Source organism: Arachis hypogaea, chromosome 12 (genome assembly GCF_003086295.3).
Source record: "Arachis hypogaea cultivar Tifrunner chromosome 12, arahy.Tifrunner.gnm2.J5K5, whole genome shotgun sequence".
NCBI classification, from domain to species: Eukaryota; Viridiplantae; Streptophyta; class Magnoliopsida; order Fabales; family Fabaceae; genus Arachis; species Arachis hypogaea.
The window spans coordinates 11,858,702-11,913,873 of NC_092047.1; the positions used below are offsets into that span (position 1 = coordinate 11,858,702).

At 31.9% G+C, this 55,172-nt stretch overlaps 1 protein-coding gene and 3 long non-coding RNA genes across 16 annotated transcripts; 2 read left to right on the forward strand and 2 right to left on the reverse strand.

The window, feature by feature from the left end:
• Positions 1-11,533: 11,533 nt before the first annotated feature.
• On the reverse strand, positions 11,534-14,706 carry LOC112726857 (uncharacterized). Of its 13 annotated transcripts, none has more exons than XR_011868311.1 (5): positions 14,078-14,706; positions 13,865-14,003; positions 13,681-13,785; positions 13,474-13,591; positions 11,534-11,791 (listed from the first exon to the last, which is right to left on the reverse strand). XR_011868311.1 is itself a non-coding variant. In XM_072208795.1 (4 exons), exons 1-4 carry the CDS (start codon positions 14,203-14,205, stop codon positions 13,586-13,588), a joined length of 345 nt encoding a protein of 114 aa, XP_072064896.1. In that variant the 5' UTR covers positions 14,206-14,685; the 3' UTR covers positions 13,473-13,585. The 13 variants fall into 13 exon arrangements, 1 of the variants encoding a protein (XP_072064896.1); XR_003165431.3 differs by having other exon boundaries at positions 11,534-11,777; positions 13,672-13,785; positions 14,078-14,687; XR_003165430.3 differs by having other exon boundaries at positions 13,672-13,785; positions 14,078-14,687.
• A 3,920-nt stretch (positions 14,707-18,626) lies between these two features.
• On the reverse strand, positions 18,627-21,684 carry LOC112726858 (uncharacterized). The gene is made up of 5 exons (XR_003165432.3): positions 21,133-21,684; positions 20,920-21,058; positions 20,727-20,840; positions 20,529-20,646; positions 18,627-18,846 (listed from the first exon to the last, which is right to left on the reverse strand). It is a non-coding gene; the product is annotated as an uncharacterized lncRNA (long non-coding RNA).
• A 13,412-nt stretch (positions 21,685-35,096) lies between these two features.
• LOC112726859 (uncharacterized) lies at positions 35,097-36,253 on the forward strand. Its single transcript, XR_003165434.2, has 2 exons — positions 35,097-35,683; positions 35,857-36,253. It is a non-coding gene; the product is annotated as an uncharacterized lncRNA (long non-coding RNA).
• A 3,064-nt stretch (positions 36,254-39,317) lies between these two features.
• LOC112726860 (uncharacterized) lies at positions 39,318-40,516 on the forward strand. Its single transcript, XR_003165435.3, has 2 exons — positions 39,318-39,946; positions 40,120-40,516. It is a non-coding gene; the product is annotated as an uncharacterized lncRNA (long non-coding RNA).
• The last annotated feature ends 14,656 nt before the right edge of the window (positions 40,517-55,172 follow it).

Sequence of the window (55,172 nt, forward strand, 5' to 3'; positions counted from 1 at the left end):
ACTTCGATTTCTTGCGATTTGTAACTCCAATAAAAAATCTAATCCGATAAAAGTGTTCGCATTCTCTTTCTCTACATGTTGACGTTACTTTTGTCCGGTAGAAGTTGACGGTGACGTAGCTTCTCTTTCTTTTGAGTTCGGCTAACTGGAGTTCTAGGAAGCACAGACAATTTCTGACGCTTTCTCCTTCAGCAACCCAGTCAGAAAGTTTCTCCGGAGCTTTCGATGATTTTGATTTCATACGAAGGTAGGGGATTTTATTTTGAAATTAACTGTTTTAAATTATGAATGCCACGGAAGTCTACTGGATATTTACAAATAATTTATGATTGTTTGGAATGACTGAATGATGAGTTTGAATTGAAGCTGTGATTGATATTGATTTTGTGATTGATATTGGTTTTCTAATTTTGATGGAGTTGTTGAAATTCTGATTTTGTGTGATTATGATGAATTGGTTGAGTTGTGACTGTAAAAGGTGATTAAATTAGTGTTACTTGTTAAATTGTAATATGGTGAGTTAATTATTGAAGAAATTATCGTATTGATAATTGTTGAATAGAGTTGGATTTGAGTCTGGTTTGAAAAGTGATGAATTTGAGGGAGCCCGCATGGGTGGTGAAGTCCAATTTTTAAGAGGGATTATGCCCAATTTTATGAAAAAGTAATCGAAAACGTGGTATTATTTCGAAAATCTGATTTATAAATTTATTTTGAAACATGATTTTATAGTGGAAAACATTTTATTTACATATTTACTCATATTGAGAAACGTATTTTGTATTGAAAATTGCCAATCTGATTTATGAATATTGTTTGATTTTTGAATTATTACGGAAAGAGTTATGTTCAATCCGATTTATTAAGAAAATTATAATCTTTTAAATTCACTCTTTTGATAAGAGATTTTGTTTTAAGTTATGATATGAATTTGGTTTGTTAAGAAAAAGAAAGAATGAGAAAAGAACATGGCACGTGTGATTATGAAATGTTTAAAAGGTCACGAGAGGGTGACGGAAAGTAAATGGTTTTGGTTCCAATGGGATAATGTTAAGCTGTGGGCTTTATATGTGAATAATTGTGCGGGGACGCCCGTGTGTATGAAATGGCTTCCAGGAGAAATTGGCACATGCTTCAGCTGGAGAATCAGCGCCTGCAAGAAGTAGAAACTTGCAGAGGTTATGCCGCTGGAATGCCTTATCTGACTTGTGAGTCGGATTGCGTCGGGTGCGGGTCGAAACCGACAAATGAGCTCATTACCTGCGATAGGACTAGACATGCATCATCATTGTTTGCACATTTGCATTTGATTGTGTTTGCTTATCTTGTCTCTCTGTGATTGTGCTATTTGTCTTATTGCTATTTGTTTGTGTGTTGATCTGTTTCTTGTGCTATTAGTTTGTGTATTGAGGTGACTAAGAACTGAGGTTGTGATTGAGATTTGTCTTGAGTTCAGAATTTAAAGAAGGTAATTAATTATATAAAGTAATAGTAAAAAGTATTTTCAAAAGGTTTGATAAAAATATAGTTTTATTGAGTAAAGTTAATTATTTGCAATTTATTTCATTACTCTTACGGCATTCTCATTCCCTACTGAGAACGCGTGGTTTGTTCTCACCCCAAAATCTTTCACCCTTTCAGTGACACAGGTTCGAAGACTCAGTTCGAAGCTGTGGACGATTATTAGTCTTATTTGAGTTAAGTTTATGTGTTGAGTCGCTTTTGTGTAATATTTATTACTATTACTAATTATGTGATTATTATTACTTGGTATTCTTTGATGAATGATTCTGATTATTAATAAAAAAGATTTTCTTTTGGAATTTTCTCAAAAACTGAAACCCGATATCGACATAAAGACTCAATATTAAGTAGATAATAAAAGAAAATAGGTTAGTAACTCCTACTTTTGGTACGATCATGACGTGCTAAAAGTTAGGGTGTTACATTATGGTATCAGAGCAGTTCGTTCCCGTTAGAGCCTTGGGAATGGACTGACTATGCTTTACTGCATACTCTGAGTGTCTGTCATGCTTAGTGACTTGTTCTGATAACAAGAATTTAGATTTGATATGCATGACTGTCTGATGATTATCGTTGTTAGTCTACCATTGCATACCTCATGGTATTTGGTCTGGCCAACCTAATACTAATGATTTATGTGTACGGGAACACTAATGGGTTGTCATGGATGAAATAGAAGTAATAGGTAACGTGAATCGTAGGTTTTGGGAACGTTAGAAGTTAAGTTTAGGGGTTAGTTTTGGTTCAATGTATAATCTTTATTCGTGCTAATGTGAATTTCTTCCTTGGTTGCTTGTCGTAAGACTCTTTGTTTCAGACTTCTTTCATGAGATATGGTTCCTTTCACATTTGCAAACTGAACATGCCACACCTCTTTATTTCTTTTCTTCGATATTTTTGAAAATGGAGTTGATATGAATCTCTTTCATCTTATATCAATTTTCGAGGACGAAAATTTTTGTAAGGTGGATAGAATATAACAACCTGAGTTTTTAAAATTAAATTTTATACTTTGAATTTAAAAATAAAATTTAATTTAATTATAACTTATTCTATTATTTTAAATTATCTATCAGAAAAATTATATTGATAGTTACAGTCTAAATTAATTTTTATAAATATTATTATTACTATTATTAATATTATTATTATTGTTCAAAAAGAAAAAAAATGGCCGAAGGATATTATTATACATATAAGCCACTATATATATTTATTATATATCTATATAAGAAACAAAGAAAGATTTGTTACATATATACATAACATATATATATCTATTCACTTATAATAATTCATTATCATCATTATAGGGGAACGTGGCTTGTAACCCTTTAATACATATAACCATTCCCTTAATCATGAAACGTGGCTTTAATGCAATATGTATATATCCAACCTTGACACCTAACGCAACCTTAACCACCACAAATCACTATTATCCTTAATCTTCTTCATTTCTTTTCATTCATAACCGAAACCATAAAAAAATGAAAGAAAGGCAGTGAGAGAAAGAGATTGAGAAACCATGGAACCTGAATTTCTGACTTCGATTTCTTGCGATTTGTAACTCCAATAAAAAATCTAATCCGATAAAAGTGTTCGCATTCTCTTTTTCTACATGTTGACGTTACTTTTGTCCGGTAGAAGTTGACGGTGACGTAGCTTCTCTTTCCTTTGAGTTTGGCTAACTAGAATTCTAGGAAGCACAGACGATTTCTGACGCTTTCTCCTTCAGCAACCCAGTCAGAAAGTTTCTCCGGAGCTTTCGATGATTTTGATTTCATACGAAGGTAGGGGATTTTATTTTGAAATTAACTGTTTTAAATTATGAATGCCACGGAAGTCTAGTGGATATTTACAAATAATTTATGATTGTTTGGAATGACTGAATGATGAGTTTGAATTGAAGCTGTGATTGATATTGATTTTGTAATTGATATTGGTTTTCTGATTTTGATGGAGTTGTTGAAATTCTGATTTTGTGTGATTATGATGAATTGGTTGAGTTGTGACTGTAAAAGGTGATTAAATTAGTGTTACTTGTTAAATTGTAATATGGTGAGTTAATTATTGAAGAAATTATCGTATTGATAATTGTTGAATAGAGTTGGATTTGAGTCTGGTTTGAAAAGTGATGAATTTGAGGGAGCCCGCATGGGTGGTGAAGTCCAATTTTTAAGAGGGATTATGCCCAATTTTATGAAAAAGTAACCGAAAACGTGGTATTATTTCGAAAATCTGATTTATAAATTTATTTTGAAACATGATTTTATAGTGGAAAACATTTTATTTACATATTTACTCATATTGAGGAACGTATTTTGTATTGAAAATTGCCAATCTGATTTATGAATATTGTTTGATTTTTGAATTATTACGGAAAGAGTTATGTTCAATCCGATTTATTAAGAAAATTATAATCTTTTAAATTCACTCTTTTGAGAAGAGATTTTGTTTTAAGTTATGATATGAATTTGGTTTGTTAAGAAAAAGAAAGAATGAGAAAAGAACATGGCATGTGTGATTATGAAATGTTTAAAAAGTCACGAGAGGGTGACAGAAAGTAAATGGTTTTGGTTCCAATGGGATAATGTTAAGCTGTGGGCTTTATATGTGAATAATTGTGCGGGGACGCCCGTGTGTATGAAATGGCTTCCAGGAGAAAGTGACACATGCTTCAGCTGGAGAATCAGCGCCTGCAAGTACTTGCAGAGGTCATGTTCGGCATACTTCAGCTGGAGAATCAGCGCCTGCAAGAAGTAGAAACTTGCAGAGGTTATGCCGCTGGAATGCCTTATCTGACTTGCGAGTCGGATTGCGTCGGGTGCGGGTCGAAACCGACAAATGAGCTCATTACCTGCGATAGGACTAGACATGCATCATCATTGTTTGCACATTTGCATTTGATTGTGTTTGCTTATCTTGTCTCTCTGTGATTGTGCTATTTGTCTTATTGCTATTTGTTTGTGTGTTGATCTGTTTCTTGTGCTATTAGTTTGTGTATTGAGGTGACTAAGAACTGAGGTTGTGATTGAGATTTGTCTTGAGTTCGGAATTTAAAGAAGGTAATTAATTATATAAAGTAATAGTAAAAAGTATTTTCAAAAGGTTTGATAAAAATATAGTTTTATTGAGTAAAGTTAATTATTTGCAATTTATTTCATTACTCTTACGCATTCCCATTCCCTACTGAGAACGCGTGGTTTGTTCTCACCCCAAAATCTTTCACCCTTTCAGTGACACAGGTTCGAAGACTCAGTTCGAAGCTGTGGACGACTATTAGTCTTATTTGAGTTAAGTTTATGTGTTGAGTCGCTTTTGTGTAATATTTATTACTATTACTAATTATGTGATTATTATTACTTGGTATTCTTTGATGAATGATTCTGATTATTAATAAAAAAAGATTTTCTTTTGGAATTTTCCAAAAACTGAAACTCGATATCGACATAAAGGCTCAATATTAAGTAGATAATAAAAGAAAATAGGTTAGTAACTCCTACTTTTGGTACGATCATGACGTGCTAAAAGTTAGGGTGTTACAACATGTGGCACATTTTGGTTGTAAAATTAGTAAGGAGGAGAGAAAAATTCCTTAATTTTAGTGAAAAAGATTTGATTTCAATTACAATGAAAAGATAATATGTGACACATTTTGGTTGTAAAATTAGATATATATAATAGATGTGTTATCTAGTTTTTGGAAATTCTATGAATCATGGTTGGATCTGGAACAATGGTTGAAGTAAAGCAAATCGTATTATGATTTTATCTAATCATTTTTTCTTAAATATCAAGTTGACGTATTTTTATTTATTATTATTATTATTGAAACGGATGTGATATGAAATGTACAAAAAAAAATTCACATTCAATTTATTTTATTATAGTCTTCTATCTATTCTATTTATTTTTATTTTCTTCTTATTCATTTTATTTTCTTTTTAAATGTTATATAATTTATTATAATTTATACTAATCTACTTCTATCTACTTAATATACTAAAACTGGGTTTTCTCCCAACTAATGGAAGTGAGGTGTCGATTCCTCATGAATCCATTTTTTCGCCAAAATGAATGCACTATTTTCTCTTCTAAGTTTATTTTATAAAAATATCTTTATTATAATTATACTATAATTAGCATTTAAGTAATAATGCATAATTATACTAATTTAGGAAACTATCTTTATTTTTAGAAAGTACTATTCTTATGTAATAAAAATACTATTTTCTCTTCTAAAATTATTTTTAGAAAAATATCTTTATTATAATTATATTACAATTAGCATTTAATGAATAATGCATGATTATACTAATTTAAAAAAATATATTTATTTTTAGAAAGTAAGCACTATTCTCTCTTCTAAAATTATTTTTAGAAAAATATCTTTATTATAATTATATTACTATTAGCATTTAATGAATAATGTATGATTATACTAATTTAGAAAAATATCTTTATTATAATTATATAAAATAATCTACTTAATATACTAAATTATATTTTTCCCCGACTAATGAAAGTAAGGTGTCAATTCCTCATAAATTTATTTTCTTTTCAAAATAAAAGTGCTATTCTCGCTTTTAAATTTATTTTAAAATATCTTTATTAGAATTATATTACAATCAGTATTAAATTTATAATGCATAATTATACTAATTTAAAATATCTTAATTATAATTATATAAAAAATTAAACATAAATTTATAATTCTAATTACTATAAATATAATACTAACGTTCATAGTAGTAAATTGATATTGCAATAATTAATTTTTATAATTATTTTTATACTACTAAAGGTTATATATAGTGTTTCTTTGTGGTTAGTGAGTCTAAATATATGAATCAAAGCATTTTTTTTTTAATCTGTTATTCTTCTTTGATTGGACAATTGTTTCTAAAGAACTTTGTAGGTCAAATTCAAGTCACATCCTCTCCACGTTTTCTATTTTTGTTCAAAAATATTCAAAGTGAAGCATATAATGAGATTGAATTTCCTCAATTTAAGCGGAGCGAAAAGGGTTTCCCATGAGATGGGAAATGAAAACTATTAGCCCCACAGGGGGTTTGTGAATAGGTAAACTTGAAGGAGAAAGAGATATTACTTTAGGTTTTGTTGATTTATTACGTGATGATTTTATTGAAAAAGATCGAAGCCGTGGGCAATAATCGCACCGAGTGTTATTTTTACCCAAGGCTTTGCTACTTCGGGTGTTTTAACCGAAATGCATCAATCTGCAATATTAGTACCCGCTTTACAATCTCATTACCCGCAACAGATGGAGGAGGATTTATTCAATCACATAGTTTGGGCTCCTAGAATATGGCGCCCTTGGGGCTTTCTATTTAATTGTATCGAAGAATGGAGAAATAGAATCCATAAACGTCATGTCATTTAAAATAAAGATTTAAAAAAATGTGATTCATATGAAAAAATCAGATCAATTCCTTACAAAAACCAACAATTAGGCTCATTAAAAAAAAACACACAATATGAATATGATCTTTTTTCATATCAATCCATTAAAGATAAGAAAGACTCATATATTTCTAGATATGAATCATCATTCCAAGCAAATAAAAAAGAATTTCTTTTATTTGCTTGGAATGATGATTCATATCTAGAAATATATGAGTCTTTCTTATCTTTAATGGATTGATATGAAAAAAGATCATATTCATATTGTGTGTTTTTTTTAATGAGCCTAATTGTTGGTTTTTGTAAGGAATTGATCTGGTTTTTTCATATGAATCACATTTTTTTAAATCTTTATTTTGAATGACATGACGTTTATGGATTCTATCGGATTTTTGTTCAAGAATGAAATCTTATTGGAACTGTCCAGTTCATCCTTCGGAACCATATCCCATCCCGGATCTGATGAAATAGGATGAATTGAGACAATATTTTGTAAATACATAATTATCTTGAATATATTAACCATTTCTTTACTTTCCGATCGCCCGGAAAGAACAAAAGAAACATCTTGTTCTTTCTTCAGCAATTTCTATTTTTTGGTCCATCACATTCATGCATTTACAATTCATGTAACGGTATTGATACTCCTAAAGGGTGTTCTATTTGCTCGTAGCTCGCGATTAATACCGGATAAAGCAAATCTCGGTTTTCGTTTCCCTTGTGATGGACCCGGAAGAGGAGGGACATGCCAAGTATCCGCTTGGGATCATGTCTTCTTGGGGCTATTCTGGATGTACAATGCAATTTCAGTAGTCATATTCCATTTCAGTTGGAAAATGCAGTCAGATGTTTGGGGTACTATAAGCGATCAAGGGGTAGTTACTCATATCACAGGAGGAAACTTTGCGCAGAGTTCCATTACCATTAATGGGTGGCTCCGCGATTTCTTATGGGCGCAAGCCTCCCAGGTAATTCAGTCTTATGGTTCTTCATTATCTGCATATGGTCTCTTTTTCTTGGGTGCCCATTTTGTATGGGCTTTTAGTTTAATGTTTCTATTCAGCGGGCGTGGTTATTGGCAAGAACTTATTGAAAATATTGCTTCTTATGAATATATAAGAAGCAAATTCGATCAATTAGAATATTTATATATTAGAAAAATAAAAAATGAAAATTAGAATATTTATATATTAGAAAAATAAAAACCTCGCCAATTGATCTTTACGGCGCTTCCTCTATCAATTGGATCTTTTATCCATAGAAAAAAGTATCTAGGCATATCTCTATTTCTTCATTTTTTTTTTCTATGAAGTTTTTTTATTTGCTACAGCTGATAAAAATCGTAGTTTTGAACGATATATATGTACAAAGCCTTTTTTTCTATAGTGGAGATAGTCGCACGTAATGACAGATCACGGCCACATTTTTTTTATTTATTTTTTCAATTTCACAAAAATATTCAAAGAATATTATTCTTTGATCAAAGGAACGGAGTGTGCCCGGGCCAATAAGTTGATTCGATATTTCACTATCAACCTCTTGGCCTAAAAAAAGGAGTCTTTCTCTATAAAGTCGGTTGATTAGGATAAGATTTTATCCTTTAATAAATTGACTTATTATACTCCTGAGTATGAAACGAAAGATACTGATATCTTGGCAGCATTCCTGAAAAATTTGTGCATTCAAAGATTGGTACTATATTTAAATTTTCTTCTCTTAAGCTTTTTGTATTAAAAATAATTTTATAATATATTGTGATTTTTTTTAGAAACTACCGGCCTTCTGGTGCATTAATACAATGCCATTGAGAAGAACAAAAGTCAATTTAACTTGACAATTTAAAAAAAAAGATAGTCTGAATTTGTACGGATTATAAGTGTTCGATCTTATGATGTTATTTCAGTTGGTTGTTACAAGAATGACTCTAATCTATATGTATCTAAGGATTAGAGTAGATTAAATATTATTTAAATAATTTAGTTCTAATATTGGTAATTGATTAAATTAGTTTTAGAGAAATTTAAATTGTTGTCTCAATTTATATATTATGATTATTTTTTTTGTATATGTTATTTTTAAACTTTTTAATATGATTTTTTTTGTTTTTTTTTTTTTTTTGGATATATGTATCACTTTTTTTTTTTGTATTTCAGATTAGTAATGCAATTATTAAGAGAAATATAATTCATCAATAAATTAAAATGATTAAAAGTTTAATTGTATTGTGTGGACAAATGATTGATTAATTAAGATTAAGGCATGAAAAAGAAAAAAGAGTCACAATACGTAGTTTTATTTTTTGCTAATATATAAAAATACGTAAAAAAATTAAAATATCACCATTTAAAAAAAATTGTTAATCATGCATATGAAAAGAGATGAGAGAATATGCATGAATATAAAAAATAATCATATATATATATATATATATATATAAAATAATCATATATTTCTTTTTAGTTTATTATTTTTCTATCACATGACATATTTATTATTATATTTTAAATTTAGAGTTTTCGTGATTTAACATTACCTTGAAAGAATGACAAACAAAAAAAAAAATAAAAAAAACATGAAAACATTCCAAACATAATTACCAATAATATTTTTTTCTTTAATTTTCAGATATATTATTTATTTTATTTATTTAGAGTAATAGCTAAATTTATTATAACAATAGTAAAATTATCTTTAAACTATTAGTATTATTAGTAAATTCTAAAAATTATTGACATATTATTAGTATATATAATAAGCAATAATAAATTTTCTTTCATGTTTATCATTTAAAAAATTTATAATTTTCACATAGTCATTATTCTATTCTTTTTTTTCATATCTAATGACTATTGACTACGATCCTATCAATAGTATCACCTATAATAGATTATACGAAGAGAAAGTATGAAAAATAAAGATAAGAATTATAACGTTATAGAAAGTCCCATTCAAGTTTGACAAGAGCAAGACAGTTTACATAGAAATAGTTCTAATTAATGACCAAATTAGTTGATTCATTTACTAAATTTTTTCAAATAATGCTAAGTTCAATTTATAAATAGAGTTTAATTTTGATGCACTAATAGTGTAAAGCATTTTACACTGTCGTGCAATCACATCCGTTTTTTTGGATGACTATTCACGCAGTCAATGTGAAAGGTATTTATTTTTATTGATGTGTCATTACGTAATTAGATGCACGTGTAAAATTATTTACACTGTCAGTACATCAAAATTAAATTCTTATAAATATTTGTAGTTCATATTTTAAGTTAATTTTATAAATACACCATTTCACAAGTCAAAGACAATTCTTTTTAATAGTTTTGTAAAGGTTTAATTACTCTGTTGGTCCCTATAGTTTCGCGAAATTTTCAATTAGATCCCTATACTTTTTTTCTTTTTAATTGAGTCCTTGCACCAAATTTTTTTTATTGGGTCCCTACATTTTTTTCCTTTTATTTAGGTCCCTATACCATTTTTTTTAAGTTGGTCCCTATGAAATTAAGCCAATTACTACTAAGAGAGACTTAATTGAAAAAAATTAGTGCAGGGACCCAATTAAAAAGAAAAGAAATATAGGGATTTAATTGAAAATTTTACAAAACTATAGGGACCAACAGAGTAATTAAACCTTTTGTAAATGCTAATAACTTTTACATTTAATTTATTTTGCAGTACGATAAAATTTATTGTTCAATCAAGAATTCTTTGACAAAAATATTTGAGAATGAATTGGTAGAAAGGAAGGTCTATGTCTTCTCAAATTTTGAGATTGAGAAATCAAGCGGAATATATCTTCTGACTGTACACACGTGCAAAATATGTTTCAACATGGAGTTACGTATAGTAGATACAGTCGATGATCGTAAAATTCCGGATAATCATTTTAATTTGCTTGCCCATGCTGATATATTAAAACAAACAAATGAACGATTCTACTTATTTAGTACATAATTAATTTATATTAACCCACACAAAATTATTTTCCTTTTGATTTTAGGTTTTGCGAAAAAATTGTATAATAGCATTATTTTATCGATAACAAAAATTTTAACAGTTTATTTATGAAAATATTTGAAATTATATTGTGAATTTTTTTAAAGGTATATCTATTTATTAATATATTATTGTTAGTTTTATCATCTAACATAAAATAAATCAGTAAATTCTCTTTATTTTATACACGTACGAAGTTATAATTTCTTATATTATTCACTCATTTGTCCTTAATTTGGTACTTTTAATTCAATTTTTTTGTTCAATTAAATGTTATTGGATTCTTGACTAGGAAAAAAAATTTATATCATGGTCAAAAATAGAGAAAAGTGATCAGTACATTGTGATTGATCTTCATGATCTGCAGGATGTAAAATTTTAATATGAATATTTCTTTTAATAATAATTATGTGTTGTGGTGCAAATTTTTTTTCTTTATGTATTACTACTTACTCTCTGTGTAACACCCTCACTACCAGAAGTCACGCTTCCGGCTGCGCTACTCTGATAGCAAGAAGTATTACGACTACTTTACATACTAAATATTAAAATAGGAGCCTATGACTTGACACTGTATCGCTGATTTCTTTGAAAAACCAGAAATAAATACTTTATCTTAAGGAAAAACAAACAGGCATAGATTCATATACAAGACTCCTTACATAATAATTCAATATATTCAATATATTGTACATATAAAACATACAATTCCTATCCCTCTTACAAACTTGTAATAACAAAGACGAGAGAAGAAAATAATCTAATTAATACAACAGCATATAAACCAAATGCAGTATAACTCTTCTTAATACTTCTTCATCTGGTTCCTGAAAAGGTAAAGCTGTAGGGGGGGTGAGAACCTAACCACACGGTCTCACCACGGAGTTTCAAAGTTGTCATAAGAAGATATTTAATAAGAAACTGTTTTCAAGCTCAGTAATTATCATTGCCTTATGAATCTTTTAAAACCAATAGGAAATCGTTCAAATCCCTTTTCAGAGAAACAATGTTTAATCTTTCAGAAATCCGAAACCTTTCCTTATAAGAAAATCTCAATCAGAAATCAACCACGCAATCAAACAACACAATCATTAATTTAGCATCCAAGTTCATTCTCAAATGTAGCACGCCAGAACAAACACAGGCAAGACAGACAAGGAAAGCACAAGTAGGTAGCAGTTACAGCAAATAGTTCAAGTAGCAATTAAGAACAGTTTAGCAATTAGGCAAACCAAAACAAGTTCAAACCCAAGCAAAGCATACAAATGCATATGATGCATGCCTGTCCTATGGCTGATGAGGCTCATCTGTCGGTTATCTAGCCAACCCGACAAGTCTGAATTGTCCTTAGACTGTCCCCCGACGTGCATCCCCAAGAGTCTATGCATAGTTTTTTCTCAAATAATCAATATTGCTCAATGGGGGTATCATTCCCAGGAATTTATATAGTGCCCGGTCACACTTACGTCGTAGGGTCAACAGAGTATCGAGTTTTTAACCTGGTACACGTGGTGGCAAGCCACGGCACTTAATCCAGGGAACCTCGTATCTCAGATATTTCAAATTCATAAGCCATATAAATAATTCATTCATCATTCATCAATATCTAAGCCATTCTCAAAATCATCATCATTCGTCAAACCATGTCCCATTTTCAAATTCATTCAAAAATTATATTTCAAATTAATCCTCATCATCCTTCTTTCCGTTAATCAACAATCTCAATTCAAAATATAATTCTTTCTTTTCTAAATAAATCAATCTGAAACAAATAACGTTTAAGAACTAAATCTTTTTAAACAATTTCTTCAAACAAAACTTCCAATTTTATAAAATTTCGGCAGCATCTCCTCTAAAACTCGGACTTTGCCACCCTTTTCGGGTCCCAACCAAACCAAACCAAACACCTGTTAAACATTCAAATCACTCTAATAATAATTTTCACAACAACCACACTCAACACAGAGAAATAGCAAAATCCAGAATCCAATCAACCAATCCTATAAATCGCAGTTTAAATCAACTTCATTCAACAGCATTAATCAATAATTAAGAACTTTCAGTTTTCTCAAACAGTTTCAAACCAAACCGTTCCTCAAACCATGTTCGAACCATTACCAAAATAGTAAATTATTCTCAATAAACAAACCATTTCCAAATATCAAGTCCTTTCCAAATTGGTTTTAAAATCAAATTCCAATATCAAATCGGGTTCAATATCACATCAAATTTCAATACTAAACCTTTCCTAAAATCGAATTGTTTCCAAAATTAAACTAAATGCCATTATTAAATCTCTCCCATTAATTCAAGGAAAACCACTTTAACAACATCAGTCAACTAATCAGAATATTCAGCTTTCTCAATCGATCCATCTATCAATCAAACTAATAATCTTATTCATCCAAGACAACTCTATTCAATTCATAAGACTCAGGCAATCACCAAAGATGTATTTTACGCATTAATATCGATTTACAATAACTCTGGAAAGAAAAACAAGTTTGAGAAAGACGCCCCTACCTTATTCGCGATCCAACTACGCGACAAACTACATTTTTATTCTTATTCCACAGCAGCAACATCAATACCGACTGTCCCCGCAGCAGCCACAACCTCTAAACATAGCCTTAGCTCAATCCTAAAACATTAATGTCGCGTAAACTCAATAGTCTATAACAGAATAGCTACTAAAAGAGTTTGGAACAAGGAACGACTTACTGGGCTTACAACTAATTGAGAAAATGGAGCAACAGCAGATTCGGTGACGACACAGCACCTTGATGTTGTATGCTACAGCCATAGAACTCAGCAATCAAGACCCGGAACTCGATCCTATGACACCAAAACCTTGGATCCTTAAATAACTTAGAACAGAAATACTAATTCATAGGTTTCGGAATGCATTGTTTACCCAAACAAGGACGAACGACTGAATTGAAATAACGGTAACTCCGATGGTGGTTCCGGTGATCACTGCCATGTTCCCAGTGACCCGAACGGCGGCAACGACGGTGCAGCAGTTCAGAACAACAAGCAGCGGCGGCGGAGAGCTGAAATAGACATGCAGTGACGATAAAGGTTCCCGGAATCCAAAAGAACAGAAACCAAACTTTAAAACCCTTACCGACAGTGCGTTCTCCGGCGGCGGCAGCAGGATTTCGAGCGGCAGAAGCGGCGGTGGCTGGCGCGGGTCTCTCTTTTCTCTCCTCTGCTCCCGAGCTCGCTCTCTCTCGCTCTCTCTGGCTCCTCCATAAGTGGCGGCAACCGACTCCAAGACGAGGACGATGACGACGCGGGTACAGTAGCGGCGGCGACGGCTTCACGGTGTGGGCAACGCTGGCGACGCGAAAAGGGTTCTAACACGGTGGTTGGACCTCAGCTCGGCTTGAGATTCTGCTCTCTCTCCCTCGCGCGTCTCTCCTCCCCGCGTGGTCTCCTCGACGCTGGCGCCAACAACGACGCGACGCGACGCGACGGCGGTCCTGAGCTGCGCGGCGGCTTCCTCGCGGTACTTTCCTTCTCTCTCAGATCTCCTCTCTCTTCTGTCAGCAGCGGCGGCGACGGTGGCAGTGACACCCACCGCGCCGCCTCACTCTTCTTCCCCCTCTCCTTCCTTCCTCGGTCCCCTTCCTTTTTCCCCTTTCTCTCTTTTTTTTTTCCTGATGGGTTTTGGTTAGACAAAAAGGGGGGTTTCAGCTGCTGTTGGTGAAGGCTAATGGCGGCTAGGGTTTCATTAGGAGTAAGGGAAAAATTGTAATTTAATTAGGATTAGGGTATGTATAAAATTAAGATTTTGAATTTAATTATAGTAAAGTAATTTTAATAAAATTGAGGCATGGAGTATAAATTTTGAAATCTAATTAAATCTCTAAAATTATTTTAAAATATTATTTGTGGTATAAAAATACTAATTGATTTTCTCAATAAATTATTCTAATTGAAAATTCATGGTAATATAATTAATTTTCTTTATCTTTAACTTAAAGTATTAAATAATATAAATTAAATTATCTAAAATCTAATCATATAAAATTCTTATTATTTCATAACTACTAATTTTATATCAATAATTATAAAATTAAACAAAATTCTAATTTAAATAGCCAAAATCCCATTATTTTTAAATTTCTAGAACTTTAAATCATAAATAGGAAAATAATACTTAGGAATATAGTTTAGATAAAAACCTTAATTTATTTTAAATCCAATTAATTGCCTTTAATTATTTTTTAATAAAAATAATTTCTGAAATTAAAACTATAAATAAATATATATAATTTGAGATTAGTTCAAAATAGGACTTTTCAAAAGTCTTGGGTCTTACATCCTACCAACCTTATAAAAATTTTCGTCCTCGAAAATTGATACAAAATGAAAGAGATTTTCATATTACTTCACTCTTGAACTTATTTAAAGAAATGGCAACAAGTCCTCAATATATATATATACACACAAATAGTTTCAAATACCAAGATTTTCATATGGCATAAAAATATACAGGATATAAATATGATGTGAAACAGAAGTTACAAGACAGGCTTGATGTACAAGATAATATGTTTCAAACATGTGATGGTAAAGCAATACGGCAAAAGGTTATAACACAAGCTGGGGTTAAAATGATGTGCTTAATGTCCACATACTGATCTTATATCAACTTTAGGGATTAAATTATTCAAACTTCAACATAATTTATCTCCACCATTCTTAACCGTACTTCATTGAGCAACTCATCCGAAAGTTCTCAACTTTGTTAAACACTTTGCAATCCTTACTACTGGTTATAAGTCCCACATCAACAAAACTCTTTCACGTAAAACAAGGTTTCACAACTCCCTGTGATGTCGTACACTTATGAGTTTTACCTTTTGCATTCACCAAACGTGTCCTAAAAGACTAATGTGTCATTTACTAAGTCTAATGGTCGCACAAAATGCTAAAACTAATCTCAAGTATACTCAGAAGGATAGTAGACCATAGAAAAGGAAGAAAAACGACAAGGACCGTGTTCCCAAGAATTTAAAAGAATTGCTGAAATCACAAGTAGACAAGGATGAACAAGTAATAAAGAGTGCTAGAAAGAGAGTCAACTAATATCTTTAAGGGTAACTCTTAAATCGAAGGAATTTAATAAGACCAATAAGATGAAAAACAATGCAGTATCTTGAAACGAATTCAAGCTAAATCAAGAAATATGAGGTTTACAGAAAAAGAATATCCAAACCAAAAACAAAGTTTATAGAACTCAAGAGTATTGGTTTAAAAATATTTTTGAATGCATTGTTCGTAAAGAATGGAAAACTGAAGGGGAAATCATTTCATGTTCTGAAAGAGAAAATGGATAACAAACATCCTTCAAAAGATTAATAAAAGCGTAAATGTAGCACTATTTCAATATAAATTCAAGTGGAATAGATTACACAAACTTTGTAAATGGAAAGATTAATTTGGCTAAGAGCAAAATTGTATTTTCTATTTTTTTTAAGCATGTATGAAAACTATAATCTTGTTAGAAGAAAATCTGAGATAAAGTTTTACTCATAAAAGAAAAGATGATGCATTACAATCAAACAGGCTTAAATCACATAGAAATTTTCAGAGTATAGGATAAAGGAGTGTAAACTCAATTGAAAGCAATTTTATTAAAACTTCAATAGATGTATCGCCCAAAACAAGTTCAAATCACACCAAAAAGAGGCACTGTTCAAGTAAAACAATTCTAGTCAGGGACAACTTTGCATAAAAATAAATCGAAACTTGTTTAAAAAGGTTTAAATTAAAACAAAACTTCAATAATATACTTGAAGTCACAACTTTATAAGGATGTTCAATAATATTATTATGTGCTAAAAAGGAAACTAACTCATTTTAAGAAAGAGACTTAAATTAAAGGATTTCAATTAGGATTCATAAAGCATGTCACTCATAGAAACAAAAAGCTTAAGAAGAAATTTAACAACTTAAAAAAAGTTGATTCAAAACTTAAATTTCTTCAAAAGAATTGAAAACCTTTTCAAAAATGGTTCAAAACAAAATTCTGAAAGTATATTTGAAATAACCACCTCGCAAGTATCATTTAAGAAGATTACGATGTGCTTAAAATGATATCAACCCATGGAAGAAAGGACCTTTAAATTAAGGGAATTCAAACAAGAACTCATTGGGTATGGATTATCAAATGAGTTTCCAATTGGTCTAAAGAAATACAAAATGCGCCACGAAGACAACTCAATCAATAGAAAATTCTCAAGAAGGAACCTTTGACTAAAGAAAGACAAATAAAAGGACAAATGGTGCATTAGGTGGAAACGAATTAAAATTGACTCGGATGAGAATGAGATTCACAAGAAATGGAAAACTAAGATTAATGGTAAAAAAAATAAAAGAGTAGTTAAAAACAGAATTAAATATGACATCTACAGAAATAAAAAGTTTAAGGAAGAAATTGGTCTATTCATGAGAGTAAAGACATGAATCCAACATTTTTTTTTTTTGTAAGAACAACAATTTGCATAAATGATATAGTATGCTAAACCAAATTCAAATAAAAATAAATTAGGTGAAGCTTACCAAACAAAACCAACTAGAAAGAGACAAAAACCTTTCTTTGAAAAATATCTAAATATATAGTCAAATCAGGATATTCGTAAAAACGGTAATAAAATTGTTAGAAAATCAAATTGTATTTAAAGTATATATACATTTCCATGAATCAATGAAGAAACAGGCGAGGTATTGAAAACGACTAGTTTTAAACTGTATAAGAAACTTTCAACGTTTATATAAAGAAGTACATATCAAATTAAAAGCGGTTGTATATTTCAAATTAAAAACGGTTTTGTTAAGATTTAAAGAATGACTGTAATTATTATCAAATAAGAGGAAAACTAAATTACAATTTATTTACAAAAGACTTGAAATATGAACTTAAAAAGGTGTCCTGCATCAAAACAGATTCGAATGTATATAAAAAAAAATACATGATTAAAAAAGAAGTGCCTAAATAAAGAAGGTAAATACACCAAGAGTTTTAAACGGGCATATGCAGTTAGGATCAAACAAAATCGTACGTGAACAAGAGAGTAGGATTAAAAGATAATCTGTTCACTTTCGAAGAAAAGTATCGCAGACAAGAACCTTAGAGCATACCAAGCAAGAATAAGATACGTGATATTCGCAGAGTTCAAGACACCTAACCGAGTAACCTCAAGAATTAACTCCTAACGTTTCCAAAACCCGCGATTCGCATTACCTATAACTCACATATTGTCTATGATAACCCATTAGTGCTTACAAATACATAATTCACCAGGGTTAAGCTGGCCAAACTTAATACCAGGAATTATGCAATGCAAGATTAATGGTATTTATCAATAGACCGTCATGTACTTAAAGCTCTATTCTCGTTATCCAAACAAGACCTACTACATGACTGACTCTCAGAGTATGCAATTGAAGCATAATCGGTCAATTTCTCAGGCTCTACAGGAAAGACCGCTCTGATACCATAATGTAACACCCTCACTACCAGAAGTCACGCTTCCGGCTGCGCTACTCTGATAGCAAGAAGTATTACGACTACTTTACATACTAAATATTAAAATAGGAGCCTATGACTTGACACTGTATCGCTGATTTCTTTGAAAAACCAGAAATAAATACTTTATCTTAAGGAAAAACAAACAGGCATAGATTCATATACAAGACTCCTTACATAATAATTCAATATATTCAATATATTGTACATATAAAACATACAATTCCTATCCCTCTTACAAACTTGTAATAACAAAGACGAGAGAAGAAAATAATCTAATTAATACAACAGCATATAAACCAAATGCAGTATAACTCTTCTTAATACTTCTTCATCTGGTTCCTGAAAAGGTAAAGCTGTAGGGGGGGTGAGAACCTAACCACACGGTCTCACCACGGAGTTTCAAAGTTGTCATAAGAAGATATTTAATAAGAAACTGTTTTCAAGCTCAGTAATTATCATTGCCTTATGAATCTTTTAAAACCAATAGGAAATCGTTCAAATCCCTTTTCAGAGAAACAATGTTTAATCTTTCAGAAATCCGAAACCTTTCCTTATAAGAAAATCTCAATCAGAAATCAACCACGCAATCAAACAACACAATCATTAATTTAGCATCCAAGTTCATTCTCAAATGTAGCACGCCAGAACAAACACAGGCAAGACAGACAAGGAAAGCACAAGTAGGTAGCAGTTACAGCAAATAGTTCAAGTAGCAATTAAGAACAGTTTAGCAATTAGGCAAACCAAAACAAGTTCAAACCCAAGCAAAGCATACAAATGCATATGATGCATGCCTGTCCTATGGCTGATGAGGCTCATCTGTCGGTTATCCAGCCAACCCGACAAGTCTGAATTGTCCTTAGACTGTCCCCCGACGTGCATCCCCAAGAGTCTATGCATAATTTTTCTCAAATAATCAATATTGCTCAATGGGGGTATCATTCCCGGGAATTTATATAGTGCCCGGTCACACTTACGTCGTAGGGTCAACAGAGTATCGAGTTTTCAACCTGGTACACGTGGTGGCAAGCCACGGCACTTAATCCAGGGAACCTCGTATCTCAGATATTTCAAATTCATAAGCCATATAAATAATTCATTCATCATTCATCAATATCTAAGCCATTCTCAAAATCATCATCATTCGTCAAACCATGTCCCATTTTCAAATTCATTCAAAAATTATATTTCAAATTAATCCTCATCATCCTTCTTTCCGTTAATCAACAATCTCAATTCAAAACATAATTCTTTCTTTTCTAAATAAATCAATCTGAAACAAATAACGTTTAAGAACTAAGTCTTTTTAAACAATTGCTTCAAACAAAACTTCCAATTTTATAAAATTTCGGCAGCATCTCCTCTAAAACTCGGACTTTTGCCACCCTTTTCGGGTCCCAACCAAACCAAACCAAACACCTGTTAAACATTCAAATCACTCTAATAATAATTTTCACAACAACCACACTCAACACAGAGAAATAGCAAAATCCAGAATCCAATCAACCAATCCTATAAATCGCAGTTTAAATCAACCTCATTCAACAGCATTAATCAATAATTAAGAACTTTCAGTTTTCTCAAACAGTTTCAAACCAAACCGTTCCTCAAACCATGTTCGAACCATTACCAAAATAGTAAATTATTCTCAATAAACAAACCATTTCCAAATATCAAGTCCTTTCCAAATTGGTTTTAAAATCAAATTCCAATATCAAATCGGGTTCAATATCACATCAAATTTCAATACTAAACCTTTCCTAAAATCGAATTGTTTCCAAAATTAAACTAAATGCCATTATTAAATCTCTCCCATTAATTCAAGGAAAACCACTTTAACAACATCAGTCAACTAATCAGAATATTCAGCTTTCTCAATCGATCCATCTATCAATCAAACTAATAATCTTATTCATCCAAGACAACTCTATTCAATTCATAAGACTCAGGCAATCACCAAAGATGTATTTTACGCATTAATATCGATTTACAACAACTCTGGAAAGAAAAACAAGTTTGAGAAAGACGCCCCTACCTTATTCGCGATCCAACTACGCGACAAACTACATTTTTATTCTTATTCCACAGCAGCAACATCAATACCGACTGTCCCCGCAGCAGCCACAACCTCTAAACATAGCCTTAGCTCAATCCTAAAACATTAATGTCGCGTAAACTCAATAGTCTATAACAGAATAGCTACTAAAAGAGTTTGGAACAAGGAACGACTTACTGGGCTTACAACTAATTGAGAAAATGGAGCAACAGCAGATTCGGTGACGACACAGCACCTTGATGTTGTATGCTACAGCCATAGAACTCAGCAATCAAGACCCGGAACTCGATCCTATGACACCAAAACCTTGGATCCTTAAATAACTTAGAACAGAAATACTAATTCATAGGTTTCGGAATGCATTGTTTACCCAAACAAGGACGAACGGCTGAATTGAAATAACGGTAACTCCGATGGTGGTTCCGGTGATCACTGCCATGTTCCCAGTGACCCGAACGGCGGCAATGACGGTGCAGCAGTTCAAAACAACAAGCAGCGGCGGCGGAGAGCTGAAATAGACATGCAGTGACGATAAAGGTTCCCGGAATCCAAAAGAACAGAAACCAAACTTTAAAACCCTTACCGACAGTGCGTTCTCCGGCGGCGGCAGCAGGATTTCGAGCGGCAGAAGCGGCGGTGGCTGGCGCGGGTCTCTCTTTTCTCTCCTCTGCTCCCGAGCTCGCTCTCTCTCGCTCTCTCTGGCTCCTCCATAAGTGGCGGCAACCGACTCCAAGACGAGGACGATGACGACGCGGGTACAGTAGCGGCGGCGACGGCTTCACGGTGTGGGCAACGCTGGCGACGCGAAAAGGGTTCTAACACGGTGGTTGGACCTCCGCTCGGCTTGAGATTCTGCTCTCTCTCCCTCGCGCGTCTCTCCTCCCCGCGTGGTCTCCTCGACGCTGGCGCCAACAACGACGCGACACGACGCGACGGCAGTCCTGAGCTGCGCGGCGGCTTCCTCGCGGTACTCTCCTTCTCTCTCAGATCTCCTCTCTCTTCTGTCAGCAGCGGCGGCGACGGTGGCAGTGACACCCACCGCGCCGCCTCACTCTTCTTCCCCCTCTCCTTCCTTCCTCGGTCCCCTTCCTTCTTCCCCTTTCTCTCTTTTTTTTTTTCCTGATGGGTTTTGGTTAGACAAAAAGGGGGGTTTCAGCTGCTGTTGGTGAAGGCTAATGGCGGCTAGGGTTTCATTAGGAGTAAGGGAAAAATTGTAATTTAATTAGGATTAGGGTATGTATAAAATTAAGATTTTGAATTTAATTATAGTAAAGTAATTTTAATAAAATTGAGGCATGGAGTATAAATTTTGAAATCTAATTAAATCTCTAAAATTATTTTAAAATATTATTTGTGGTATAAAAATACTAATTGATTTTCTCAATAAATTATTCTAATTGAAAATTCATGGTAATATAATTAATTTTCTTTATCTTTAACTTAAAGTATTAAATAATATAAATTAAATTATCTAAAATCTAATCATATAAAATTCTTATTATTTCATAACTACTAATTTTATATCAATAATTATAAAATTAAACAAAATTATAATTTAAATAGCCAAAATTCCATTATTTTTAAATTTCTAGAACTTTAAATCATAAATAGGAAAATAATACTTAGGAATATAGTTTAGATAAAAACCTTAATTTATTTCAAATCCAATTAATTGCCTTTAATTATTTTTTAATAAAAATAATTTCTGAAATTAAAACTATAAATAAATATATATAATTTGAGATTAGTTCAAAATAGGACTTTTCAAAAGTCTTGGGTCTTACACTCTGAATTCTCACTTTCATTCAAAAATGACAAAAAAATAAGACGTGCACTATGAGATCAATTTACAATCCAATTACTTGATTATCTATGTGATCACCAAGCAATCGAATACATAATTTATTCTCTAATTTATAAAATTTAACAAAGACATTGGTAAACATATTGGTTTCGTATTTATTTATATATTTTATTTATTTATGTTATATTTGTAATTATATTATATCTATTTTTATCAATATATTTTTTTTAAAAATACTGTTAGTGTTAGCACATGGCGTATTGAATAAATTAAATGATAGAAACAGGTAACTATTTTTTTCAGTCAAAATTCAGTAAAATACTGTAATTTAGACTTGTAATATTAATATATTAATAGTAAAGTGGAGAAAAAAATGTAATATTATATCAAAGAAATTTTTTAAATCATAATTGTAATTTATGATTGAAATCATAATTTAAATATTTTAAACGGGATAATTTTATTTAGAGAACTCATAATTTAAACATAATTTTTATACATTTAATAGCTACATTCGAGTTAATATATTTAATATTATATTTAAAAAAATACAAACAATACACATTATTATATTATTTATTTATTAAATAAATTATTACAATTCAAATTAATTTTAATAGAATAATTTAAAATCATAATTTTAATTTTATCACGTGCATAGCACGGGTTATTACACTTGTTTAATATACTAAAACTGGATTTTCTCCCAACTAATGAAAGTAAGGTGTCACTTTTTCGTGAACCTATTTTCCTTCCAAAATGATTGCACTATTTCTCTCTTTTAAATTTATTTTAAAAAATTATCTTTAATTGATATAATTATATTATAATTAGTATATAATGAATGATACATAATTGTACTAATTTAAGATAATCTCTTTATTATAATTATACTAATCTCTTTTAAATTTATTTCAGAAAATTATCTTAATTATAATTATATAACAATATTATACTTAGCATTTAATGAATAATTCATAATTATACTAATTTAGAAAAATATCTCTATTATAATTATATAAAATCAATAATTAATACATTATTAACCTAATTATCAATCAAAAATATTTTTAACTATTTTAATTATATTTATTTTAATTATATTGATATAATTTTATTTTTTATTCATTATCCTAAAATTTTATTAGTGACAAGTTATTATCTTAATGGTGACCTATATAATAATAATAATAATAATAATAATAATAATAATAATAATAACAAAAAGATAGAAAATTATATTTTAGAGAAATATAAATTAATTATTAATAATTGGTTATTAATAATGATAATTATATAATTAATTTTTAGTAATCATTAAATATATTTAATATAAATAACCAAGTTTAATTAGTTAACAAATGAAAGAAAATATTATTGTAGAATATATATATAAATAACTAATTAATATTAATGATAATTCAATATATATATATATATATATATATATATATATATATATTAATAACCAATTTAATATTAATAACGATAATTATCATTATTATTCAATAATAATAATAATAATAATAATAATAATAATAATAATAATAATAATAATCTTTCCTTTTATTAAAACATTCATCTAATTGAATTAATATAAATATTTAATAAAAATAAAGGATGGATTTTTTGGTTTGAAGGATAATATAATCGAATATTCTTGAAGATTTTAAAGCTGTGAGTATATAATAATCTTTCCTATATTAATATACGCATGCATGTTGCCTCATTTTTTTCATAAATGAAAAATAACATTTATCCGTTAAATTTGTTAGTTGCTCAACCGATTTATCTTATTTATTGTGATTGAGATTGATATATAATCATAAAGATTTTTTTCCTCCATTAATTTTAATAAAGAAATCCATGACGTAAAATAAAATAAAATAAAGTCAGTATCTACTTTTTTCTCAATATTTTTTATATTTACGGTAAATATTAAATATAAAAAAATAATATTAATTATTATCACTTTTATTTATTTACATTCATAATTAAATTTAATATAATTATAGTAAGTCTCTATAATTATAACAATTTGTATCTGTTACATATATAGCAATTATATTATATATAATTATCTTTTATATATACTTAGCAAGTATTTCTATTTATATAATCTACTTAATATATTAAAATTGAGTTTTTTCTCAACTAATGAGAGTGAGGTGTGAATTCCTCATGAATTCATTTTTCCTCCAAAATGAATGCATTTAATGAATAATGCATAATTATACCAATTTAGGAAAATATCTTTATTATAATTATATAAAATCCATATTTAATACATTATTAAACTACTTATCAATTATCAATAAAAAATATTTTAATAATAATAATAATAATAATAATAATAATAATAATAATAATAATAATAATAATAATAATAATAATAATATACTTCTACTTAATATACTAAAATTGTATTTTTCCCTAACTAATTGAAGTGAGGTGTCAATTTTTCATAAATTTATTTTTCTTCTAAAATGAAAGCACTATTCTCTCTTCTAAATTTATTTTAGAAAAATATCTTTATTATATTTATATTACAATTAACATTTAATGAATAATGTATAATTATACTAATTTAGGAAAATATATTTATTATTATTATATAAAATTAATATTTAATACATTATCAACTAATGAAAGCGAGGTGTCAATTCTTCATGAATTTATTTTTTATCCAAAATGAAAGTACTATTCTCTCTTCTAAATTTATTTTAGAAAAATTAAAATTAAAAAAATAAGCAAGTTCATAGAATCAAATCATATTTCTATAATATATATATATATATATATATATATATATATATATATAAGAATATATATTTTTATTATACAAAAATTAAATTTTTGCACTTTATGATGGGCGTGACATACTTCTTAGTGTGTTTTTTAATTTATTTTTTATAACTCATTGAATACAATTTATTACAGTAAATTAATTATATCAAGTAATTGATTTGATTAGGTATTTAAATATTACACGATTTATTATAATTTATATCAATCAAATAATTGTAATTTATTATATCAATTATTTTAATTCATTAATTTATAAGGTACATAATAACATAGATGATTTGTTACTTATACTGATTAAATGCAATAAATACATATTAATTTAGTTAAAAAAATCATTATCTCCTATGTTTTCCTATTTATTTTTTTAATTCATTAAATCCAATCAATTATAATAAATTAATTATATCAACTAATTAATTCAATCAATTATTTTCTAATTTATTTTTTAAATTCAATAAATCAAATAAAATTAATTATACTAATTATTTGTATTGACTAATTGATTTGATTAATTCTTAAAAATATTTTTATTTAATTTATTTTATTTATTTAAATATAACTAATTAGTTATTTAATTTTATTAGGATAAATATCAAATTCTATTTCTAATATAAAAATACAAAATTTTATTCATTCTATTTTTATTTTACCACTATAAAAGACCATATATGCTAGAAGAAAATATCATTCATTTACCAATTACTCTTTCATTGGATAGCTTTTACAACAATTCTTTTTCTTCCTATGAGGCGTCGTCACAAGAAGGCAACTATCATAGACACAAATCAGCACACACTCTTCAACTCCCGTGCTCATCATTCAGAGCAATATATGATATGTTATCCATTAAACATTTATAGACCATGGTATTATCATGTTTGCATAAATAAAAAAAATCCGTAATTAAGCTTAAGTCATTTACCTATTTGTGCGGTATATTGTAGTGTGAAATTACTTTTAATTTATGTTGTGCAATGATATTATGATTTAATTTAAGTTTTTATTTTAGAATTGTGTTATGATTTTATCTCCTCATTTTCTCTTAGATATTAAGTTGTTGTATTTTTATTTATTATTATTGAAGCGGGTGTGATATAAAATTTGTAAAAAGAAAAAAATTTTACATTCAATTTATTTTATTGTAGTCTTCTATTCTTCTTTTTTTTTTTATTTTCTTTTTAAATATCATATAATTTATTATAATTTATACCAATTAATTAATTACAATTCATTATATCAGTTAGCTTAATTCATTAATTTATAATATACATGATAAAATAGATCATTTGTTACTTATACGTTTATTTTTCTAAAATCTAAATCTGAATAATTATATTTTCAGTTTTGTTATGAACAAAATATTATTAATAATGAATAATAAGTAACCACTCATACTTTTAATCAAAGTGTTTGGATGATTGTTATATTTATTAATATTAATTATTGATTATTTTTTCATAAATAAATTATATTATAATTTTATGTTAGTTCATAATTGATTAATGATTAACGTTCATGAAACTATGTTTATAACACCTTGAATTTTTTAAAAATTAAATAAAGATAGTATATAATAAAAAGGTTTAGAGGTAAGTAGCACTCGAACTTTTAGTACGATCATGAGGTGCTAAAAGTTAGGGTGTTACATTATGGTATCAGAGCAGTTCGTCCTTGTTAGAGCCTTGGAAATGAACTGACTATGCTTCACTGCATACTCTGAGTGTCTATCATGCAGTAGGACTTGTCCTAGTGACAAAAATTTGAGTTTCAGATGCATGATTGTCTATTGATTAATGCTGTTAGTCGACCGTTGCATCTCTCATGGTATTAGGTCTGGCCAACTTAATACTAATGATTCATGTATATGGAAACACTAATAGATTATCATAGACAAAATAGAAATAATAGGTTATGCGAATCAAGAGGTTTGGGAACGTTAGAAGTTACGTCCTAGGGGTTGGATTCGTTTACTCTTTATTCGTGCTAGGTAACTTGGTGTCATCTTTTCTTTCACTATTTATTCATTTATTTTTCATCTCCTCCATCCCTTGTTTTAATTCTTTTCAAAACCAGATTTGATTATCCATCCTTATCATTATTTGTATACTTCTTCATAAATCCTTACCCTTCGATCTGATTTTGAGTTTCTTTCAATGCAACGCATAATTCTCAGTATCTACATTTGTTTTGTATTCCTTTGATTAAACATGAGCTTGTTTATGCCATGAGCAATTTCTAGATGTGACAAGCAAATACGATAGTTTTGTGAGATACGGTTGTCACAAAAAACAGACTGTTCTCTTCGTTGAAATGGCCTAAAGGAAATAGATCGCTTGCAGATGGATCTTTTCTGAACTTTTATCCTTGACATTGCTTATATTCTTCTTCGAGCATCTTGTACCCTTTGATTTTGAGCTAGATTTGGGACAATAATCAATCTTTAATTCTTCACAAACATTGTCATGAACCTTGGTTATCTATATTTGTGAACCTGGTAATTCAGCTTGAATTTGCTTCGACTTATGTTACTACCTTTTCTTTTATTGTTCCTGTCCAAGTTCTTTTCTCAGATTTTTCCTTAGGATACAATTTAACTCTCATCCAAACTATTTTCCACACTCTTCTCAAATCATTTTCAATAAATCAAACCGGCAACTTTTAACATTTTCAAATTATCCTACCGTAATCCAGAAATCACAATCATCAGAATAACTCAGTTCCTGGCTGCACTTAAATCCTTCAAACCTCAAACTTATCACAAATATCAATATAAATTAAATCGACAGGTAATCACAACATCAATTCACTTATCAAATACTAATTTAACCGGTGAAAATTTATTAAAACCCTACCTCCGTACAGAAATTACAACAACGAAAACTCTGGAGAAACTTTTCGTCCGAGCTGCTAAAGAGAAAAACGCCAGAAATCGTCCGTGCCTCCTAGAACTCAAGGATACAGTTGTACGAGCCTATATTAACTGAATTTGAGGGAGCCCGCATGGGTGGTGAAGTCCAATTTTTAAGAGGGATTATGCCCAATTCTATGTAAAAGTAACCGAAAACGTGGTATTATTTCGAAAATCTGATTTATAAATTTATTTTGAAACATGATTTTATAGTGGAAAACATTTTTATTTACATATTTACTCATATTGAGAAACGTATTTTGTATTGAAAATTGCCAATCTGATTTATGAATATTGTTTGATTTTTGAATTATTACGGAAAGAGTTATGTTCAATCCGATTTATTAAGAAAATTATAATCTTTTAAATTCACTCTTTTGAGAAGAAATTTTGTTTTAAGTTATGATATGAATTTGGTTTGTTAAGAAAAAGAAAGAATGAGAAAAGAACATGGCACGTGTGATTATGAAATGTTTAAAAGGTCACGAGAGGGTGACGGAAAGTAAATGGTTTTGGTTCCAATGGGATAATGTTAAGCTGTGGGCTTTATATGTGAATAATTGTGCGGGGACGCCCGTGTGTATGAAATGGCTTCCAGGAGAAAGTGGCACATGCTTCAGTTGGAGAATCAGCGCCTGCAAGTACTTGAGTATTGTAAGGCCCACATCGGTTGGAGAGGAGAACGAAGCATGCCTTATAAGGGTGTGGATACCTCTCCCTAGCATGACGCGTTTTGACGAGTGAGTGTGGGGGGCTTCGGCTAGCATCCCTATCGTCAAAAGCAAAACCGTGAGGCCTTGTGTGCCAAAGCGGACAATATCGTGCTAGCGGGTGGTCTGGGCTGTTACAGATGGTATCAGAGCAGTTCGTCCCTGTTAGAGCCTTGGGAATGGACTGACTATACTTCTGATGATTAACGCTATTAGTTTACCGTTGCATATCTCATGATATTAAGTTTGGCCAACTTAATACTGATGATTTGTGTTTACGGAAACACTAATGGGTTATCATGGGCGAAATAGAAGTAATAGGTAATGCGAATCACGGGATTTGGGAACGTTAGAGGTTAAGTTTTAGGGGTAAGCTTCGTTTCAACGTATAATCCTTACTTGTGCTAATGTAGCTTGAAGTCATCTCTTCCTTGATTGCTTGTAGTGAAATTCTTTGTTTCGAACTTCTTTTTTGAGATGTGTTTTGAATAACTCCCGACCATATCTTGTCATTCATAAGATATGATTTCTCTCACGTTTGAAAAAATTGAACATGTTAAATCTTTCTGTTTTTCTTTGACATGTTTAAAAGGAAAGTTAATATGAAACTTTTTCAATTTATATCAATTTTCGAGGACGAAAATTTTTATAAGTGGAATAGGATGTAAGATCCCGTATTTTTTTAAAATTAAATAGTTAACTATTTATAAACTAATATATTATATTGAGATGTAATTTTTAAGAAAACTATTTATTAATATTATTATTATTATTATTATTAGTATTATTATTACCGAAGCCTTCTGAAGAAACAGAAGAAAAGAAAATGAAATTTATGCATGTATATATATATAAACCAATGCCACGTTTCCTTTATATAAGCAAAGCACTAATGACACATGATCACCTTTCATTCCATTATTCATCATTCCCTTTACTTCTTCACCGAACCACTTGGAAAAGAAATAGAGAGAGAGGGACGTAAGCTCCATGAAACCGAGAGCTTTTGGTTTTAATTTCTTGAAATTCGTAACTCCAATAGAAAATCTAATCCGGTAAAAGTGTTCGTATCTTCCTTCTCTACGCGTTGACGTTACTTTTGTCCGGTGGAAGTCGACGGTGACGTAGCTCCCTTACCCCTTGAGTTCGGTTAACTGGAGTTCTAGGAAGCACAGACGATTTCTGACGCTTTTTCCTTCAGCAGTTCGGTCAAAAAACTTTTTCGAAGGTCCCGTTAGTTTGATTTCGTATGGAGGTAGGGTTTGGTAACTTTATAATAATTAAATATGAGTTTGATAAGTGAATGTTGATTTAGTTGATTATTGCTTGAATTTGAATGAGTTTATGTTAAATTATTGTTGAATTATTGTTGTTTGCTTGAGATTTTGATTCAGTTATGTATGAACAACTAGCTGGGATGCTTTGATTATTTTGGGAGTAAGAAATGAAATTTTCAAAAGTTTTAAGAAATATATTAACTGATTTTGAATTATTAAAGAAATGTTTTTGCTGCTGGAGTCGGTTGGATTATTAATTGTTTTAAAGATTTTGGAGAATGGCATAAAGATGTGGTTTTAGTTTTAAAAGAAAAAGAGAAGATAAATCGGCACGTGTACTTATGAAATAATTAAAAGGTCACAAGAGGGTGACAGAGAGTAAATAGTTATAGTGTCGTTGTGAAAAGTTAAGCCGTGGGCTTGATGTGTGAGTAATTGTATGGGAATTTCGTGTATATGGAATGGCTTCCAGGAGAAAGTGGCACATGCTGCAGCTGGAGAATCAGCACCTGCAAGTACTTGCAGAGGTCATGTTCGGCATACTTCAGCTGGAGAATCAGCGCCTGCAAGAAGTGGAAACTTGCAGAGGTTATGCCGCTGGAATGCCTTATCTGACTTGCGAGTCGGATTGCGTCGGGTGCGGGTCGAAACCGACAAATGAGCTCATTACCTGCGATAGGAATAGACATGCATCATGCTTGTTTGCGCATATCTCTGTGCTATGTAACTCTGTGATTGTGTGTGTGTGCTGCATGACTGATTGACTTCTGGGTTCTTTTATTATTCATGCTTATAAGTGTTTTGTTGTTAGTTGCGGTCGGTTAATAATGGCAAAATGAACTTAACTTCTAACCCCGACCCTACTAAGAACTTCCCAGCTCTTACCCCCTACCTCCACCCCTTTCAGCTACAGGTGCAAAGGTTCATTGTCAAGTTATGGGAGCACAGAGGAATATGTTTATAAGTTGAGTTGTTAGGATTTGTTTTCCCCTCGCCTTGTTAGTTAGAGTTTTTAGAGGGGTAGGATTTGTTTTTGGGAATCTTGAAATAAGTTTATGTATTTAATACTATGTGAATATATATACTTTTGTGATTTAGTAGCGTAAAATAAAGTCTCTTTTCGTTTTCTTAATTAAAGTTTCGGTTCGTATTCGCGAAGGCTCAATATTAAATAAAGATAGTATATAATAAAAAGGTTTAGAGGTAAGTAGCACTCGGACTTTTAGTATGATCATGAGGTGCTAAAAGTTAGGGAAAACAAATCCTAACAACTCAACTTATAAACATATTCCTCTGTGCTCCCGTAACTTGACAATGAGCCTTTGCACCTGTAGCTGAAAGGGGTGGAGGTAGGGGGTAAGAACTGGGAAGTTCTTAGTAGGGTCGGGGTTAGAAGTTAAGTTCATTTTGCCATTATTAACCGACCGCAACTAACAACAAAACACTTATAAGCATGAATAATAAAAGAACTCAGAAGTCAATCAGTCATGCAGCACACACACACAATCACAGAGTTACATAGCACAGAAATATGCGCAAACAAGCATGATGCATGTCTATTCCTATCGCAGGTAATAAGCTCATTTGTCGGTTTCGACCCGCACCCGACGCAATCCGACTCGCAAGTCAGATAAGGCATTCCAGCGGCATAACCTCTGCAAGTTTCCACTTCTTGTAGGTGCTGATTCTCCAGCTGAAGTATGCCGAACATGACCTCTGCAAGTACTTGCAGGTGCTGATTCTCCAGCTGAAGCATGTGCCACTTTCTCCTGGAAGCCATTCCATATACACGAAATTCCCATACAATTACTCACACATCAAGCCCACGGCTTAACTTTTCACAACGACACTATAACTATTTACTCTCCGTCACCCTCTTGTGACCTTTTAATTATTTCATAAGTACACGTACCGATTTATCTTCTCTTTTTCTTTTAAAACTAAAACCACATCTTTATGCCATTCTCCAAAATCTTTAAAATAATTAATAATCCAACCGACTCCAGCAGCAAAAACATTTCTTTAATAATTCAAAATCAGTTAATATATTTCTTAAAGCTTTTGAAAATTTCATTTCTTACTCCCAAAATAATCAAAGCATCCCAGCTAGTTGTTCATACATAATTGAATCAAAATCCCAAGCAAACAACAATAATTCAACAATAATTTAACATAAACTCATTCAAATTCAAGCAATAATCAACTAAATCAACATTCACTTATCAAACTCATATTTAATTATTATAAAGTTACCAAACCCTACCTCCATACGAAATCAAACTAACGGAACCTTCGAAAAAGTTTTCTGACCGAACTGCTGAAAGAAAAAGCGTCAGAATCGTCTGTGCTTCCTAGAACTCCAGTTAACCGAACTCAAGGGGTAGGGGAGCTACGTCACCGTCGACTTTCACCGGACAAAAATAACGTCAACGCGTAGAGAAGGAAGATACGAACACTTTTATCGGATTAGATTTTCTATTGGAGTTACGGATTTTAAGAAATTAAAACCAAAAGCTCTCGGTTTCATGGAGCTTACGTCCCTCTCTCTCTATTTCTTTTCCAAGTGGTTCGGTGAAGAAGTAAAGGGAATGATGAATAATGGAATGAAAGGTGATCATGTGTCATTAGTGCTTTGCTTATATAAAGGAAACGTGGCATTGGTTTATATATATATACATGCATAAATTTCATTTTCTTTTCTTTTGTTTCTTCAGAAGGCTTCGGTAATAATAATAATAATAATAATAATAATAATAATAATAATAATAATAATAATAATAATAAAAAATAGTTTTCTTAAAAATTACATCTCAATATAATATATTAGTTTATAAATAGTTAACTATTTAATTTTAAAAAAATACGGGATCTTACATCCTATCCCACTTATAAGAATTTTCGTCCTCGAAAATTGATATAAATTGAAAAAGTTTCATACTAACTTTCCTTTTAAACATGTCAAAGAAAAACAGAAAGATTTAACATGTTCAATTTTTTCAAACGTGAGAGAAATCATATCTTATGAATCACAAGATATGGTCGGGAGTTATTCAAAACACATCTCAAGAAAGAAGTTCGAAACAAAGAATTTCACTACAAGCAATCAAGGAAGAGATGACTTCAAGCTACATTAGCACAAGTAAGGATTATACGTTGAAACGAAGCTTACCCCTAAAACTTAACCTCTAACGTTCCCAAATCCCGTGATTCGCATTATCTATTACTTCTATTTCGCCCATGATAACCCATTAGTATTTCCGTAAACACAAATCATCAGTATTAAGTTGGCCAAACTTAATATCATGAGATATGCAACGGTAAACTAATAGCGTTAATCATCAGACAGTCATGCATATAATACATAAACTCTTGTTTTCAGAACAAGTTATAAAGCATGACAGACACTCAGAGTATGCAATGAAGCATAGTCAGTCCATTCCCAAGGCTCTAACAGGGACGAACTGCTCTGATTCCAATCAGAGCAGTTCGTCCCTGTTAGAGCCTTGGGAATGGACTGACTATGCTTTACTGCATACTCTGAGTGTCTGTCATGCAGTAGGACTTATCCCACTGACAAGAGTTTGAGTTTCAAATGCATGATTGTCTATTGATTAATGCTGTTAGTCGACCGTTGCATCTCTCATGGTATTAGGTCTGGCCAACTTAATACTAATGATTCATGTATATGGAAATACTAATGGATTATCATAGACGACATAGAAGTAATAAGTAACGTGAATCGTGGGTTTTGGGAACATTAGGAGTTAATTTCTTGATTCTACTCGATTACGAATCTATTCTTTCAAGATTTGCCGAGAGTTTCTTATTCGAGATTTCTTTCTTAAAAAGTTAACTAATTATTTTTCAACCTTGTTCCTTATTCATATGCTTTCACATTTGATCCTAATTGCATATGTCCTCTTAAATTTCTTAGATATCTGCCTTGTGTTATTTAAACTCCTCTTCTTGACTCGTATATTCTTTGATGTAATTTTTGGACTTGTTTAATGCATCAAAGTGAATCGTTGAAATCTTTGTGAACCTTGTCCGAGTTGCTTGTTCTTTCTCTAAGGTCTTGTATCTTTTTAGTGACTTGAGATTTGTTTTGATGTCACGTGCGACCGTTATACATAGCAAGTGGTGCGTTAGCTCTTTATGATATGTTTCGTGAACACAAAAGGTGGAGCTTGTAAGCGTGCGACATCACAGGATGTTTTAGGGTTTTGAGTCCCGTGAAGAAGTTTGCGGAAGTTAGATTTTTGACCAGTAATGGGTCGCGAAGTATATGATGAGGTTGAGAATTTCACGAATAATCTGTTTGTTAAAGTACATTTTGGAGTGGCGAATATACCTCAGGTTGAAGTTTGGAATTGAAGCCTACAGTTGGTGTGAGATTAGATTAGTGTGTGAACGTTAAGCACATCATTTTAACCCCATGCATGTTTTATAACATTTCGTTATCTTGCCTTACCATCACATGATCAAACCATGTTATCTCTTATATCGAATCTGCCTTGTTACTTTTACTTTGCAACCACATTTCTACCCTTGTTATGCCATATGACCATCAAAGTATTTGAAAGTTGTATATATGTATATATGCTGAGATATTTTTGCTTCTTCCTTAAATGTGTTTAAAAAATAAAGTAGTATAAAATATCTTTTGTTTGTACGAATTTTCGAGAACGAAATTTATGTAAGGTGAGTGGGATATAACACCCTGAATTTTAAAAAAATTAAATAATAATTTATTATTTTATTTAAAAAATTTATTCTCCTAAAAATAATTAAATTAAATTTTATAATACTTTGAATTTAAAATTTATAAGATTTTTAAATTATTTTTATTATTATAATAAAATATTCAAAAAAAATAAATAAAAGAATTATTATTATTATTATTATTATTATTATTATTATTGTTATTGTTATTATTATTATTATTATTATTTAGTTTCATTCTATTATTATAATTACTATATTATGTTATATTACTATATTTTCTTATCATTCGCGGAACCATTTGGAATCAAAGGAAGAAAGAATGAAGCCATAAGAAAAGAAAAAAAAAGCATGGCTTATATCCATATGTATGCATATATAAAACATAACACATGTCTCTTTCCCTTATTAACCAAAGGCACTTAATCATGAGTTATCATCCAATGCCATTTATTATGGCCGAATGGATTAAGAAAGAGAAAAGGGAAAGGAAAGGAAACATGACACCTAAACCCCTCCTTTGACACATATCCTTATGCAATGTTTCTATCACCCTCTGATCTTCTTTCTTCAGCTCATAACCGAGTTGAACTTTCAAAAAAGAGAGAGAGAGCCGAGAGTAACCCTTGGGAGAGACCGTGACTTTTCAACATCTTCTTTTTCCGATTTCTTTAAATTCGTACTCCAATAGAAAATTTAATTCAGTAAAAATGTTTGTATTTTCCTCCTTTACATGTTGGTGTTATTTTTGTCCGGTAGAAGTTGACGGTGACGTAGCTTCTCTTTCCTTTGAGTTCGGCTAACTGGAGTTCTAGGAAGCACAGAGGATTTCTGACGCTTTCTCCTTCAGCAACCCAGTCAGAAAGCTTTTCCGGAGCTTTCGATGATTTTGATTTCATACAAAGGTAGGGGATTTTATTTTGAAATTAACTGTTTTAAATTATGAATGCCACGGAAGTCTAGTGGATATTTGCAAATAATTTATGATTGTTTGGAATGACTGAATGATGAGTTTGAATTGAAGCTGTGATTGATATTGATTTTGTGATTGATATTGGTTTTCTGGTTTGAACTCCAGTTGGCCAAACTCAAGGGGTAGAGGAGCTACGTCACCGTCGACTTCCACCGGACAAATATAACGCCAACACGTAGAGGAGGAAGATACGAACACTTTTATCGGATTAGATTTTTTATTGGAGTTACGTATCACAAGAAATCGAAGCCGGAAAGTTTTGGGAAGCTCACGGTTTCTTTCTTCTCTCGGTTCTATCTCTCTTGTACCACTCCAGTATAAAGCATGCAATGCTAATTAGGTGTTAATGATGATGATTTATGGAAAAGGTTACACATAAGGGGTTTAGGTGTCATGAATATATCAATATGTATATATATATTTACAAGCCACGTTTCTTTTCTTTCTTTTGGTTATATGTATATATACATATGCTGAAATGCATATAAGTAAGTTTCTTTTCCTTTTTCCCAAATGGCTTCGGCCACTTCCTTTTTTTTTTTTAACATTAATAATAATAATAATAATAATAATAATAATAATAAAAAGATCAATTTAAACTTTGTCTATTAAAATAATAATTTTTTTTAAAATAACCAATTATTTAATTTTTTAAAAAAAATTCGGAGTTTTACACCCTACCCCACTTATAAAAATTTTCGTCCTCGAAAATTGTTATAAACGAAAATTTTCATCCTAAAAAAAAATTTTGTCCTTAACATTTTCTTTACCTATAAGCAGGTGCGAGTAAACGGTTCTTATCTTATTTTCTAGTCCTCAGGTATATTGTGTATCCTCATCTCGTCTCAACTTACGTATAGCAGTTAAAGAAATACAAAAATGTGACGCACCAGAAACATAAAGTGCAGTTAAGGAGCGAGTCTTAACACAATACTGACATTGGGTCAGGGAGTCCGAGTACGAGCATCTTCAGTAGTCATTGTAAATACCCTCCCTGGCTGTTGCGATTTAGCTATTCCTCGTACCAACTTTTCTGGACAATTGCTTGCTATATGCCCCGGTTCACCACAGTGGTAGCAGATTCTCAGTCCAAGTTAACAAGGCCTACCAGGGTGATTCTTTCCACATTGCCTACACGTTGGGCCCTCCTGACTCTGCTGCTGAGGTTGCTTACCGGTATCCTGCCTTGGCCTATTTCCATTCCCAGTTGTAGAGCGCGTAGGGAAGTTTCTAACTTGTTGGTTCCCTCGCATAGGTACTCCTGGTACCTTAAAATCAACTTTTTGCTGTACCGCATGCCTATGAAAATTATTAAAGTTTCTTGGCGGTAAGCTTGGATGTCCCATCCTTGACGCTGCCATCTTATGTTCACAATCTTCCATCAGCTGACTCTTATTGACAAGCTCTGCGAAATTCCGTATCTCCAGCGGGACTAATGAATGCATCAGCTCGTCGCGAAGTCCTCCTTCGTACTTTAAACACTTCCATTCTTCAAAATCATCTGGGTTTCCCTGACAGATCTTAGAGAATCGGCACAAATCCTCAAATTTTCGAGTATATTCTGCCACTGACATATTCCCCTGCGTCAACTGCATCAGTTCCATTTCTTTAGCATCACGAACAGTTCTAGGAAAATACTTTTTGTAAAATTCCTCCTTAAAAGTATCCCAGTCAATCTCTTCCACCACCTGTCTTAACAAGCGTTGCACTCCATGCCACCAGTGTTCAGCTTCTCCCTCCAGCATATAGGTCGCAAATTTCACGTACTGTCTTTCTGGTACATGTTGCGCTCGCAATGACTTCTCGATACCATGGAACCAATTGTCAGCTTCAGTTGCAACAAGCGTCCCCTTAAACTTGGGCGGATTTACTTTCAGAAAGGTTGCCAGTGTCATGGGGTTATCGTGGTTTCCAGCACCTTCATTATTATTACCGTCTCCACCACGCTCACCATTGCGTCGTCCGTTACGATCTCCGTTCCTCTCCCTTAAACGGTCAATTGCTCGCGTAGTAGCAGTTGCCGTTTCACGCACAGCCTCAGCCATGGTGTTCATCGCAGCTATAAAAGCATCCGCACCTCTCGTCGGTTCCTCTGCAGTTCGTCCCTGTTAGAGCCTTGGGAATGGACTGACTATGCTTTACTGCATACTCTGAGTGTCTGTCATGCAGTAGGACTTATCCCACTGACAAGAGTTTGAGTTTCAAATGCATGATTGTCTATTGATTAATGCTGTTAGTCGACCGTTGCATCTCTCATGGTATTAGGTCTGGCCAACTTAATACTAATGATTCATGTATATGGAAATACTAATGGATTATCATAGACGACATAGAAGTAATAAGTAACGTGAATCGTGGGTTTTGGGAACATTAGGAGTTAATTTCTTGATTCTACTCGATTACGAATCTATTCTTTCAAGATTTGCCGAGAGTTTCTTATTCGAGATTTCTTTCTTAAAAAGTTAACTAATTATTTTTCAACCTTGTTCCTTATTCATATGCTTTCTCATTTGATCCTAATTGCATATGTCCTCTTAAATTTCTTAGATATCTGCCTTGTGTTATTTAAACTCCTCTTCTTGACTTGTATATTCTTTGATGTAATTTTTGGACTTGTTTAATGCATCAAAGTGAATCGTTGAAATCTTTGTGAACCTTGTCCGAGTTGCTTGTTCTTTCTCTAAGGTCTTGTATCTTTTTAGTGACTTGAGATTTGTTTTGATGTCACGTGCGACCGTTATACATAGCAAGTGGTGCGTTAGCTCTTTATGATATGTTTCGTGAACACAAAAGGTGGAGCTTGTAAGCGTGCGACATCACAGGATGTTTTAGGGTTTTGAGTCCCGTGAAGAAGTTTGCGGAAGTTAGATTTTTGACCAGTAATGGGTCGCGAAGTATATGATGAGGTTGAGAATTTCACGAATAATCTGTTTGTTAAAGTACATTTTGGAGTGGCGAATATACCTCAGGTTGAAGTTTGGAATTGAAGCCTACAGTTGGTGTGAGATTAGATTAGTGTGTGGACGTTAAGCACATCATTTTAACCCCATGCATGTTTTATAACATTTCGTTATCTTGCCTTACCATCACATGATCGAACCATGTTATCTCTTATATTGAATCTGCCTTGTTACTTTTACTTTGCAACCACATTTCTACCCTTGTTATGCCATATGACCATCAAAGTATTTGAAAGTTGTATATATGTATATATGCTGAGATATTTTTGCTTCTTCCTTAAATGTGTTTAAAAAATAAAGTAGTATAAAATATCTTTTGTTTGTACGAATTTTCGAGAACGAAAATTTTTGTAAGGTGGGTGGGATATAACACCCCGAATTTTAAAAAAATTAAATAATAATTTATTATTTTATTTAAAAAATTTATTCTCCTAAAAATAATTAAATTATTTTTATTATTATAATAAAATATTCAAAAAAAATAAATAAAAGCATTATTATTATTATTATTATTATTATTATTATTATTATTATTATTATTATTATTATTATTATTATTTAGTTTCATTCTATTATTATAATTACTATATTATGTTATATTACTATATTTTCTTATCATTCACGGAACCATTTGGAATCAAAGAAAGAAAGAATGAAGCCATAAGAAAAGAAAAAAGAAGCATGGCTTATATCCATATGTATACATATATAAAACATAACACATGTCTCTTTCCCTTATTAACCAAAGGCACTTAATCATGAGTTATCATCCAATGCCATTTATTATGACCGAATGGATTAAGAAAGAGAAAAGGGAAAGGAAAGGAAACATGACACCTAAACCCTTCCTTTGACACATATCCTTATGCAATGTTTCTATCACCCTTTGATCTTCTTTTTTCAGCTCATAACCGAGTTGAACTTTCAAAAAAGAGAGAGAGAGCCGAGAGTAACCCTTGGGAGAGACCGTGACCTTTCAACATCTTCTTTTTCCGATTTCTTTAAATTCGTACTCCAATAGAAAATCTAATTCAGTAAAAATGTTTGTATCTTCCTCCTTTACGTGTTGGTGTTATTTTTGTCCGGTAGAAGTTGACGGTGACGTAGCTTCTCTTTCCTTTGAGTTCGGCTAACTGGAGTTCTAGGAAGCACAGACGATTTCTGACGCTTTCTCCTTCAGCAACCCAGTCAGAAAGCTTCTCCGGAGCTTTCGATGATTTTGATTTCATACGAAGGTAGGGGATTTTATTTTGAAATTAACTGTTTTAAATTATGAATGCCACGGAAGTCTAGTGGATATTTGCAAATAATTTATGATTGTTTGAAATGACTGAATGATGAGTTTGAATTGAAGCTGTGATTGATATTGATTTTGTGATTGATATTGGTTTTCTGGTTTGAACTCCAGTTGGCCAAACTCAAGGGGTAGAGGAGCTACGTCACCGTCGACTTCCACCGGACAAATATAACGCCAACACGTAGAGGAGGAAGATACGAACACTTTTATCGGATTAGATTTTTTATTGGAGTTACGTATCACAAGAAATCGAAGCCGGAAAGTTTTGGGAAGCTCACGGTTTCTTTCTTCTCTCGGTTCTATCTCTCTTGTACCACTCCAGTATAAAGCATGCAATGCTAATTAGGTGTTAATGATGATGATTTATGGAAAAGGTTACACATAAGGGGTTTAGGTGTCATGAATATATCAATATGTATATATATATTTACAAGCCACGTTTCTTTTCTTTCTTTTGGTTATATGTATATATACATATGCTGAAATGCATATAAGTAAGTTTCTTTTCCTTTTTCCCAAATGGCTTCGGCCACTTCCTTTTTTTTTTTTAACATTATTAATAATAATAATAATAATAATAATAATAATAATAATAATAATAATAAAAAAAAGATCAATTTAAACTTTGTCTATTAAAATAATAATTTTTTTTAAAATAACCAATTATTTAATTTTTTAAAAAAAATTCGGAGTTTTACACCCTACCCCACTTATAAAAATTTTCGTCTTCGAAAATTGTTATAAACGAAAATTTTCATCCTAAAAGAAAATTTTGCCCTCAACATTTCCTTTACCTATAAGCAGGTGCGAGTAAACGGTTCTTATCTTATTTTCTAGTCCTCAGGTATATTGTGTATTCTCATCTCGTCTCAACTTACGTATAGCAGTTAAAGAAATACAAAAATGTGACGCACCAGAAACATAAAGTGCAGTTAAGGAGCGAGTCTTAACACAATACTGACCTTGGGTCAGGGAGTCCGAGTACGAGCATCTTCAGTAGTCATTGTAAATACCCTCCTTGGTTGTTGCGATTTAGCTATTCCTCGTACCAACTTTTCTGGACAATTGCTTGCTATATGCCCTGGTTCACCACAGTGGTAGCAGACTCTCAGTCCAAGATAACAAGGCCTACCAGGGTGATTCTTTTCACATTGCCTACACGTTGGGCCTTCCTGACTCTGCTGCTGAGGTTGCTTACCGGTATCCTGCCTTGGCCTATTTCCATTCCCAGTTGTAGAGCGCGTAGGGAAGTTTCTAACTTGTTGGTTCCCTCGCATAGGTACTCCTGGTACCTTAAAATCAACTTTTTGCTGTACCGCATGCCTATGAAAATTATTAAAGTTTCTTGGCGGTAAGCTTGGATGTCCCATCCTTGACGCTGCCATCTTATGTTCACAATCTTCCATCAGCTGACTCTTATTGACAAGCTCTGCGAAATTCCGTATCTCCAGCGGGACTAATGAATGCATCAGCTCGTCGCGAAGTCCTCCTTCGTACTTTAAACACTTCCATTCTTCAAAATCATCTGGGTTTCCCTGACAGATCTTAGAGAATCGGCACAAATCCTCAAATTTTCGAGTATATTCTGCCACTGACATATTCCCCTGCGTCAACTGCATCAGTTCCATTTCTTTAGCATCACGAACAGTTCTAGGAAAATACTTTTTGTAAAATTCCTCCTTAAAAGTATCCCAGTCAATCTCTTCCACCACCTGTCTTAACAAGCGTTGCACTCCATGCCACCAGTGTTCAGCTTCTCCCTCCAGCATATAGGTCGCAAATTCCACGTACTGTCTTTCTGGTACATGTTGCGCTCGCAATGACTTCTCGATACCATGGAACCAATTGTCAGCTTCAGTTGCAACAAGCGTCCCCTTAAACTTGGGCGGATTTACTTTCAGAAAGGTTGCCAGTGTCATGGGGTTATCGTGGTTTCCAGCACCTTCATTATTATTACCGTCTCCACCACGCTCACCATTGCGTCGTCCGTTACGATCTCCGTTCCTCTCCCTTAAACGGTCAATTGCTCGCGTAGTAGCAGTTGCCGTTTCACGCACAGCCTCAGCCATGGTGTTCATCGCAGCTATAAAAGCATCCGCACCTCTCGTCGGTTCCTCTGCAGTTCGTCCCTGTTAGAGCCTTGGGAATGGACTGACTATGCTTTACTGCATACTCTGAGTGTCTGTCATGCAGTAGGACTTATCCCACTGACAAGAGTTTGAGTTTCAAATGCATGATTGTCTATTGATTAATGCTGTTAGTCGACCGTTGCATCTCTCATGGTATTAGGTCTGGCCAACTTAATACTAATGATTCATGTATATGGAAATACTAATGGATTATCATAGACGACATAGAAGTAATAAGTAACGTGAATCGTGGGTTTTGGGAACATTAGGAGTTAATTTCTTGATTCTACTCGATTACGAATCTATTCTTTCAAGATTTGCCGAGAGTTTCTTATTCGAGATTTCTTTCTTAAAAAGTTAACTAATTATTTTTTAACCTTGTTCCTTATTCATATGCTTTCTCATTTGATCCTAATTGCATATGTCCTCTTAAATTTCTTAGATATCTGCCTTGTGTTATTTAAACTCCTCTTCTTGACTCGTATATTCTTTGATGTAATTTTTGGACTTGTTTAATGCATCAAAGTGAATCGTTGAAATCTTTGTGAACCTTGTCCGAGTTGCTTGTTCTTTCTCTAAGGTCTTGTATCTTTTTAGTGACTTGAGATTTGTTTTGATGTCACGTGCGACCGTTATACATAGCAAGTGGTGCGTTAGCTCTTTATGATATGTTTCGTGAACACAAAAGGTGGAGCTTGTAAGCGTGCGACATCACAGGATGTTTTAGGGTTTTGAGTCCCGTGAAGAAGTTTGCGGAAGTTAGATTTTTGACCAGTAATGGGTCGCGAAGTATATGATGAGGTTGAGAATTTCACGAATAATCTGTTTGTTAAAGTACATTTTGGAGTGGCGAATATACCTCAGGTTGAAGTTTGGAATTGAAGCCTACAGTTGGTGTGAGATTAGATTAGTGTGTGGACGTTAAGCACATCATTTTAACCCCATGCATGTTTTATAACATTTCGTTATCTTGCCTTACCATCACATGATCGAACCATGTTATCTCTTATATCGAATCTGCCTTGTTACTTTTACTTTGCAACCACATTTCTACCCTTGTTATGCCATATGACCATCAAAGTATTTGAAAGTTGTATATATGTATATATGCTGAGATATTTTTGCTTCTTCCTTAAATGTGTTTAAAAAATAAAGTAGTATCAAATATCTTTTGTTTGTACGAATTTTCGAGAACGAAAATTTTTGTAAGGTGGGTGGGATATAACACCCCGAATTTTAAAAAAATTAAATAATAATTTATTATTTTATTTAAAAAATTTATTCTCCTAAAAATAATTAAATTAAATTTTATAATACTTTGAATTTAAAATTTATTAAAATTTTTAAATTATTTTTATTATTATAATAAAATATTCAAAAAAAATAAATTAAAGAATTATTATTATTATTATTATTATTATTATTATTATTATTATTATTATTATTTAGTTTCATTCTATTATTATAATTACTATATTATGTTATATTACTATATTTTCTTATCATTCACGGAACCATTTGGAATCAAAGGAAGAAAGAATGAAGCCATAAGAAAAGAAAAAAGAAGCATGGCTTATATCCATATGTATGCATATATAAAACATAACACATGTCTCTTTCCCTTATTAACCAAAGGCACTTAATCATGAGTTATCATCCAATGCCATTTATTATGACCGAATGGATTAAGAAAGAGAAAAGGGAAAGGAAAGGAAACATGACACCTAAACCCCTCCTTTGACACATATCCTTATGCAATGTCAATATTGGGTTTCAGTTTTTGAGAAAATTCCAAAAGAAAATCTTTTTTGTTAATAATCAGAATCATTCATCAAAGAATACCTAGTAATAATAATCACATAATTAGTAATAGTAATAAATATTACACAAAAGCGACTCAACACATAAACTTAACTCAAATAAGACTAATAATCGTCCACAACTTCGAACTGAGTCTTCGAACCTGTGTCACTGAAAGGGTGAAAAATTTTGGGGTGAGAACAAACCACGCGTTCTCAGTAAGGGATGGGAATGCCGTAAGAGTAATGTAATAAATTGCAAATAATTAACTTTACTCAATAAAACTATATTTTTATCAAACCTTTTGAAAATATTTTTTACTATTACTTTATATAATTAATTACCTTCTTTAAATTCCGAACTCAAGACAAATCTCAATCACAACCTCAGTTCTTAGTCACCTCAATACACAAACTAATAGCACAAAAAACAAATCAACACACAAAGAAATAGCAATAAGACAAATAGCACAATCACAGAGAGACAAGATAAGCTAACACAATCAAATGCAAATGTGCAAACAATGATGATGCATGTCTAGTCCTATCGCAGGTAATGAGCTCATTTGTCGGTTTCGACCCGCACCCGACGCAATCCGACTCGCAAGTCAGATAAGGCATTCCAGCGGCATAACCTCTGCAAGTTTCTACTTCTTGCAGGCGCTGATTCTCCAGCTGAAAAGTATGCCGAACATGACCTCTGCAAGTACTTGGAAATGAACTGACTATGCTTCACTGCATACTCTGAGTGTCTATCATGCAGTAGGACTTGTCCTAGTGACAAAAATTTGAGTTTCAGATGCATGATTGTCTATTGATTAATGCTGTTAGTCGACCGTTGCATCTCTCATGGTATTAGGTCTGGCCAACTTAATACTAATGATTCATGTATATGGAAACACTAATAGATTATCATAGACAAAATAGAAATAATAGGTTATGCGAATCAAGAGGTTTGGGAACGTTAGAAGTTACGTCCTAGGGGTTGGATTCGTTTACTCTTTATTCGTGCTAGGTAACTTGGTGTCATCTTTTCTTTCACTATTTATTCATTTATTTTTCATCTCCTCCATCCCTTGTTTTAATTCTTTTCAAAACCAGATTTGATTATCCATCCTTATCATTATTTGTATACTTCTTCATAAATCCTTACCCTTCGATCTGATTTTGAGTTTCTTTCAATGCAACGCATAATTCTCAGTATCTACATTTGTTTTGTATTCCTTTGATTAAACATGAGCTTGTTTATGTCATGAGCAATTTCTAGATGTGACAAGCAAATACAATAGTTCTGCGAGATACGGTTGTCACAAAAAACAGACTGTTCTCTTCGTTGAAATGGCCTAAAGAAAATAGATCGCTTGCAGATGGATCTTTTCTGAACTTTTATCCTTGACATTGCTTATATTCTTCTTCGAGCATCTTGTACCCTTTGATTTTGAGCTAGATTTGGGACAATAATCAATCTTTAATTCTTCACAGACATTGTCATGAACCTTGGTTATCTATATTTGTGAACCTGGTAATTCAGCTTGAATTTGCTTCGACTTATGTTACTACCTTTTTTTTTATTGTTCCTGTCCAAGTTCTTTTCTCAGATTTCTCCTTAGGATACAATTTAACTCTCTTTCTGACGGATTTTCTATTTTGTGCACTCATGTTTGATTTCGATTCTACTCATCTTTTCAAATTCTTGTAACCATTATCTGTGATGTTCAATCATTCTCTTTCTGGATTTTGAATTTCTTTGTTTAAACTTGAGCTTATTTGCTAAAATTGCAAGTCTTTGGATTCTAAGTTTAACTTGCATTAAACCTCTCATAAAACCACTGCACCACACTACACTTTTTCAATCATTTTCATGCGATATTATTTTTCTCACGTTTGAAAACTAAACATGTTAAATCTTTTTGTTTTTCTTTGACATGTTTAAAAAGGAAGAATACATGAATCTTTTCCATCTTATATCAATTTTCGAGGACGAAAATTTTTATAAGGTGGGTGGAATATAACACCTCGAATTTTTAAAAAATTAAATAAGTAGTTATTCATAATTTATTATTTTATTTAAAAAAAAGAGAGAAATTATTATTATTATTATTATTATTATTATTATTATTATTATTATTATTATTATTATTGACCGAAGCCATTAAGATAGTAAAGTTAAGAAAAGCCAACACATGGCTTATGCATGCATGCATGTATATTATTAAACCAATGATATTCCTTCCATGACACATATTTGTTTATATATATATAAACTAACGACACCTAAGCTTCCTAATCTTTATTAATCATCATCTTCAGCATCTCATTTCTCCCTTTTAGCGTTAAGAAAGAAAAGAATGCACCGAGAGAGAAAGAAAACCGTGAGAGAGAATGAGAGAAATCATGGCACCGTAAAACTTCTGGTTTCGATTTCTTGAGATTCGTAACTCCAATTAAAAATTCAGTCCGGTAAAAGTGTTCGTATCTTTCTTCTTTACATATTGGTATTATTTTTGTCCGGTAGAAGTTGATGGTGATGTAACTCCTCTTTCTCTTGAGTTCGGCCAATTGGAATTCTAGGAGGCACAGACGATTTCTGGCGTTTTTCTCTTTAGCAGCTCGGACGAAAAGTTTCTCCAGAATTTTCGTTGTTGTAATTTCTGTACGGAGGTAGGGTTTTAATAAATTTTCACCGGCTAAATTGGTATTTGATAAGTGAATTGATGTTGTGATTACCTGTCGATTTAATTTATATTGATATTTGTGATAAGTTTGAGGTTTGAAGGATTTAAGTGCAGCCAGGAACTGAGTTATTCTGATGATTGTGATTTCTGGATTACGGTAGGATAATTTGAAAATGTTAAAAGTTGCCGGTTTGATTTATTGAAAATGATTTGAGAAGAGTGTGGAAAATAGTTTGGATGGAACCCGAAAAGGATGGCAGAGTCCGGATTTTAGGGGAGGTGCCGCCAAGATTTTGTTATAAACCTTAAGAATTTATTTGAAATTTTATTTACAAGAAAAGATTGGATTTGAGAAATTGTATTATTTGATTTTCGATTTGTTCAAAAAATAGTTATATGTCGAATTTAATTTATTTAAGAAAAGTATATATTCTGAGTTCGATTTATTTAGAAAAGAATTATTTTATGATTTTAAATTATTTAAGAAAAGTACTATGTTTAAGTTTGATTTGAAAATGAAAAGGGACTGATGTTTTGAATTTGACTCGAGAATTTTATTTGGAGGAATTTTAGTGAACTTCAAAAGTAATTGAGTTTTTATTGAATGATTCCATTTGGCGACATCTTGGAAAATGTTAAAGAATTTGTGTTAAAAAGAAAAGGGGGATTAGTTTTGGTTTTAAAAGAAAAAGAGAAGACAAACCGGCACGTGTGATTATGAAATAATTAAAAGGTCACAAGAGGGTGACGGAAAGTAAATATTTATAGTGTTGATGTGAAAATGTTAAGCCGTGAGCTTTATGTGAGAAATTGTACGGGAATGCCCGTGTATAGGGAATGGCTTCCAGGAGAAAGTGTCACATGCTTCAGCTGGAGAATCAGCGCCTGCAAGTACTTGCAGAGGTCATGTTCGGCATACTTCAGCTGGAGAATCAGCGCCTGCAAAAAGTAGAAACTTGCAGAGGTTATGCCGCTGGAATGCCTTATCTGACTTGCGAGTCGGATTGCGTCGGGTGCGGGTCGAAACTGACAAATGAGGTCATTACCTGCGATAGGAATAGACATGCATCATGCTTGTTTGCGCATATCTCTGTGCTACGTAACTCTGTGATTGTGTGTGTGTGCTGCATGACTGATTGACTTCTGAGTTCTTTTATTATTCATGCTTATAAGTGTTTTGTTGTTAGTTACGGTCGGTTAATAATGGCAAAATGAACTTAACTTTTAACCCCGACCCTACTAAGAACTTCCCAGTTCTTACCCCCCTACTCCACCCCTTTCAGCTACAGGTGCAAAGGCTCATTGTCAAGCTGCGAGAGCACAGAGGAATATGTTTATAAGTTGAGTTGTTAGGATTTATTTTCCCCTCGCCTTGTTAGTTAGAGTTTTTAGAGGGGTAGGATTTGTTTTTAGGAATCTTGAAATAAATTTATGTATTTAATACTATGTGAATATATATACTTTTGTGATTTAGTGGCGTAAAATAAACCTGATTATTAAACCTGATTATTATATACTATCTTTATTTAATATTGAGCCTTCGTGAATACGAACCGAAACTTTAATTAAGAAAACGAAAAGAGACTTTATTTTACGCCACTAAATCACAAAAGTATATATATTCAAATAGTATTAAATACATAAACTTATTTCAAGATTCCCAAAAACAAATCCTACCCCTCTAAAAACTCTAACTAACAAGGCGAGGGGAAAACAAATCCTAACAACTCAACTTATAAACATATTCCTCTGTGCTCCCGTAACTTGACAATGAGCCTTTGCACCTGTAGCTGAAAGGGGTGGAGGTAGGGGGTAAGAACTGGGAAGTTCTTAGTAGGGTCGGGGTTAGAAGTTAAGTTCATTTTGCCATTATTAACCGACCGCAACTAACAACAAAACACTTATAAGCATGAATAATAAAAGAACTCAGAAGTCAATCAGTCATGCAGCACACACACACAATCACAGAGTTACATAGCACAGAGATATGCGCAAACAAGCATGATGCATGTCTATTCCTATCGCAGGTAATGAGCTCATTTGTCGGTTTCGACCCGCACCCGACGCAATCCGACTCGCAAGTCAGATAAGGCATTCCAGCGGCATAACCTCTGCAAGTTTCCACTTCTTGCAGGCGCTGATTCTCCAGCTGAAGTATGCCGAACATGACCTCTGCAAGTACTTGCAGGTGCTGATTCTCCAGCTGAAGCATGTGCCACTTTCTCCTAGAAACCATTCCATATACACGAAATTCCCATACAATTACTCACACATCAAGCCCACGGCTTAACTTTTCACAACGACACTATAACTATTTACTCTCCGTCACCCTCTTGTGACCTTTTAATTATTTCATAAGTACACGTGCCGATTTATCTTCTCTTTTTCTTTTAAAACTAAAACCACATCTTTATGCCGTTCTCCAAAATCTTTAAAACAATTAATAATCCAACCGACTCCAGCAGCAAAAACATTTCTTTAATAATTCAAAATCAGTTAATATATTTCTTAAAGCTTTTGAAAATTTCATTTCTTACTCCCAAAATAATCAAAGCATCCCAGCTAGTTGTTCATACATAACTGAATCAAAATCTCAAGCAAACAACAATAATTCAACAATAATTTAACATAAACTCATTCAAATTCAAGCAATAATCAACTAAATCAACATTCACTTATCAAACTCATATTTAATTATTATAAAGTTACCAAACCCTACCTCCATACGAAATCAAACTAACGGGACCTCTGAAAAAGTTTTCTGACCGAATTGCTGAAGGAAAAAGCGTCAGAAATCGTCTGTGATTCCTAGAATTCCTGTTAACCGAACTCAAGGGGTAGGGGAGCTACGTCACCGTCGACTTCCACCGAACAAAAATAACGTCAATGCGTAGAGAAGGAAGATACAAACACTTTTACCGGATTAGATTTTCTATTGGAGTTACGGATTTTAAGAAATTAAAACCAAAAGCTCTCGGTTTCATGGAGCTTACGTCCCTCTCTCTCTATTTCTTTTCCAAGTGGTTCGGTGAAGAAGTAAAGGGAACGACGAATAATGGAATGAAAGGTGATCATGTGTCATTAGTGCTTTGCTTATATAAAGGAAACGTGGCATTCGTTTATATATATATATACATGCATAAATTTCATTTTCTTTTCTTTTGTTTCTTCAGAAGGCTTCGGTAATAATAATAATAATAATAATAATAATAATAATAATAATAATAATAATAATAATTATAATAATAATAATAATAATAATAATAATATGAATAAATAGTTTTTTTAAAAATTACATCTCAATATAATATATTAGTTTATAAATAGTTAACTATTTAATTTTAAAAAAATACGGGATCTTACATCTTATCCCACTTATAAAAATTTTCGTCCTCGAAAATTGATATAAATTGAAAAAGTTTCATACTAACTTTCCTTTTAAGCATGTGTTATGTTTTATATATGCATACATATGGATATAAGCCATGCTTCTTTTTTCTTTTCTTATGGCTTTATTCTTTCTTCCTTTGATTCTAAATGGTTCCGTGAATGATAAGAAAATATAGTAATATAACATAATATAGTAATTATAATAATAGAATGAAACTAAATAATAATAATAATAGTAATAATAATAATAATAATAATAATAATAATTCTTTTATTTATTTTTTTTGAATATTTTATTATAATAATAAAAATAATTTAAAAATCTTAATAAATTTTAAATTCAAAGTATTATAAAATTTAATTAAATTATTTTTAGGAGAATAAATTTTTTAAATAAAATAATAAATTATTATTTAATTTTTTTAAAATTCGAGGTGTTATATCCCACCCACCTTACAAAAATTTTCGTTCTCGAAAATTCGTACAAACAAAAGATATTTCATACTACTTTATTTTTTAAACACATTTAAGGAAGAAGCAAAAATATCTCAGCATATATACATATATACAACTTTCAAATACTTTGATGGTCATATGGCATAACAAGGGTAGAAATGTGGTTGCAAAGTAAAAGTAACAAGGCAGATTCGATATAAGAGATAACATGGTTCGATCATGTGATGGTAAGGCAAGATAACGAAATGTTATAAAACATGCATGGGGTTAAAATGATGTGCTTAACGTCCACACACTAATCTAATCTCACACCAACTGTAGGCTTCAATTCCAAACTTCAACCTGAGGTATATTCGCCACTCCAAAATGTACTTTAACAAACAGATTATTCGTGAAATTCTCAACCTTATCATATACTTCGCGACCCATTACTGGTCAAAAATCTAACTTCCGCAAACTTCTTCACGGGACTCAAAACCCTAAAACATCCTGTGATGTCGCACGCTTACAAGCTCCACCTTTTGTGTTCACGAAACATATCATAAAGAGCTAACGCACCACTTGCTATGTATAACGGTTGCACGTGACATCAAAACAAATCTCAAGTCACTAAAAAGATACAAGACCTTAGAGAAAGAACAAGCAACTCGGACAAGGTTCACAAAGATTTCAACGATTCACTTTGATGCATTAAACAAGTCCAAAAATTACATCAAAGAATATACGAGTCAAGAAGAGGAGTTTAAATAACACAAGGCAGATATCTAAGAAATTTAAGAGGACATATGCAATTAGGATCAAATGAGAAAGCATATGAATAAGGAACAAGGTTGAAAAATAATTAGTTAACTTTTTAAGAAAGAAATCTCGAATAAGAAACTCTCGGCAAATCTTGAAAGAATAGATTCGTAATCGAGTAGAATCAAGAAATTAACTCCTAATGTTCCCAAAACCCACGATTCACGTTACTTATTACTTCTATGTCGTCTATGATAATCCATTAGTATTTCCATATACATGAATCATTAGTATTAAGTTGGCCAGACCTAATACCATGAGAGATGCAACGGTCGACTAACAGCATTAATCAATAGACAATCATGCATTTGAAACTCAAACTCTTGTCAGTGGGATAAGTCCTACTGCATGACAGACACTCAGAGTATGCAGTAAAACATAGTCAGTCCATTCCCAAGGCTCTAAAATGAGCTCATGATCGTACTAAAAGTCCGAGTGCTACTTACCTCTAAACCTTTTTATTATATACTATCTTTATTTAATATTGAGCCTTCGCGAATACGAACCGAAACTTTAATTAAGAAAACGAAAAGAAACTTTATTTAACGCCACTAAATCACAAAAGTATATATATTCACATAGTATTAAATACATAAACTTATTTCAAGATTCCCAAAAACAAATCCTACCCCTCTAAAAACTCTAACTAACAAGGCGAGGGGAAAACAAATCCTAACAACTCAACTTATAAACATATTCCTCTGTACTCCCGTAACTTGACAATGAGCCTTTGCACCTGTAGCTGAAAGGGGTGGAGGTAGGGGGTAAGAACTGGGAAGTTCTTAGTAGGGTCGGGGTTAGAAGTTAAGTTCATTTTGCCATTATTAACCGACCGCAACTAACAACAAAACACTTATAAGCATGAATAATAAAAGAACTCAGAAGTCAATCAGTCATGCAGCACACACACACAATCACAGAGTTACATAGAACAGAGATATGCGCAAACAAGCATGATGCATGTCTATTCCTATCACAGGTAATGAGCTCATTTGTCGGTTTCGACCCGCACCCGACGCAATCCGACTCGCAAGTCAGATAAGGCATTCCAGCGGCATAACCTCTGCAAGTTTCTACTTTTTGCAGGCGCTGATTCTCCAGCTGAAGTATGCCGAACATGACCTCTGCAAGTACTTGCAGGCGCTGATTCTCTAGCTGAAGCATGTGACACTTTCTCCTGGAAGCCATTCCCTATACACGGGCATTCCCGTACAATTTCTCACATAAAACTCACGGCTTAACATTTTCACATCAACACTATAAATATTTACTTTCCGTCACCCTCTTGTGACCTTTTAATTATTTCATAATCACACGTGCCGGTTTGTCTTCTCTTTTTCTTTTAAAACCAAAACTAATCCCCCTTTTCTTTTTAACACAAATTCTTTAACATTTTCCAAGATGTCGCCAAATAGAATCATTCAATAAAAACTCAATTACTTTTAAAGTTCACTAAAATTCCTCCAAATAAAATTCTCGAGTCAAATTCAAAACATCAGTCCCTTTTCATTTTCAAATCAAACTTAAACATAGTACTTTTCTTAAATAATTTAAAATCATAAAATAATTCTTTTCTAAATAAATCGAACTTAGAATATATACTTTTCTTAAATAAATTAAATTCGACATATAACTATTTTCTGAATAAATCGAAAATCAAATAATACAATTTCTCAAATCCAATCGTTTCTTCTAAATAAAATTTCAAATAAATTCTTAAGGTTTATAACAAAATCTTGGCGGCACCTCCCCTAAAATCCGGACTCTGCCACCCTTCTCGGGTTCCATCCAAACTATTTTCCACACTCTTCTCAAATCATTTTCAATAAATCAAACCGGCAACTTTTAACATTTTCAAATTATCCTACCGTAATCCAGAAATCATAATCATTAGAATAACTCAGTTCCTGGCTGCACTTAAATCTTTCAAACCTCAAACTTATCATAAATATCAATATAAATTAAATTGACAGGTAATCACAACATCAATTCACTTATCAAATACCAATTTAACCGGTGAAAATTTATTAAAACCCTACCTCCGTACAGAAATTACAACAACGAAAACTCTAGAGAAACTTTTCGTCCGAGCTGCTAAAGAGAAAAACGCCAAAAATCGTCTGTGCCTCCTAGAACTCCAATTGGTCGAACTCAAGAAAAAGAGGAGTTACATCACCATCAACTTCTACCGGACAAAAATAATACCAATGTGTAAAGAAGAAAGATACGAACACTTTTACCGGACTGGATTTTTAATTGGAGTTACGAATCTCAAAAAATCGAAACCAGAAGTTTTACGGTACCATGGTTTCTCTCATTCTCTCTCATGCACGGTTTTCTTTCTCTCTCGGTGCATTCTTTTCTTTCTTAACGCTAAAAGGGAGAAATGAGATGCTGAAGATGATGATTAATAAAAATTAGGAAGCTTAGGTGTCGTTAGTTTATATATATATAAACAAATATGTGTCATGGAAGGAATATCATTGGTTTAATAATATACATGCATGCACGCATAAGCCATGTGTTGGCTTTTCTTAACTTTACTATCTTAATGGCTTCGGTCAATAATAATAATAATAATAATAATAATAATAATAATTTCTCTCTTTTTTTTAAATAAAATAATAAATTATGAATAACTACTTATTTAATTTTTTAAAAATTCGAGGTGTTATATTCCACCCACCTTATAAAAATTTTTGTCCTCAAAAATTGATATAAGATGGAAAAGATTCATGCATTTTTCCTTTTTAAACATGTCAAAGAAAAACAAAAAGATTTAACATGTTCAGTTTTCAAACGTGAGGAAAATAATATCGCATGAAAATGATTGAAAAAGTGTAGTGTGGTGCAGTGGTTTTATGAGAGGTTTAATGCAAGTTAAACTTAGAATCCAAAGACTTGCAATTTTAGCAAAAAAGCTCAAGTTTGAACAAAGAAATTCAAAATCCAAAAAGAGAATGATTGAACATCACAGATAATGGTTACAAGAATTTGAAAAGATGAGTAGAATCGAAATCAAACATGAGTGCACAAAATAGAAAATTCGTCAGGAAGAGAGTTAAATTGTATCCTAAAGAGAAATCTGAGAAAAGAACTTGGACAGGAACAATAAAAGAAAAGGTAGTAACATAAGTCGAAGCAAATTCAAGCTGAATTACCAGGTTCACAAATATAGATAACCAAGATTCATGACAATGTTTGTGAAGAATTAAAGATTGATTATTGTCCCAAATCTAGCTCAAAATCAAAGGGTACAAGATGCTCGAAGAAGAATATAAGCAATGTCAAGAATAAAAGTTCAGAAAAGATCCATCTGCAAGCGATCTATTTCCTTTAGGCCATTTCAACGAAGAGAACAGTCTGTTTTTTGTGACAACCGTATCTCGCAGAACTATCGTATTTGCTTGTCACATCTAGAAATTGCTCATGGCATAAACAAGCTCATGTTTAATCAAAGAAATACAAAACAAATGTAGATACTGAGAATTATGCGTTGCATTGAAAGAAACTCAAAATCAGATCGAAGGGTAAGGATTTATGAAGAAGTATACAAATAATGATAAGGATGGATAATCAAATCTGGTTTTGAAAAGAATTAAAACAAGGGATGGAGGAGATGAAAAATAAATGAATAAATAGTGAAAGAAAAGATGACACCAAGTTACTTAGCACGAGTAAAGAGTAAACGAATCCAACCCCTAGGACGTAACTTCTAACGTTCCCAAACCTCTTGATTCGCATAACCTATTATTTCTATTTTGTCTATGATAATCTATTAGTGTTTCCATATACATGAATCATTAGTATTAAGTTGGCCAGACCTAATACCATGAGAGATGATTTACTATAATCTCATGATATTAAGTTTGGCCAACTTAATACTGATGATTTGTGTTTACGAAAACACTAATGGG

Excerpts from the sequence above, each read along its gene's own strand:
- LOC112726857 (XM_072208795.1), bottom strand. The coding sequence starts at position 14,205 with ATGGAGGAGCCAGAGAGAGCGAGAGAGAGCGAGCTCGGGAGCAGAGGA. Across the intron at positions 14,004-14,077 it reads CGCCGGAGAACGCACTGTCG|CTCTCCGCCGCCGCTGCTTG; the intron begins GTAAGGGTTTTA and ends TGTCTATTTCAG. Across the intron at positions 13,744-13,864 it reads AGTCGTTCGTCCTTGTTTGG|CATACAACATCAAGGTGCTG; the intron begins GTAAACAATGCA and ends CTATGGCTGTAG.